The 72,089-nt window shown below is 43.8% G+C and overlaps 7 non-coding genes across 7 annotated transcripts; 5 read left to right on the top strand and 2 right to left on the bottom strand.

The window, feature by feature from the left end:
- Positions 1-35,345: 35,345 nt before the first annotated feature.
- Trnas-cga (transfer RNA serine (anticodon CGA)) lies at positions 35,346-35,420 on the bottom strand. Its single transcript has one exon. It is a non-coding gene; the product is annotated as a tRNA-Ser (tRNA).
- A 226-nt stretch (positions 35,421-35,646) lies between these two features.
- On the bottom strand, positions 35,647-35,721 carry Trnas-cga (transfer RNA serine (anticodon CGA)). Its single transcript has one exon. It is a non-coding gene; the product is annotated as a tRNA-Ser (tRNA).
- Positions 35,722-36,610: 889 nt separating this feature from the next.
- Positions 36,611-36,685, top strand: Trnas-cga (transfer RNA serine (anticodon CGA)). The gene has a single exon. It is a non-coding gene; the product is annotated as a tRNA-Ser (tRNA).
- Positions 36,686-36,911: 226 nt separating this feature from the next.
- Positions 36,912-36,986, top strand: Trnas-cga (transfer RNA serine (anticodon CGA)). Its single transcript has one exon. It is a non-coding gene; the product is annotated as a tRNA-Ser (tRNA).
- Positions 36,987-37,212: 226 nt separating this feature from the next.
- Positions 37,213-37,287, top strand: Trnas-cga (transfer RNA serine (anticodon CGA)). Its single transcript has one exon. It is a non-coding gene; the product is annotated as a tRNA-Ser (tRNA).
- A 226-nt stretch (positions 37,288-37,513) lies between these two features.
- Trnas-cga (transfer RNA serine (anticodon CGA)) lies at positions 37,514-37,588 on the top strand. Its single transcript has one exon. It is a non-coding gene; the product is annotated as a tRNA-Ser (tRNA).
- Positions 37,589-38,115: 527 nt separating this feature from the next.
- Positions 38,116-38,190, top strand: Trnas-cga (transfer RNA serine (anticodon CGA)). Its single transcript has one exon. It is a non-coding gene; the product is annotated as a tRNA-Ser (tRNA).
- Positions 38,191-72,089: the final 33,899 nt, after the last annotated feature.

Genomic DNA, 72,089 nt, shown 5'->3' with positions numbered 1-72,089 from the left:
GGACCGCTGTTATTGGTGGAAAACACCTTCTCATCAGTGAAAATGACGTTGCCCATGACGGCCTCAGATGGAGCTCCGCAAATGCTAGCCGGTACAAAACGTTGTCTTCGCTGAGCTCTTGATTCATGGCGGACCGTCGTGCATGCAGTCCAGCGTCCCTCAGCCTTCGGCGAATCGTGTCACTGGAGCCGGGGAAGGTGGTCTCCCGCCGCAACTGCTTCGCGTTCAGAAAGGGATTTTCTCTGCTCCTAGTCACTAGGTGCCTGTCTTCCTGCTGTGAGCTCACTCTCTTCCTGCCTGAGCCAGGAGCCCTGTTGGTGGTGCCTCTTTCAAGGCAAATCCTCCACCATCTCGTTGCAGTGATATGTGGTACGCCATACCGTCTGCCAGCTTCTCTGATGGAACATCCTCCTTCCTCAATGAGAGCGACGACTCTACCTCGTCCGGCCGGAGTGGCCGAGCGGTTCTAGGCGCTTCAGTCTGGAAACGCGAGACCGCTACGGTCACAGGTTCGAATCCTGCCTCAGTCATCGACGTGTGTGATGTCCTTAGGTTAGTTAGGTTCAAGTAGTTCTAAGTTCTATGGGACTGATGACCTCAGATGATAAGTCCCACAGTGCTCAGAGCAATTTGAACCATTTTTTGACTCTACCTCGAATAGACCTCTCCTAGTGGGCCATTACGGCAGACAGCCTGATGTGTATTTCTGCTTGCCGCCCTTATACTGGTTCCAGAAGAGTAGGTAAACATATTTACGTCAAACGGAGCGGGAGAGGCAGAGACATGCGGCGCAGCCGTGCTGGCTCGTCCCAGGCTGTTGGCCCACCAACGCCACCGCCAGCTCGCTCACTTGCGTCTCGCCTCGGCGAGCCGCGGCTACTACAGACCCGGGCCGCATGGCCACGATCACCCCTTGAAGGATCAAAGGTTACACCTGACCTAACCAAGTCTGTAGTACAAACTAACGCAGCGACAGCGCATATGCTATAACATGTACAGGCGCACCTACAGTTGACGATTTATTCAAATATTTCACGGACAATACTTTCAAAAATACATTCATTTTAAACATAGCTACCACAAAATGTTTCACCACAATAGCATCTCGCAGAAAACTATACTTTCTTGTAAGCGCTGTGCATTAGATGTAGCCTTAAGAAAACCTGTATTCAACCGCGACAACTAAGCGGAATGTAAAAGTAAACAGGTTTGGCGGCAGCTTCTCCAAATAATAGTATATACTTAGTATATAATACACGTTTTGTGCATTTATAACATGTTCTCAGTGTCTCTGAAACAATACGTACTGCACGGCGGAAATTACTTTCTGCCGAGGCACTTCGTTTACAGCTCAATGATGCACGACTACTAGAGAACATTGCTCTTTACGGCAGTCAATCCACTTGTAAATTAACATCATGATATCGCAGATATTAGGCAACACGTTACTAGGGATGAGTAAGGCCGTAAGGTTTGCAACTAAACATGCTACTCCTAGCTACTACTGAATATGAAGTTGATTATTAACGTGTCTTCATAACCCTGTGTGCGGCGTTCGACTCTCAGTCAGCATAGACGTTTTCGTCACCTTATTTCTAGTTGAACGTGTGCACATCTCGCTGATGGTGGACCAACATTGGACATATCTCATCTGTTCCTGGTTAGACAACGACGGCGATAGGCACCGTGTTCGAATCCCGGTCAGGCAGTACAACTTCAGTCGTCGTTTAAGGTTCCAACCCCACTACTGGTGACAAACTGTGATATCTAAATTCTGATTTTACGTACTTATTCAACAATCCTATTAGGTGCTGGGATCGCATCCTTGTCCCTAGCATTACACGATAGCATTTCAATTTTAAACATGTGATCCTTTATTCCTTAACAATGCAACACTATAAAACGTCTTTCGAGGTTAATTACCAAGAAGGTAATTGTCATGTTAGGGTTCCTGATTTCATACAAACATTATCGTCCCTTGCTTTTTATTGTGTGATGACCTGCCCACGCTTCATTGCCCTTCAACCTACAGGACAGAAAATGATTTCTTCGTGGACGATTGATTTCGTACGTCTTCTTCAGTATAGATTTTCGGCACCCAACGACAAACGTTTCTGATAACCTGATGTTTCTTAAAACATATCATGAGGAAACTGATACCTCTGGACAATATTCATGAAGGCCATTAGTGTTTACAGGTGAATCGCTTTGTATCTTTTATTCAATATCCTCTACGAATTCGTCTGTGACTATGATTGTTTTCTAGATCTAATTTCATAAACAAACTTCCTGAAATTCGCATTGTGACGATTTTCATTTATGAAAGAAAGTAGGCGATTAAATCCAAGAGCTGTTTGCAAATATTTATTGAACAACGTCGAAACAGAAAATTCGCTCTTGACGGAATTTGACCCCTTAGGGATCATTTTCAGACGTGTCACGTTCTCTAGGCCAGGAATTTTCGGTCTTCTTCAGCTTAATATGTAGTGGTGTAAACTTGTTTTGTGACCTTCTGTATTAGTAATATAAGTCGAATTACGTGTTGAAGTTCAGAATACAGAATACGATGTAATTACGAAAATTGGTTTTGTTTTTATTTTTATTTAACGGCTGACCACAGGGAGAACGCCTCTGAAGATTGAGCCGTTGTGTTGCGCGACTGACTGCGAGTCGCGATCTATCGAAGATAATCGCTCTGCAGAGAAGCGCTTGCGTATTGTCCCTGTGATCTCCAATCACAAAGCGTAAAAATATTTACTATCAACAGTTACATGCAAAATCTCTAGTTTTGTTGAATGCAGTTATTTTTTACTGAAACACTGTCACATTGACTTCAATCGGAATAGATACTATTGAAAAAAATGACATTTATGTAGAGCTAAATATTATCTAAGAACAATGAACTGATTTACCAAATTGAGGAATATTATTTTTCATTGAGTGGTATACTTTATTGTTACATTTACTGAGGTCAGGAGAAGTCTGTGCAGATATTTCAAAGAGAGTGTGATTTTGGCTTAATAAAGTGAGTACATTTTTACGTTTCTTTTTTACTGCATATACGATCTCTAACACTTCACTCAATACACACACACACACACACACACACACACACACACACACACACACAGGGGATCTCTGGGCCATTTTGTGTATCGCAACTTCCCACTTGCTATCCTGAAAAACTGAGTCAGCATTCCTCCATAATGAGGGAGATGAAGAAGAAGAGGTGTTAGTATTGTGCCATGCATAGCTTAGGGGTAAGTATTTGCAGAAAGGAAAAAAGAAGGAAAAAAACAAAGTGAAGCTGTTATGTGGAATTTTGGATATTCCATAATCATTATTATTATTATTTATTTGTATAAGATTTTTTTTATCAAACCCTTATTCTGTTTCAGCTTATCGTTCAATGCATAAAATGTATTGCATACCAGGTAATTTTTAGCTGCCTTTTTAAATAAGTGCATTTTTGCAGTTTCTTTAATCTCTTTTGATAATTTATAATACAGTTTTATTCCTTTGTAGAAAATACTGTTTTGAGTTTTATGTTTATTTTTCCTTGGTGAATGTAAGTTGAGTATATTTCTTGTTGCATGGTCATGGACAAAGCTGGTTGTGCTGTAATTTCCAATGCTTTTTTATGTGCACAAGGGACTGGCAAATGTATTCACATGGAGCAATTAAAATCCCCAGTGTTCTGAAGAGATCTTTCCAATGAGCTCGACTAGCTAAAAAAAAAAACAGTTCAAATGTATGTGAAATCTAATGGGACTTAACTGCTAAGGTCATCAGTCCATAAGCTTACACACTACTTAACCTAAATTATCTTAAGGACAAACACACACACCCATGGCCGAGGGAGGACTCGAACCTCCGCCGGGACCAGCCGCACAGTCCATGACTGCAGCGCCTGAGACCGCTCGGCTAATCCCGCGCGGTGCTCGACTAGTATTTTTGATAATTATTCTTATGGCTCTTTTCTGGAGTTTGAAAATTGTGTTCATGTTTTGTGCATTTGTTCCCCAAAAGAGAATGACATAGGTATGAACTGAGTGCACGTATGAATAATATGTAACTAAAAGACACTCCATGTTACACACTGATGATAGGATTCTACATGCTGATGACATTCTTTTTGCAAGTACCTTAGCGTTTTCACACCACATCACCTGAAAATCAATATTCATTCCTAGAAATTTTGCAGTTAGTACACAGTCTATTGAGGTGCCATGTACATTTAATTTAACATTGTCATTTTTTCTCTTCAAACTGAAATTCATGGCATTAGTTTTCTTTATGTGAAATGTCACTTTATTACTTATTGACCAGTCATAAATTTCCTTGTGAGTTTCATTTGCATTCTTGGGAAGGAGTTCTCTTGTTTTCTCAGTAACTGTAATATTACTGTCATCAGCGGAGAGGATTTTGTCACCATGAGTAACACTACTGGGAAAGTCATTGATGTATATCAGGAGCAGTACTGCTCCTAATACGCTACCTTGCGGAACCCCTATATTAATGTATTTTGGTTCCGATAAGCATTTTACAAAATGTTTGTATCTATTTGAAGTATGTGTTATCTCTACTCTTTGTACCCCATCTGTTAGGTATGATCGAAACCAGTCTTTAGCTACCCCTCTTATTCCTAATGCTTCTAATTAATTTAATAGAATCTTGAGGTCGACTGTAGCAAACGCCTTAGAAAGATCCAAAAATATGCCTGTGACACATTCGTCCTAATCAAGAGCATCAAGTACAGAATTTGTGAATTCTACTATGGCTGACTCTGTATTTTTGCTACTTCGGAAACCAAACTGTGATTCGCTTGAAAGATTGTATTTATTCAGGTAATTCATTAATCTGTCTTTCATAATTGCTTCTATTATTTTCGAGAATGCTGACAGCAGGGAAATGGGCCGGTAATTGTCTATGTCTTCTGCATTACATTTCTTAAGCAAATCTACAACTCTTGAGTGTTTTAACTGCTCTGGAAATGTCCCTGTTGTGAAGGATCCATTTATCATATTTGTTATGGACCTTTTCTAATCCCTATGCATTGTTTCAGTACACATATTGGTACTTCATTTAAGCCTGCTAAATTCTTATTTTAAGTTTTTGAATTGTTCTGATGACTTCATTCACTGTGGCTTGGAGTAACATCATTGTATTTAATGAAACATTATTTACAGATGTAACACTTCTGTCACCGTCGGGAGACTTCTGACACCAAATGTAACACTTCTGTCACTATATGTAACTGGGTTTTCTCTTTTGATGCTAGTCAATTGTCAGGATGAGCATTACTGCAAAGGGCATTTGATTCTAAAGCATTGTGTCAGGGTGAAAATACTAAATAAATTAATTTTTCTCTCTTAACAACATGTGGGCAGGGTGGGTTCATCCTTGGCTCGGGTATGAGGTAGAATGAAACAGCATTTTTACATAAGATAACTTTTATTGAAGATTTGTACAACTGTTCCCTTACTCGACTGTTCTGGCTGAGAGAGCGGCAGCTGTGTCGTTTGCGAAGCCTCTGGTGCGGCAGCGGCGGCGTCTGAGTACGCTTGGCGGTGTGTATCTCGTGTCGCCGTCTCGCCCTGTTGACTGGAGACGCGCGTCGTGCTGTGGCCCGTTTAGTTATTAAGAACGAAGTCGTGATCGGACGGTGATACCTTGGATGTGGCATCCCAGTGTTTCTCTTCTCTAAGCGGCCGCGTGTGTCAGCGTTGTGCGTCGGCCAGCGGAGCGGCGCGGCGGGGGAAGGCCAGTGTCCCGGACTCGAACAACGGACTCCCACCTGTCAGTTTTCGGCTGTCAAATCTTCATCCCAGCTCACAGGTGACTGTTGATGTGAGGCCGTCTCCTTTCCGTCCTCAAGAGTCGCCCGGGTACATATAAAATACCTTTTAACTTCTGTCTTCTGGCGCCGAGGCTGCTGCTTGCTATTCATTACAGCGGCGGACTTCGTGCGTCTGTGTATGATGTAGTCTCTTCTTGCATGACGGTCTTCAGCAACGAAACTGACTGAAAACTGCTGCTACATAAATGGTTCAAATGGCTCTGAGCACTATGGGACTTAACATTTGTAGTCATCAGTCCCCTAGAACTTAGAACTACTTAAACCTAACTAACCTAAGTGCATCACACACATCCATGCCCGAGGCAGGATTCGAACCTGCGACCGTAGCAGTCACTGCTGCTACTCTTCTCTTCTTGTTGGGCCCACTGCGTCTCGCGTATTTATTCACTTCAGTTCACTGGAGGTGAACGACTTCACGGTCATTGCCTCTTCTGTCACGTTGAAAAACTTGTCGAAGAGTCTTCTTAACGTCGGTCATTGGTTCTTGGAATGTAGGCGAGGGACTCTGCTCACATGTGACAACTGAGAAACACGTGAGCCGGTCGGGCGATGCTCTGACGGCTGAATCGACAGCGTCCGCTTATGTGGAACTTGCTGACTTCACGGTCATTGTCTCTTCTGCTCTGCCCGCTGTTTGCCAGTATGTAACTCTCTAAACAAAACCAAGTTTTTCATTTATTTTCTAATTTCTACTTCACTTTGATTTCACTAATTTATTTACTTATCTTAAGTACCAGTCAACACAGGTGATATATTTGTTTGGGAGAATTTCTGCTGTAACTTCTCTGCAATACCTGAAAAATGCTTGTTTACATAGTTTGCTAAGTGCTGTGGATCATTTATTACTTTATTCCCCTCCCATTGCAGTATGTTATTCTCCGTTTGTTTGCCCTCCCCGTTTCCTTTTTTTTTATAACATCCCAGACTGCTTTACTTTTATTGTCTGCATTATATATTATTTTGTCATTAAATGACTTTTTGCATCAATCTACACCTTCCTGTACATCTTTTTGTATCTATGATAAAAATTTAAGAATTCTGGATCATTGCGAATCTTTTTCATGGAGCTGAGGTGTTTAAATGTTTGGGAGGACTTCTTAATACCTGCTGTTATCCATCTGCTTTTGTGAGATGTTGATACAGACATTTATACTTTTGGAAATGCCTTTCCAAAGTTCAATTTAAACAATGTAAAGAATTTAGAGAATTTCATATTCACATTGGTTTCCTTATACACTTCATCCTACTTATACACTTCATGTCGAATACCTGAATTATTTAGCGGTAGTGCAACACAAGAAACTATTTAATGTCGCCCTTCTTGTTATTCCCCTGACGAATTTTCTCTCTAGTGCTGGTCACAAGAGAATCTAGGTGACTTTACTATTTAATTAATTTTTGATTTACTGTTTAAAGAGAAAGTGAGCTAGGCGAGAAACATAGATTTAATGACAGTGAATTATTCGAGTATTTCACAGACCGAAACAAGTTTGTGTCGTTTACGGCAAAACACGGTCAATCTAAAATCCGAGTTTACGTTCGACATGTTGTTGTTGTTGTTGTTGTTGTTGTGGTCTTAAGTCCACAGACTGGTTTGATGCAACTTTCCATGCTACTCTATCCTAGGCGAGCTTCTTCATCTCCAAGTGCCTACTGCAGCCTATATCCTTCTAAATCTGCTTAGTGGATTCGTCTCTTGGTCTCCCTCTATGATTTTTACCTTCTACGCTACCCTCCAATACTAAATTCGTGATCCCTTGATGCCTCAGAACGTGTCATACCAACCGATCCCTTCTTCTAATCAAGTTGCGCCCCAAATTCGTCTTCTTCCCAATTATATTCAATACCTAATCTGTAGTTATGTGATCTACTCATCTAATGTTCAGCATTCTTCTGTGTCACACACATTTCTAATGATTATATTCTCTTCTTGTCTAAACTATTTATCGTCCATGTTTCACTTCCATAAATAGCTACACTCCATAGAAGTACTTTCAGAAGAGACTTCCTGATACTTAAATCTATGCTCGATGTTAACAAATTTCTCTTCTTCAGAGACGCTTTCCTTACCATTGCCAGTCTACATTTTATATCATTTCTACTTTGACCATCATCAGATGTTTTGCTCTCCCAATACAACGAAACCCATCTACTTCTTTAAGTGTCTCATTTCCTAAGCTGATTCCCTCAGCGTCACCCGATTTAATTGGACCTACATTCCATTATCCTCTATTTGATTTCGTTGATATTTATCTTACATCCTTCTTTCAAGACACTGTCCAGTTCGTTCAATTGCTCTTCCAGGTCCTTTGCTGTCTCTGACAGAATTACAGTGTCATCAGCAACCCTCAAAGCATTTATTTCTTCTCCATAGATATTAATTCCTACTCCAAATTTTTCTTTCGTCATATAAATATACTATAACATAATAGCACAAGCGCCCTCGGGTGGACGTGCAAGGATACTCCTTGACCCTCCCCCCTGAACCCATCCGTAATCACCTTAAGCCTTCCAAGTTTAAGCGTAGTCAAAGATTACCTTGTATACAAAGCTTTGTGTGTACAAAGTAAACTCCGCAACAAAATTAAACTATCAGTATTTTGAAGCGCGGCATTCTCTCAGCATGATGCAGAAGTTAGAAATTTATTTCGCGGTTTCCTACAACCTTCCTATCTATTAGTGCAAGAGCGTGGCACCTTGTGGTTGTCACCCTCCGTCTCGCAGACGCTTCCAACAGCGAGGTCTCGACACAAGAGAGAAAAAGGTACAACTCAGGAGCTCATTCGAGGTATAAGGTGAGTTAATCACGTCACATTTCGACACCCTTTCGATACCCCTCAGGTTTCTCATGCTGCCAGGAGGCGGTAATACAGAAACATAGCGAGAACGGAGAGGTGCCGAAATCTGCTATCCTGCAGTCGCCTTGTCATCGAATAATGCAATTGTCAGTAAAGAGCCGGCCGCTGTGGTCGAGCGGTTCTAGGCGCTTCAGTCCGGAACCACGCGGTTGCTACGGTCGCAATTTCGAATCCTGCCTCGGGCATGGATGTGTGTGATGGCCTTAGGTTGGTTAGGTTTAAGTAGTTCTAAGTCTAGCGGACCTTTTTTGTCAGTAGAGATTTTTTAAAGTGACCATCAAAGTTGTGCAGATGGCACCGAAGGTGCAGGCAAGCTGATGGGGTCTTAAAGGGTGAGAGACCCTTTACCACTTTGTTCACTTTACGTCAATGACGTCAATGTCACCGCCACCTCCACCCTTCCCGCAGAGGCTGCAGCGGCACACGAGATGGCTCTGAGCACTATGGGACTTAACATCTGTGGTCATCAGTCCCCTAGACCTTAGAACTACTTAAACCTAATTAACCTAAGGACATCACACACACCCATGCCCGAGGCAGGATCCGAACCTGCCACCGTAGCAGCCGCGCGGTTCCGGACTGAGCGCCTGGAACCGCTAGTCCACCGCGGCCGGCGCACACGAGATAGAAGAGATGAAAAAGCGTTATCACCTCATTTCGGAACTCTTTCAGGTTTTGTCGAATGGTTTTGGGCGGTCCGTCGTGGTTCCACCTAGTATGCCGAAGTAAAAATTCTGGTAGACTATGGTCAAAATGGTTGACATAGCGTTCACTGTGTTTGCAGCTCGTTGTCTCGAGAGAAAGATTGAATCGACCTGTGGGAGTTAACGGCGGTTTGACTCGTGCTTTCATCAGGAGCCGCTCCACATATGTCACTAAGTAAGCTGGAAAGCTAAGGCGGGTAATTTCACTTCCTGACACAGAAGATGGGAAGAATTCTACACTTTGAACCACAAACGTTCATAGTTATATTGCTGAAAAAGTACTTGACCTTTGCAATTGTTTTCCATATCACACAGCTCTCTTGCAATGGCTTATGAAACTCGCTTGAGGTCTACTGAAAGCATACTGGATACGCCACTGAGAAGACGATGGAGATATTTTCCGAACATTGGCCCAACGGACAAAATGGTTTTACATTATTTTCACGTAAAATTTTGTGATAAGAAAATATAATGAGCTTAGAAAGTTGAACTTTGTACTATAATATACCACAATTTTGTGTCATTCTTGTTATATTTCATCGAGATTGCGACGTGTAGTTTCCACATGTAGACAAAATTTGGTGTCCAGTAGTACATAGCAGCTTTATGAGTTCCCAGAGGGGTAAAACTGTGCATAGTCACAATCTGCTGGCACCTACATATGGACTACAATCAAGACGAAGTAACTTAATTGTCCGAAATAACAGCGATCAACTACACGAACATCAATGGTACCAAAGCAGAACCAGCATTCTTTAGAAAACAAAACAGACCTCCACGCTGTCTTCCAACGAGTTCTAGTTGGAAACCAATGAAGTCACAAATTATCGTGGTTGGGGTTCAGTGGCATGTTCACTACAGGACTCCTCGCAGTCTTTGAAGTAACCGATTTATGTCGGTTCGTTGTCAGCTTGGTGCCAACTGCTGCTGAAATTGCTGCTGCTGATGCAGAGCCATACGCCGAACACAACGGTCTTACCTCTCGGGAGTGCCACGTGACCGTCCAGAAAAAATGGCCCTGATCACTATGGGACTTAACATCTGAGGCCATCAGTCCCCTAGAACTTAGAACTAATTAACCCTAACTAACCTAAGGACATCACACACATCCATAATCGAGGCAGGATTCGAACCTGCGACCGTAGCGGTCGCGCGGTTCCAGACTGAAGCGCCTAGAACCGCTCGGTCACAGCGGCCGGCTACCGTCCAGAGCCCGTTCTTCTAGCGACTGCACATTTTTATGACCACCACTGCCAGCAATCATGTATAGTGGCAACACATCTGATATATTTTTCTGTAATTTTCTCAGAATGAACATACGGCTTCTCGTAGCCCTGTTACACCACCTCTCTCAAGTTAAATGAGATATTGATAATGGCGTCTTTGTGGCCTTAGAGGTGTTCTTGACTAACATCGACTCACCACGTGCAACCTCAAAGGTAACTAACTCTCACAACCGTTACGGCGTCTATTTTAAGCAAACCTGATTGACATCCTCATAGTCGCAACACCAGTGCCATCCTTATGCGACTGGTGCGAAATCTAAATAGACATCGTCTCTTAGATGTAGAAATACGCCTACCAACTTTCGTTTTTGGGCACAACTGCTTCTTGGTGCTGCGATTTTTTCCGTCAGTTTATGTCGTATATTGCTGATACAATTCTTGTAATGTTGAAATGGTACAATTATAAACAACAGTGTGCCGATGGTTTCCACTGTTTCAGTCGACGGCTGCAGTGGCAAAAACATCTTAAGACGTTCCAAACAGGGACACAGTAAAGTGTTTAAGAGTCACTTACACGAAAATCGTGTCCTGAGCAGGCTGTAAGCTTTTGAGAAAGTGGCACATGGTTTCTGCACCATCGAACGGTACCGTGTTTACTTGTATTGTGGTGACGTGCTCCTGGTTAACATTTGCTACTGTTGCTGTGATATTCATGTGCTTTGCGAGCTGTAGTGAGCAAGAAAGACTAATAACCATGTGAACTGCAAATGAAAGAGAAAGACACGTCCCCGCGTGGTGAAGTGTTCTCACACTCCTCACTCTACTTACTACAGCAAACAGCTCAACAATTTACTGCTACTATGCTGAAATTTCAGTGGTGTCCAGCTGAGTACCTGTGCATTTGTTCACAAGGAAGTTACAGCCACATTCGACGAGCAGTGCTGCTCTGCGGCTGCTCTCATGTGATGCTTGTCTGGTCATATTTGAATTGGTTGATATGGTAGTGGGACGCGGGTTTGGAGGCTGTTTTACAATGCGTTGTTCTTACGTACCACTGACTTATGCCTTTGTTTGTGTATTTTAGTCTGAAGACTAAATACGCCGGTACGCTGAAAGCTGAATACTAATTATTTCTGCTTACTTAGAGATACGCACGAGTTACGGTGTTTCGTGGGAGTTGACGTTAAGGATATTGCGGTACCTGTCTTGTTCGGTATTACTAAACTTTTTGTTTCTATGTGTGGCACCAAGTAAAATTTTCGTCTATGATTTGTACTGTCGAGGCTAATGTAAAGCTTACCAAGTAAACGTAAGACTTGCAATAGGGTACGTTTTACTGTAGATATTTTATACACTTCTGGAAATGGAAAAAAGAACACATTGACACCGGTGTGTCAGACCCACCATACTTGCTCCGGACACTGCGAGAGGGCTGTACAAGCAATGATCACACGCACGGCACAGCGGACACACCAGGAACCGCGGTGTTGGCCGTCGAATGGCGCTAGCTGCGCAGCATTTGTGCACCGCCGCCGTCAGTGTCAGCCAGTTTGCCGTGGCATACGGAGCTCCATCGCAGTCTTTAACACTGGTAGCATGCCGCGACAGCGTGGACGTGAACCGTATGTGCAGTTGACGGACTTTGAGCGAGGGCGTATAGTGGGCATGCGGGAGGCCGGGTGGACGTACCGCCGAATTGCTCAACACGTGGGGCGTGAGGTCTCCACAGTACATCGATGTTGTCGCCAGTGGTCGGCGGAAGGTGCACGTGCCCGTCGACCTGGGACCGGACCGCAGCGACGCACGGATGCACGCCAAGACCGTAGGATCCTACGCAGTGCCGTAGGGGACCGCACCGCCACTTCCCAGCAAATTAGGGACACTGTTGCTCCTGGGGTATCGGCGAGGACCATTCGCAGCCGTCTCCATGAAGCTGGGCTACGGTCCCGCACACCGTTAGGCCGTCTTCCGCTCACGCCCCAACATCGTGCAGCCCGCCTCCAGTAGTGTCGCGACAGGCGTGAATGGAGGGACGAATGGAGACGTGTCGTCTTCAGCGATGAGAGTCGCTTCTGCCTTGGTGCCAATGATGGTCGTATGCGTGTTTGGCGCCGTGCAGGTGAGCGCCACAATCAGGACTGCATACGACCGAGGCACACAGGGCCAACACCCGGCATCATGGTGTGGGGAGCGATCTCCTACACTGGCCGTACACCTCTGGTGATCGTCGAGGGGACACTGAATAGTGCACGGTACATCAGGACCGTCATCGAACCCATCGTTCTACCATTCCTAGACCGGCAAGGGAACTTGCTGTTCCAACAGGACAATGCACGTCCGCATGTATCCCGTACCACCCAACGTGCTCTAGAAGGTGTAAGTCAACTACCCTGGCCAGCAAGATCTCCGGATCTGTTCCCCATTGAGCATGTTTGGGACTGGATGAAGCGTCGTCTCACGCGGTCTGCACGTCCAGTACGAACGCTGGTCCAACTGAGGCGTCAGGTGGAAATGTCATGGCAAACAGTTTCACAGGACTACATCCAGCATCTCTACGATCGTCTCCATGGGAGAATAGCAGCCTGCATTGCTGCGAAAGGTGGATATACACTGTACTAGTGCCGACATTGTGCATGCTCTGTTGCCTGTGTCTATGTGCCTGTGGTTCTGTCAGTGTGATCATGTGATGTATCTGACCCCAGGAATGTGTCAATAAAGTTTCCCCTTCCTGGGACAATGAATTCACGGTGTTCATATTTCAATTTCCAGGAGCGTATAAGATTAGAAATGTTGCATGTCCTGTTGGATGTTATGATTTGTTTCAGCTATTGCGCCTCACTTTAAAAGATTATTGTCCTCGTGTTTCCAAATGAGATTTAGAAGTTCCTGTCGCGCAGTAAGCGCTAGTGTTAGTTCTTGCTTGTCTATAATTCACCTTTAGCCTGTGTCTAAAGTACGTATGTTTGAGGAAACAGACTGCATTATGTTCAGAGATATATTGTGAAACTGATTTGTTTTGTAGTGAAAGCGGACGGCAGTAGTCCCACTGGTTGTTACGAGAAGTTCGGCATACGTGGAATGTATGGCGTACAGGATACTGCATCCTCGACCGGTTAGATTACGATGCAGACAGCATCTAGTTTTTAGTTAACTTGTTGTTCTAATGAAGAGTTTTGTACTTTTTTATTAACAGGACTGAACAAACTTTACGTAACGGTATAGCATTGTACGTAATGTTTTATGCGTGTTGTTCTAAAACTTGTGTCAGTATTCTATAGTGATTACAGCTGGGGAAATAGTTTTAAAGTTATTCAAACATTCTGAGAGCTTTTGTAGGTTTTTGTAAGAAATGAATTGTTAAAGATATTAAATGTAAATGTCGTGTGACGAGGAGCTCCCGTCAGGTAGACCGTTCGCCGGGTACAAGTCTTTCAATTTGACTCCACTTCGGAGACTTGTGCGTCGATGGGGATGAAATGATGATGATTAGCACAACATAACGCCACTCCCTGAGAGGAGAAAATCTCCGATCCAGCCGGTAATCGAACCCGGGCCTGACCACTCAGCTTCTGGGGGCCGACAAGATATTAGATAGTATGTGTGAAATGCACTCTTAAATTGATGTTAAGAACTTCTTGGTTTGATAGTTTGTGAGTGACGATTTTCTATTTTGAAGACTATATTGATGCATGTTAATTTATAGGGGTACTTGTTTTAGGGTCCGCAGCTTGTGGTCTCGCGGTAGCGTTCTCGCTTCCGCAGCAGAGGGTCCCGGATTCGATTCCCGGCGGGGTCAGGGATTTTCAGCTGCCTGACATGACTGGGTGTTGTTGTGTCGTGTTCATCATCATCATTCATCCCCATTACTGTCGTAGGAAGGAAACGGCAAACCACCTCCATTAGGACCTTCCTAATACGGCGATGATGGTCTCCCGCGTCGTTCCCCTGCGCTCTCTCAAGAAGCATGGGACTTCATAAATGTCACTTGTTTTAGGAATGAATGAATTTTTTTGTCGTCGGTCTTCTGGCTAGTTCAATGCGGCCCGCTACTAATTCCTCTTCTGTGCCAAACTCTTCGTCTCAGAGGAGCACTTGCAACCTACGTCCGCAACTGTTTGTTGGGTGTGTGCCTTCTACAGCTCCCTCTAGTCCTATTATCCTATCCCTTCCCCTTGTCAGTGTTTTCTATACATTTCTTTTATACACATGTTAAATAAAATGGATGCTATATATGAGCCTTTGGTTATACTCCTGTCCTAAGGTTTCAGTCAGCCACTGCAGTCTATGTAGGATCGTTAGATTAACTAACGGTGCAGCAGAAATACCGATTATAATTACGTTAGTTTTACGTATGTTTTATTATGTTCTCTTTACGTTGTTGATTTATTAACCTGTTAGCACAACGACTAACTGGTGTACAATTTTAAAGTAACAAAAGCGACAAAGTTTAATAAAAGTTTGGTACTGAATCATCTGTTGAATTGTACAGTTTTTGGTAGCATTTTGATCCGTGTTTGATATGAATTGTTTATGTAATTTGACCTATTTGTTCAGGTAATACAACCCATTAGTTGCTCTCAACGTCGAGTGATCATCAGAGATAAGGTTATCCTCAGGAGTGTCCCAGGGAGGTGAAGTATCTGTACACGCAAATGACCTGGCGGACGGGGTGATTAGCAATTTACGGTTGTTTGCTAATGATGCTGTGGCGTGTCACATTAGAGTGACTGTAGGAGAGTACAAAATGATTTAGACAGAATTTCTAGTTGATATGATAAACGGCAGCTTGCTCCAGATGTAGAAAATTTAAGTCAATGTGGGTGAGTAGGAAAGCTAATCCTGTAACGTTCGAATATAGATTTAGTAATGTGGTGCTTGACAGTCACATCAATTATATATCAACGCATAACTTTGCAAAGAGATGGGAAAAGGAATGAGAAAGTCAGTTTGGTAGTCTGGAAGGCCAATGCTCGACTTCGTTTTATTGGGAGAATTTTGGGAAACTGTGGCTCACCAACACAGGAGGCGCCCACCCGCTAGCCGTGCAGTCTAACGTACTGCTTTCCGGACGGGAAGGCGTTCCGATTCTTGGCACGAATCCGCCCGGCGGATTAGTGTTGAGGTCCGGTGTGCCGACCAGTCTGTGGATGGTTTTTAAGGTGGTTTTCCATTTGCCTCGGCGAATACGGGCCGGTTCCCCTTATTCCGAATCAGTTACACTATATCGGCGATTGCTGCGCAAACACTGTCCCCACGTACGCGTACACCACAATTAGTCTACCACGAAAATATTTGTTGTTACACTTGTCTGGTTTGAGACGTTCTGCAGGGGGGTGCACTGGGGGTCGAACCGCACAATAATCTTGGGTTCGGTGTGGGACGGTGGTGGGGTGAGTGGACTGTTGTAGAATCATGTGGGGTTGTGAAACACTGAGGGCTATGGCTGGAACGAAGCCTCTCCGTCATTTCTAGGTCCCCAGTTCAATACAATACAGTACAGGAGGCGGTTTATAGAATGCCAGTACGACCCATCCTTGAGTACTGCTCGAGTGTTCTGGAGCTGCACCAGGTCGGATCAAAGGAAGACGCAATAGAGACGCATGCCGCTATATTTGTTACCGGTAGGTTCGATCAGCATGCAAGTATTACGGAAATGCTTCGTCAACTCAAAAGGGAATCCCTGGAGCGAAGACGATGCATTTTTCGCGAGGCTCTACTGAGGAATTTTACAGAAGTGGAATCTAGGTCCGACTGAAGAACGATTCCACTGTTGCCAATGTACAAAAACGCGTAAGGACCACGAAGATAATATGAGAGAAACTAGCGCTCTTACAGAAACTTATGGACAGTCTTTCCCCTCGCTCTATTTGCAAGTGGTACAGGAAAGGAAATGACTAGTTGTGATACTTGGTAACCACCACTACGCAGCTCACGGTGGCTTGCAAAGTATGTACGTAGATGCAATAGGGCAAGTCCCAAATGTTGGGGCGACATCATGGGGAGTTGGCTGTAGCGGCAGCTAGTTGTAAGCAACCAAACCGTAGTAATGGGGGAATATATGCAATTGGGGCTTAGCATTGAGACCCGGTGAGGATGGATATAGAGTGTGGAGTCATGGAGGTTAGACGTGGAATGGGAAGGAACTCCCATTTACAAACTACACTCCTGGAAATGGAAAAAAGAACACGTTGACACCGGTGTGTCAGACCCACCATACTTGCTCCGGACACTGCGAGAGGGCTGTACAAGCAATGATCACACGCACGGCACAGCGGACACACCAGGAACCGCGGTGTTGGCCGTCGAATGGCGCTAGCTTCGCAGCATTTGTGCACCGCCGCCGTCAGTGTCAGCCAGTTTGCCGTGGCATACGGAGCTCCATCGCAGTCTTTAACACTGGTAGCATGCCGCGACAGCGTGGACGTGAACCGTATGTGCAGTTGACGGACTTTGAGCGAGGGCGTATAGTGGGCATGCGGGAGGCCGGGTGGACGTACCGCCGAATTGCTCAACACGTGGGGCGTGAGGTCTCCACAGTACATCAATGTTGTCGCCAGTGGTCGGCGGAAGGTGCACGTGCCCGTCGACCTGGGACCGGACCGCAGCGACGCACGGATGCACGACAAGACCGTAGGATCCTACGCAGTGCCGTAGAGGACCGCACCGCCACTTCCCAGCAAATTAGGGACACTGTTGCTCCTGGGGTATCGGCGAGGATCATTCGCAACCGTCTCCATGAAGCTGGGCTACGGTCCCGCACACCGTTAGGCCGTCTTCCGCTCACGCCCCAACATCGTGCAGCCCGCCTCCAGTGGTGTCGCGACAGGCGTGAATGGAGGGACGAATAGAGAAGTGTCGTCTTCAGCGATGAGAGTCGCTTCTGCCTTGGTGCCAATGATGGTCGTATGCGTGTTTGGCGCCGTGCAGGTGAGCGCCACAATCAGGACTGCATACGACCGAGGCACACAGTGCCAACACCCGGCATCATGGTGTGAGGAGCGATCTCCTACACTGGCCGTACACCTCTGGTGATCGTCGAGGGGACACTGAATAGTGCACGGTACATCAGAACCGTCATCGAACCCATCGCTCTACCACTCCTAGACCGGCAAGGGAACTTGCTGTTCCAACAGGACAATGCACGTCCGCATGTATCCCGTGCCACCCAACGTGCTCTAGAAGGTGTAAGTCAACTACCCTGGCCAGCAAGCTCTCCGGATCTGTCCCCCATTGAGCATGTTTGGGACTGGATGAAGCGTCGTCTCACTTGGTCTGCACGTCCAGCACGAACGCTGGTCCAACTAAGGCACCAGGTGGAAATGGTATGGCAAGCCGTTCCACAGGACTACATCCAGCATCTCTACGATCGTCTCCATGGGAGAATAGCAGCCTGCACTGCTGCGAAAGGTGGATATACACTGTACTAGTGCCGACATTGTGCATGCTCTGTTGCCTGTGTCTATGTGCCTGTGGTTCTGTCAGTGTGATCATGTGATGTATCTGACCCCAGGAATGTGTCAATAAAGTTTCCCCTTCCTGGGACAATGAATTCACGGTGTTCTTATTTCAATTTCCAGGAGTGTAGTATCTCTTAAATGCTGTAACTCAGTTTTTAGGGGGCGTGTGGCCAGGTAGAGTGGGGAAGGATAGGGTATTCCACATCTCATCCTAAACTAGTGAACCGATTTCAAACGAACTTGGTACACATAACATTTATCGCCTGGTGGAATCACTGTGGGGGAGGGGAAGGGTGTAAGGATCACCCACCTATCAAAGAGGTGTGGTGGGGTGTGAAAAAACAGTTTAGTTCACTGTGCGAGAATACCCATACTTTAGTTATCTAGCGTCTGAGAATGAGAACATTTCGTGACTGCAACAAACTTTACACAAATTGCAAACCATTCCGAAACTGCAGGGTGAAATTCGCTAGCCATACAAGTGAAATATGTGTACAAACATACATGAAATAAATATGTGCGAGCAAAACCAAGGGTAATAAGCTTATCTAAAACCCCTGGAACGATTTCAGTCAAATTTGTACACACAGGAAAGAAATACTTCACGGATAAGAACCACCTGCATCCTATTGGAATTGGGAAGAGTGTGATAACGTGATATCGTGGAGAGAGAGAGACAGAGAGAGAGAGAGAGAGAGAGAGAGAGAGAGAGAGAGAGAGAGTATGTTGAGGAAATATGCACACAGCGAGGGGGAAGGAGGAGAGAAGTGCAAATAGGAGGAAGGGAGATGGTCAGAGATAAGGAGAAACTGACAGAAGAGGAATGAGGAGGAGGAGGTGGACTGAAAAAGGAAAGAGGAAGAGCTGGAGGGAGACAGGGGTGGAGCAGATGAACAGACACGGGGAGCTGGAAACGGACAGGGAATGGGTAGTAGAGGAGGTGGATTGAGAGAAGGGGTGTTGGAGATGGACAGAGAGAGAGAGAGAGAGAGAGAGAGAGAGAGAGAGAGAGAGAGATGGGTGGAAGTAATGGGTGGAGGTACTGGACAGGGACAGAGGTAATGGATAGAGAGGGGAGGGACGAGTGGCGGATAAAGAGAGAGGTGATGGTAGAGAGAGAGAGAGAGAGAGAGAGAGAGAGAGAGAGAGAGAGAGAGGGGGGGGGGGGGGGGAGAGGTGGACGTGGACAGAGAGGGGAATAGGACGAGGAGGAGAACGAAGGGAGCAGGAGAAGAGCTAATAGAAAATTAGAATAAATAAATACCCGTGCAACGCCAGATTTTTTAGCTAGTAGTTAAACAATTGATTTTTAAACCTGAGTGATTAATTTCGCCTAGCTTATCTGAATGTTTTCATCTCCAGGTACCTTGAATGGTTGTTGATGCAGTTAAGCATTCTGTCAACTTGTTATTACAGAAAATAGAAACTATTTTGCACTGATGTACAATCGATCTCTGACTGAAAATTACTAAGCCATAGATACTTGTGTAAATCTGGTCGTGCATTCAAGTTCCCTGCCCAGGTGGTAGCTCGCGATTTACGGTGACAGCTAGCACACCTAACCAGCCGAAGACTCTTCATAAAAATAAACCTGACGGTGCATACTTCATAGTATTGAGAAGACTTTTAATGCGATTTCCCTTGATATTCTTTTTATATTTCCATGTTCCAAACACTGTGTCCCTTTTCTTGTACAATATTCATCTTTAACTAACCAGAGATGCCCCTTTGTAGAGGAGAACTGATAATGACGCGGACTACACGTATTACATTCACTAATTTGTCAGCAATGACTTTGTCCTACATTGCACGTTCTACTGTCCGATCGTGCGAAATTAACTTTACCCATCCCTATTCAGCGACACAAAGGAATACATACGCTCGGACAACCACTATATCCTCATTACCGAAATCGCTATTTTACAAGTATTAACAGGTGCCTTTGTTGGCCGACAATCTTTTTTTGTTCCTTTTTCACACTATGGTCACAGAACTGCAAACGCGTCCGAATTTCTACAATGCCGCATTTAACTCTGCAGTATTTGTCAACAGCAACCGTATTGCGGTCAGTTCGCTTTGCCGGCTCAGCTAAGCGGAAATTATGATATAGACGGCTTGCTGCCTGTTTATTGTTTCCAACTCATCTCATTATTTCGAATGGAATGTACGGAGCGTTTGAAATGATGCGGAACTGGTTGACGGCCGCATGGACAATACGGACGGGAAAGGGAAATCGGCGGAAATGGTTACTACGGCTATTCTCAAACACATTTTCAGAGGTGCGTATCTCGCTTACTCCATCGGTCGAAACACACACCGCTTGAAACTACGAATACTGTCCATCGTTCATTATTGGGAATATTTCTGCTCCGTTTCCGCTGATACGAAAACATTTGATGATTTACCAAAGTAGGTAGAACAGGGTCTACCTGTCATATCGCAAAATACGCTTACTGAGAAATCGTTTTTGTTACTTAGTTTGTATATTTCTAAGGTTATGGCATAAAGACTGTTAAAACATTATACAGGCTACTTCAAAAATGTCACATAACGTTACGTGAGGTAGGGCTGCTAAAAACTAGTAGCAAACTTCCTGCACGTCTAGAAAACAATACCTGTTGATATATGGCCCGTTTTATTTGTGACGAGTAATGCGAGGTACTATTAGCTGGTGTAGGAAGGATTCACAAGTGATAGCGTAGTAAAATACCAGAAGAAGCACACTTGAGGAAACGCAAATCGTTAAGAAATCAAGGAGGTGATGCATCGCTTCAGTATCAATGTAGGGGCAGAAATTGTCGGTGACAAACTCATCGTGCTATTCACTTAGGAAACAGGTCAGAAGATGCTGCGTATCGTCGAGAGGGTTCGTTAGTATTGCCTCACCATTCACCGGATTGGAATCCGTTGGATTTCTGGCTAAGAGCACATTTAATAGCGTTGGTATATGCCCAGCCCATGGACAATATGAAGTGTGAGCAATGCATGTAACTCAATCCGAGCAGGGCAATGTATATTTATAAGAGTGCATGATTAACTGCGAAGAAGTGCTGAAAGGCGCATCAGGATGCATGGTGACCACATGCGGCATCACGTATAGTATCCTCTTCTACGTAACAGACAGATGGGGATAAGAGAACAGACTGGCCCGTATCCCTCAAAAGGTATTGTTTTTGGACATATCATTATAGGACAATTTCTTTAGGTTTTGACCAATATCTGTAGGAATATATGACACATTTTTAAACACTATGTATATTTACAGAAAATTTTTTACGGTTCTTTCTCGTCTTTTAATGGATAACATGTAATCTTCATTTTGGTACTATATGCAGGCACCCTTCAGACTTCTTTCTCCATGTAAAGCAGTTTCCAACTACACACATCCGTCTTACTCGTAATCTTACAATATTTTCAAATTTCATCTACCCACCTTACACCGAGTTATCTCAGACTGTTCTTATGTCTTGAAATCCAGAAGAAACTTTGCTTCCTATCCACAAGCCGCCCTATAGAACATGGCGGAGAGTGCTTTGCTCCAGTATTGGTGGTTCCCTGTCCTGTTTCATTCGCGTATTGACCGAGCGGAAATTCACTGTTTATACGCCTGACCACGTGTCATTATCTCTCTTACCTTACTCTCCTGATCCAACGCTTAATGTACGGTGACGGCAGCAGAATGCTTGCATAGTTTTCTTCTACTACATGGTCTAAATTTTCCCGGCAGGGTTTTGTAAGAAATGCGTCGTCTTTCATCCAAGAACTCCTTTTTAAGTTCTACGAAATTTCCTGCTGCACTTCCTACACGCTGCTACGATTCTAGCATTACGTCTCTAAGTTCATTCGACATCTGTTTTCATTCCTACTTGAATCAACTCCAAACTGTGGAACAAAATTCTAGAAAATGTGGAAAAGCGTCTTCTGTGCTAATTCTTTTACAGGTTCACTGCACTTTCCAAGAAGTCTTCTACCACCCTTCCGTCATCGTCCGTAATACTGATTTCACTTGTACGTTCAAAATTAGATTGCTTCTTAGAATGACATAATTGATGCGCTCGAGATGGTCACCATCAGTCTTGTAATTGGATACTACTGGGTTCTTTCTCTTTGTTGTGAGCATTACCGTACATTTATTCACATTTAAAGAAAGCTACCACTCATTACACCAACCACAAATTTTCTTACAATCTTTTCCAGTTGCTTCGACCGTCCAGCGACGATAGGCCTGCTTAACCGCAGATAATACCATCGTCAGCAAACAAATTTGTATTGCTGCTGATTGCATCTGATAAATCGTTTATGTGTATTAGTAAAGTCAGAGGGCTTGTTGCAGTTCCTTATGGCACATCCGATGTCACTTACGCTTCTATACAACGTTCGTCGTTTAGTTTAACGTACAGGGTGCCCTCAGTCAACTACTCATCAAGGAAACCATGTCTGCCAAGATTCTCCACACGACCATGCCTTGGTAAGTTGAAGACAATGTGTTGCAGTGTCTCACGCCTTTCGGAAATCTAAGAAGATGGAATCCAGCTGTTCAGCTGCATTGACTCTTTGCAAGGTTTCCTATATGAACATAGCAAGTTGTTTCATACGACTGATTTTTCGTGGGACTGAGCTGCTTCTTCGAGGAACGTTCTTTTTCCTGTAGTAAGGTCATAATATTTCAGTTCGGAATATACTCTTTGATACTATAACAGACAGACGTCAAATTGCTCTAAGCACTATAGGACTTAACATCTGAGATCATCATTCCCCTAGACTTAGAACTACTTAAGCCTAACTAATTTAAGGATATCACACACGTCCATGCCCGAGGCAAGACCGTAGCATTAGCGCTGTTAGACAGACGTGAATTAGTCTGCATTTCTGTCCATCCGATCCTTTACTCGCTTTGTAAACGGGCGTGATCTACGCTCTGTGGTGCAGGATTTAGGTGGGAGTAGGGTTTGGCAAGGAGTTGTGAAAACGTAGACTCTCACCCAATGTAATCTTGTAGTGTCCTGCGGTCGGCAGGAAAGAACTAACGATCAAGTCTGAACACACGTTATTTAACTAAAACGCCTTCTTGTCTTACATTAATTTCCAAAATGAAGAACAACAAGATTCAACAATTCTAGTATTAGCAAAAGCCACATAGGAGTACAAGACAATGAAAAGAAATAATAACCAAAATACTACACTACACAATTACGAAGTGGTATTAGGCCCAACAAAATACAACTTTCTACTGAAGGCTACGGAGAATCTCTACACTCTTGGAAATTGAAATAAGAACATCGTGAATTCATTGTCCCAGGAAGGGGAAACTTTATTGACACATTCCTGGGGTCAGATACATCACATGATCACACTGACAGAACCACAGGCACATAGACACAGGCAACAGAGCATTCACAATGTCGGCACTAGTACAGTGTATATCCACCTTTCGCAGCAATGCAGGCTGCTATTCTCCCATGGAGACGATCGTAGAGATCCTGGATGTAGTCCTGTGGAACGGCTTGCCATACCATTTCCACCTGGCGCCTCAGTTGGACCAGCGTTCGTGCTGGACGTGCAGACCGCGTGAGACGACGCTTCATCCAGTCCCAAACATGCTCAATGGGGGCAGATCCGGAGATCTTGCTGGCCAGGGTAGTTGACTTACACCTTCTAGAGCACGTTGGGTGGCACAGGATACATGCGGACGTGCATTGTCCTGTTGGAACAGCAAGTTCCCTTGCCGGTCTAGGAATGGTAGAACGATGGGTTCGATGACGGTTTGTATGTACCGTGCATTATTCAGTGTCCCCTCGACGATCACCAGAGGTGTACGGCCAGTGCAGGAGATCGCTCCCCACACCATGATGCCGGGTGTTGGCCCTGTGTGCCTCGGTCGTATGCAGTCCTGATTGTGGCGCTCACCTGCACGGCGCCCAACACGCATACGACCACCATTGGCACCAAGGCAGAAGCTACTCTCATCGCTGAAGACGACATGACTCCATTCTTCCCTCCATTCACGCCTGTCGCAACACCACTGGAGGCGGGCTGCACGATGTTGGGGCGTGAGCGGAAGATGGCCTAACGGTGTGCGGGACCGTAGCCCAGCTTCATGGAGACGGTTGAGAATGGTCCTCGCCGATACCCCAGGAGCAACAGTGTCCCTAATTTGCTGGGAAGTGGCGGTGCGGTCCCCTATGGCACTGCGTAGGATCCTACGGTCTTGTCGTGCATCCGTGCGTCGCTACGGTCCGGTCCCAGGTCGACGGACACGTGCACCTTCCGCCGACCACTGGCGACAACATCGATGTACTGTGGAGACCTCACACCCCACGTGTTGAGCAATTCGGCGGTACGTCCACCCGGCCTCCCGCATGCCCACTATACGCCCTCGCTCAAAGTCCGTCAACTGCACATACGGTTCACATCCACGCTGTCGCGGCACGCTACCAGTGCTAAAGACTGCGATGGAGCTCCGTATGCCACGGCAAACGGGCTGACACTGACGGCGGCGGTGCACAAATGCTGCGCAGCTAGCGCCATTCGACGGCCAACACCGCGGTTCCTGGTGTGTCCGCTGTGCCGTGCGTGTGATCATTGCTTGTACAGCCCTCTCGCAGTGTCCGGAGCAAGTATGGTGGGTCTGACACACCGGTGTCAATGTGTTCTTTTTTCCATTTCCAGGAGTGTATTTTAGGAGCATATGATTTCTCTTTTATTTCTTTTCCACTTAACCAGAATGAGCCACAGACACATGTGGCCGGGAGCAGCTAGTAACAAGATAAATTTCTGGAAAACACGCTCTTACCTCACACTAATAGTAAAAGCATTAAAGGTTCAGAAATGGGTATTCAGTCACAAAATCTTAATACTTTGATATCGTCCAATTTTTTGAACACTTCGCCCCACTCAGTTAACATTACAAAAGGGGCATCCAGTGTAACGTGCAACAACACACGAGTTGACAAGACAGTACTAGGACGCCACGTATGAGTGACACCTTGACTAAACATGGACAGACCACATGGGAAACACGCTGAGTCTACAGCGACACAGTTTCCAAATGTACATAAATTACGAAGACATGCAGAAAGGCAACTTGAACGACTAAAAGCTTACCACTATAACACAAGTCCTTCGACAATTCGCTACTTCACTATGTGTAGGACCCACACAGCCTCACCTCGTTTCATCAAAATACAATAAACTTATACAGGGCATTTCTCTTCAAGTTATAGGCCAAGTAACTTCCCTGCCGCTTCATCAGCTGCAAATCTTGGCAATACCCTAATGCTTCCACAGTATCAAATGTTAGCTGCTGCTCCAACCGAACGTTCACAGCAGGCTATAGCCGATGTTGATGGCCAGCAACCCCACTACTGCCTTGACATTATTCACTCCGACACGAGGTGGCACCATTGAGCATCCTCCAGGATGTCTTAGCCTTTGCCGCCGGATTCCAACTCCCAAGTTGCTCCACAGCGCCTCCCACGTTTACACCTGTTCCGGCGTAACGACAAGCGCCAGCACTAAGATAAAGAACGGTAGAGCAGAGAGGGCTGTGAGATGACCTCAGCCAATAGCACGCTGACTACGAGGTCACCACGACAGTAGCGGCCTCTACCTTGTGCATAAGTAATTTAAGTATTGTCAATTCATTTACTGCAATAAAATCCTTTAATACAATACTGGTCATTAAAATTGCTGCACCACGAAGCTGACGTGCTACAGACGCGAAATTTTACCGACAGGAAGAAGATGCTGTGATATGCAAATGATTAGCTTTTCAGAGCATTCACACAAGGTTGGCACCGGTGGCGACACCTACAAAGTGCTGACATGAGGAAAGTTTCCAATCGATTTCTCATACACAAACAGCAGTTGACCGCCGTTGACTGGTGAAACGTTGTTGTGATGCCTCGTGTAAGGAGAAGAAATGCGTACCATCATTATTTCTGACCTCGATAAAGGTCGGATTGCAGCCTATCGCGATTGCGGTTTATCGTATCGCGACATTGCTGCTCGCGTTGGTCGAGATGCAATGACTGTTAGGAAAACGTCATATTTTCGGATGAATCCAGGTTCTGTTTGCAGCATCATGATGGTCGCATCCGTGTTAGGCGACATCGCGGTCAACGCACATTGGAAGCGTGCATTCGTCATCGCCATCCTGGCTTATCATGCTGCGTGATGCTATGGGGTACTATTGGTTACAAGTCTCCGTCATCTGTTATTCGCATTGGTGGCACTTTGAACAGTGGACGTTAGATTTCAGATGTGTTACGACCCGTGGCTCTACCCTTCATTCGGTCCCTGCGAAACCCTACATTTCAGCAGGGTAATGCACGATCGCATGTTGCAGCTCCTGTACGGGCCTATCTGGATACAGAAAATATTCGACTGCTGCCCTGGCCAGCACATCCTCCGGATCTCTCACCAACTGAAAAAGTCTGGTCATTGGTGGCCGAGCAACTGGCTTGTCACAATAAGCCAGTCACTACTCTTGATGAACTGTGGTATCGTGTTGAAGCTGCATCGGCAGCTGTACCTGTACGCGCCATCCAAGCTCTGTTTGACTCAATGCCCAGACGTATCAGGGCCGTTATTAAGGCCAGAGGTTGATCTGGGTACTGGTTTCTCAGGATCTATGCACCCAAACTGCGTGAAATTGTTATCACAGGTCAGTTCTAGTATGACATATTTGTCCAATGAATACCCGTTTATCACATGCATTTCTTCTTGGTGTAGCAATTTTAATGGCCAGTAGTGTATAATTTGGTTGTATGTTTTCTAGTTATACGAGAAAACTACTTCCTAGGCACCCTATATCACGCGAGTCTTCAGGATCCCACAACACCGAACTACATAAACCACGGCAACTCCATGCGTCAGCCTTTCCAGTCCCAAGTAAGTTTGGCTGGAGCGCCAAGAACGGCCGCTGGAGCTGCACCGAGACTTGCAGCTTCTGCCGACAGCGCCGGCCCCCAGTTCAGGTTGACACTTTAATCTCATACTTCCAACTCTCGCTGTCTTTTTCCCTACAGTCCGTCTCGACTGGGGCTCGGTGGCACTGCGCGATGACCTCGTCCACCTCGGATGTCGTACACCACGGGCAACTACTAATGTTTAGCCATATCCATCCAGCAGGCACATGTCAAGACGCCAGCTGCTGCAGCCAGTGACTCCAGAGATAGACAGGCACTGACGGTACGATACGCCTGGACTGGCGCTCCTCTCGAAGACTCGTTTGCTGCTGCCACCTACGATGACGGTGCTGGCTACATCTTTTTTTCAGTTTTTGTAGTCGTACCATAGACTGTCTTCCGTTATGTCATGCCTTCACAGCTAAACTCGGTGTTTCTTCCACCAACTTCCCCACACCCACAAGCCCCTGATCCGTGCTGTCACTAACTGCTGGAATACGGCAAAATATCATATTTACCATGCATCTCCTTTCCAATCACACCAGACTATTCGTAGCTCAAAAAGGGTCGATAAATTTGAGCTAGGGAAGGAGCTTATTCTGCAGAGAGGTCAATGTAAACTAACTGGAATATCTTCATGGACTGCTACCTTGTACTCTTCAAGTCATGTGTGATCCATATTCGTGGCCATTGGACCTGTCCAACTACTCTTCACTTGAATTAAAATGCGCTCTGTTCCTTGATACAACTGTTCATTTTCCTACACCTTCGAGTTTTCCTAACACGCATTTCTTTATTTCGTGCTGAGCGGCCCCCAGTTTGGATAAGCTATGTGGAATGGAAGACAATGTTTCACTGCCATAACTAGAAAGAAATGATAATACATGATAATGCGCTCCGGAAGTGGTTTAGAAACAAGTACTTAATTTACCGAAAACATCTGGGGTCCTGTTACTCCTCTGTTTCTTTATCTGTCAATATTATCCTACAGTATTTTTGGTAGTATGCGGTCTACTAGCCTGATCCGTTTCCCCAATTGTTTCCCACGCTTTTGGTGAAGCCTAATGAAAGCTATTACTTTCTTGTAATATCCGTCCACAGTTTCCATAAATTTTTAAATTATGTCATATTGCTTTCAGCTGCTAGCGTTTATTTTAAGACTGGAATTTCGGTATTAAATCTTTTTCAAGTACCTACAAAACATATAACAACGCAACGACAATGTATAGTCGAATGACCAGCATGTCTAACTAGTTTTGTAAACATTTATATACTTAAAAGATTTTGACGCAAAGATTTACGTCAGGCATAATATGCACATCAAACAAGAACTGGTCAGTGATACGTCAGTATTCTATTTCATTTTGCGCAATAGATTGTATATGTGAAGACAGGTTGGCACTAAAAATTTGCACTTGTAATACTGTTAGAGTAAATGTCCAAGACTATTGAGAAAATTGTTATTACTGAGGTCTGTTTGTCCACTGAATATGTCTTGTGGTTGTTCTCCTACAGCGTTCATTTGAGACGTGGGACTTAGGAAAAGCAGGAAAGGTGTGGACGGGGCGTAATCAGTTACCGCTGGTTGCACAGAAAACACACACACACACACACACACACACACACAAATTATTAAAAAAAACTCTCAACAATCATTTTAAAAGGTCTTACTACGCCGACAGCTGAAAGCATTAATAGAAGAATTGCAAGTTATTGTCGACTGAAGGCCACAACCAATGTTGCACAGAAAACACACACACACACACACACACACACACACAAATTATTAAAAAAAACTCTCAACAATCATTTTAAAAGGTCTTACTACGCCGACAGCTGAAAGCATTAATAGAAGAATTGCAAGTTATTGTCGACTGAAGGCCACAACCAATGTTACAAACAATTAACGGCTGAAGGCCTGATTAAGAAAGGATTTCAGAATACTCAACGGCTGAAGGTCTGAATTACAAGTAAGGAAGGCAGTTGCATGTTAATATACTAAAGCCTTTTAAAACAATCTTAACGAACTGTAACAAGCTATAGTGACGGATGCAGGCCTGATTAAGAGAAAATTACAAATAATTTGTCGGCTGAAGGTCAAAAGCAGTGTTACAAACAATTAACGCCTGAAGGCTGGAATTACAAGTGAGGCAGGCAATGGCATATTAAAATATTAGAGTAAATTTCAAACAATTATCACAACTTGTCGAAATAAGATGGAGTGATCCACAGACAGCGATCCTTGGATCGACCTGAGGAAGGTGACTATAGCTGTGTAAGCGGTGAGACAGGCAGCCAAGTGTTGTACTCACGTAACAGGATGGCAACTCACTCTAGGGGTAGCTTAAGCGCCGACCGCCCGACTAACCAGGCGAGGGCGAAGAGACAGACAGCACCACGTCTTCAGAAATACACCCAACAACGAAGGAAACACTAGAACCAAGGAAGACCTCCCAAAAACATATGCACAGTACAATTCAAGAGGCTGTCGAACTACACGGTGTGTTGGACAGCATCAACGCGATGAGGAAAGGTACAGTGCCGGAAAAGTACACTAACCTCCAGGGCAGGTAACTGGGGCGTTAGCGGCCACAAGACAGAAAATAGCGCTGGTTGCACTTCACTAATAAGACTAATACTAAATCTAAATTAACATCAAGGAGCAGAATGCGGCTAACAGCTTCCGCCAATATGACAGACTCCACTTGTTGCATCTGGTCTCACCGACCCTGGGAGCAGCAACACAGAAACAACAGCGAGATCTCAAACAGTGGAGGTTTCAGTACTGGGCACGGTTCACTCAAAGTCAAACGTCCTGGGTTCGGTTGTCAGCTACAGCCCCTCGGTCCGACAGTACCTGCACGCCGCCAGTGGTCCCGGCCTGCCCCCTCGCTGCGGACCTCCTCGCTGCTCCGTCCGAAGCCGAATTACCGACACTGGAACTCTGGCAGCATTTAAATAACTGGACATTAAAAACCGCACAAGATACACATAGACCCGCGGAGACAATTCCACAATGTCTGAAACAATACTAAAATCAGTCACTGTGAAACAACACGGACGAATTATAAGTCAGTACATACAGAGAAGCCAGAACCGGTCAGAAGACCAAATGCACGTCGTCCGGTGCGACGACCGGTCGAACGACCAACCACGCTCAAGTCAGGCGCGGAAAAGATTCCAATATAAATCGTGGACTGACAATATACTCTCATGAGGGCACTTCGACGGGCGGGGACACACACACACACACACACACACACACACACACACACACACACAGGTGAAAGTTTCACTACTCGAATATGACGGTCCATTCAACTAAAACTCGCAGCATCCGGTCCTTGACATGCTCGTTCAACTCTCGCGACCACACGCTTCCGTTGGACAGTGCACGTGTGTCGCCAGCGGTCGGGCGAGTACTGGCTGTCCGGCCCTCACTTCTGCTCCATCCCAACTCGACTCGCTGGACACACGACGACCCGGAAATACTAGAGCCACTCCAAGGATGGTACCACAGTACGCGCTATTGATAAGCGCTGCTGCTGCCACCCACGGACAGACAAGGCGAGCAAACGTAGTGGCGCCAGTGAACACACTAAGAAAACCAGACGCCACTATCGCTATTACAAGATGCCAAGATATGAATGGCATCAATGCCATTTTCTACCCAATATTGTACGTTTAAAAACTTCTCTCTGCTGTTGATAATATGATTGCAGTTTTGTAGATGTGCACTAAATAAAGATTTATAGTTCTCGCTTATGCCTGCTTGCTCTCTGAATCGGGTAGACAAACGCCTAGCTCTTTGGTCCACACAGAAATTTTCACATCGCATTTGATTTTGTAAATTCCTCATTGTGTAAATGGTTTTATTTCGTGGGTCGCGTGTCTATTACCTCTAATTTGTTGTTTGTGCACAACCCGGTGTATATTAGTTTTACGAAAATTATCACCTGTTCCGTCTGATATGACACCACAATAAAGTAAAGCAATGTATTTCCCGTTTTCTGTCCCTGCTTCCCTTGGTAGTGTTGTTTCTTTATCTATGTACGACAGTTGCGATCCTAGCGTAAATTTGTAGTACACATTGTGTCTACCATATGAGCGTTGTAGCCGTTGTTTGATGCTGCGTGTTTAAGTATACAAAACCCTTGGGTAATTCCGCTCTGCTCTGATGGGAAGTTAATAATTTCGTTGGTCTTGCAGTGAAAAAGGAGCTCTTATGCGTTTCTGGGTGGCATGAAGTCCAGGTTGGTATCGCTGACTAGTTATTCCTTTAAGTGCATTTTACGTAAACCTATAGTATTTCAAAATCATGTAAGTATATAAATGTCAACAAACTACAAAACTAGTTGGACAGAAATTCACTTTATTTTGTTGTCATTACGTTGCATTATGTGTTGTAGATGCTGGAAAAAGGCTTAATGCCGAAATTTCAATCGTAAAACAAAACACTAATAGCTGAAAGGAAGATGACATAATTTTAACAAGCTAATGAAAACTGTAGCGTTGGTAGAAAGAGCCTGTAAATCAGCTTCTATGTCGCAAGAAAACAAAATATAATTGTACTATACAAAAAAGTGAAGGCGAATACTCACGAAATATGTGATGCGACGAACACGGTTTTTAAATGTAGAATGACGCCATCATTAAATAGCATATGTAAATAGAATGGCACAAAATAAAGTTCACTGAATATCTCCAGTAACATAAGCAGTTGGTCACAAGAGCTATTGCAGTCACTGCTGCTGGAATCTTTCTTGTAAAAGAACGTGTCTCACCCCTCACCATAAAATATACACAGGGCGCTGTTTAAGAAACCTCTCTGTTGATGATCATCTGATAACAGGTACTCGTGTTTGACTGTCTAAAAATTCAGGCTTGAAGCTGTAAGGTATCAGGCAAATCCAACACCATCCATCAAAACCCTGACATGATAACCAAATCCAGTAGTATGTCACATAGCTCCGAATAAATCGTGACATTAAATTAACCCAAGTATTACGAGTAACGAGTGAGCAAATGGAATACCACAGACTAACACAAGAATGCCTAAATCCATGTCGTACCTTCCCACCGTGAGACCGACGCAGTTCCGAGGGGAGAAACGAGAACAGAAGCCGAGAGCAGAACCGTGTTAAGCTAGAAAGCCCTACGATAAGGGACGGACTGGGCACCCACGTCGCCAGCTAACCACTGGGGCATACCACCCGAAAGTTTTAGCGTGAGGCAGTTTCGCGTCTTTGTTACATCAAGGACCACCCCCCCCCCCAGACCATGTTAAAAGCTAGAGCCCTCCAGAAAAACAGTAAAACAGTATAGATCTTACGGTAACACAAAAAGGGCCACTACCACTCGCAAGTTTTAGCGTGAGACTTTTTCGCGTGTCTGTTACATTAGGACCACCCCCCAGCCCATGTTCAAAGATAGAGCCCTCCAGAAGAACAATATAGATCTCACGATAACGCTAAAAGGACCACACCAGCTGCAGGTTTTAGCGTGAGACTTTTTCGCGTCTCTATTACGTTGCAAACTTTAAAAACATTGCCCCACCACGAAAAGTATAACGTTTCTCATTGGATAGACAGAATTTTTGTAGGCGGAGCTTAAGGTTAACATTGAGACCCTGATTGGTCAGATGAAAACACAGCCAGATAGTTTTTTTTAAACCAACTTCGGTAAATTGTAGTAAGGAGAGGGGAGTTAGTTCCGAGATGGCGAGGTGAGCGGAGCTGTGCTGCCCGCCGCTGCCCTGAGGCTGCCTAAACACCGACAAGGTAATGAGCGCACGCGATGCCGCATTTTTGAGCGCATAAGGCTTCACTCAGAACTGCAGAAGTCTCATCTGTTACACCCCGTTTTTGCGTAATACTAGTGTCGATCGTAAATTAAAGCTCATGGTGTTCACATTTGCCACTTGAAGTAAAAATCTGAAACGCGATGATTTCTCTGTTTTATAATAATTGAGAAGCCATATCAGCCACTGTAAATTACGACAAGTTAGATAAGTAATTAAAGATAATTGAGGGTCACTGTAGACCGTTTTGATAGTTTTCTCTTTTGTGAAACTTAATTTAAACCTAGATTATAGATGTGATATGGCATAGGTCATCCTTCGATCGATTGTAGAGTTTGGAAACCCATTCAGGGAATATTCGTTCACATTTTTGTTGAACGCAGTTGGTTTTTACCATCCTGTATAAAAACACCTCCTTTTATCAATAGCACAATTTATAAACAATGTTTTGTGAGTAGAATAAAATTTCCAATGGTAAACTTAACTGCTTTTTCGACGTTATTTTGCCAGGTAACTAAAAATAGGAAAGCCCTGAACCCCTTCCACTAAATTTAGTTAGTATTAAGATTCTTTTACAGGGAGTGCAGTGGAGCTTACGCTGAGATCATTTATATTTTGTTATATCATCGCTAGTCTCACTGAACTCTTCGGAATTCTACATGTCAAATTAGTACAAAGTATAGTTTGAGAGTAAATCGGAGAAAGACGAAGGTAATGAGAAGTAGTAGAAATGAGAACAGCGAGAAACTTAACATCAAGATTGATGGTCACGAAGTCAATGAAGTTAAGGAATTCTGCTACCTAGGCAGTAAAATAACCAATGACGGACGGAGCAAGGAGGACATCAAAAGCAGACTCGCTATGGCAAAAAAAGGCATTTCTGGCCAAAAGAAGTCTACTAATATCAAATACCGGCCTTAATTTGAGGAAGAAATTTCTGAGGATGTACGTATGGAGTACACCATTCTATGGTAGTGAAACATGGACTGTGGGAAAACCGGAACAGAAGAGAATCGAAGCATTTGAGATGTGGTGCTATAGACGAATGTTGAAAATTAGGTAGACTGATAAGGTAAGGAATGAGGAGGCTCTACGCACAATCGGAGAGGAAAGGAATATGTGGAAAGCACTGATAAGTAGAAGGGACAAGATGATAGGACATCTGCTAAGACATGAGGGAATGACTTCCATGGTACTAGAGGGAGCTGTAGAGGGCAAAAACTGTAGAGGAAGACAGAGATTGTAATACGTCAAGCAAATAATTGAGGACGTAGGTTGCAAGTGCTACTCTGAGATGAAGAGGTTAGCACAGGAAAGGAATTCGTGGCGGGCCGCATCAAACCAGTCAGTAGACTGATGACAAAAAACACATGTCATGTGTGGTCTGGCGTCTCCTTACCAGCAACAGGTCCCATGTTAAAACTAGTTAATTCCCTAAAAAACACGCTGAGAGCGTCGTTGCGCAAAAGTGGTAGGGAGACACGATATAGAACAAACAGGCACCACCATGAATGTTTAGAAAGCAATAATTCGTTCTTACGATAATATATTGTGGAGTTCCTCGACCGAAAAGCGGAATTTTTGCTATTCAGGTTAGTAGCCCTTGATTTCAGTAAGGCCGCACTTCCTGGAGACCCCGCCTATTTAAATGTGAGTTTATTTGAGCTCCCCAATGTTCAGTTAAGCTTTTAGTTTTGTAGTGCTCTCTGGATCAGATCAACGCACGGAGATATCAACGTGAATATTATTGCTCTGGGAAAGGAGTCGATCTATTGACTTTTTTCCAGTTCACTTCAAGTCGAAACCAGCTAGACTGACGCACTGGAAGATTGTTATGTTATACCTTACTGCGTTCTTTCATTGTTTCAGAACTGGACACATGGCCATCATTGAAATTGCAGCATCTTCTTCTAGATTCAAATTTGAAACCTTTTTTTTCAGATTACCATGGTGTAGCAATTTCTCAAGTACTTGCAGATAATTTTGAAATTTTGATTATCGTATTGTACACTTGACCTGGGAAACCTATTGAGCAAGCTGGGTTTCGCGCAGTGCTTAATACAACTGATCATATCCTCACTCTACGCGAAACAATTAATAAAACAAATGAGTACCATCTACTTCTTTGCCTTACCTTTTTTGATTATGAAAAGGCATTCGAATCGATAAGAAGTTTCCTGTTCCATCGTGGCAGGCACCTACAGCAACCGGTTTATGAGTATTTCAGACCAAAACTGTCTCAGTTGCGAAATTATTTAACGTCAAGGACGCTTTTCACCCTTCTGGGGCATCATCAGATTGACTATCAGATTTACTGATAATGTCCCAAAAGGGTGAAACGCGTCAGTGATTTTAAATTATTTCGCAACCCAGACTGTTTTTGTTGTGAAGCATTCGATTCGATCAATTAACTGAGTCTGCAGCTGTATCAGAACAAGGAGGAGGAGGAGGAGGAGGAGATTCCAGAATGAGATTTTCACTCTGCAGCGGAGTGTGCGCTGATATGAAACTTCCTGGCAGATTAAAACTGTGTGCCCGACCGAGACTCGAACTCGGGACCTTTGCCTTTCGCGGGCAAGTGCTCTACCAACTGAGCTACCGAAGCACGACTCACGTCCGGTACTCACAGCTTTACTTCTGCCAGTACCTCGTCTCCTACCTTCCAAACTTTACAGAAGCTCTTCTGCAAAATTTGCAGAACTAGTACTCCTGAAAGAAAGGATATTGCGGAGACATGGCTTAGCCACAGCCTGGGGGATGTTTCCAGAATGAGATTTTCACTCTGCAGCGGAGTGTGCGCTGATATGAAACTTCCTGGCAGATTAAAACTGTGTGCCCGACCGAGACTCGAACTCGGGACCTTTGCCTTTCGCGGGCAAGTGCTCTACCAACTGAGCTACCGAAGCACGACTCACGTCCGGTACTCACAGCTTTACTTCTGCCAGTACCTCGTCTCCTACCTTCCAAACTTTACAGAAGCTCTTCTGCGAAACTTGCAGAACTAGTACTCCTGAAAGAAAGGATATTGCGGAGACATGGCTTAGCCACAGCCTGGGGGATGTTTCCAGAATGAGATTTTCACTCTGCAGCAGAGTGTGCGCTGATATGAAACTTCCTGGCAGATTAAAACTGTGTGCCCGACCGAGACTCGAACTCGGGACCTTTGCCTTTCGCAGGCAAGTGCTCTACCAACTGAGCTACCGAAGCACGACTCACGTCCGGTACTCACAGCTTTACTTCTGCCAGTACCTCGTCTCCTACCTTCCAAACTTTACAGAAGCTCTTCTGCGAAACTTGCAGAACTAGTACTCCTGAAAGAAAGGATATTGCGGAGACATGGCTTAGCCACAGCCTGGGGGATGTTTCCAGAATGAGATTTTCACTCTGCAGCGGAGTACTAGTTCTGCAAGTTTCGCAGAAGAGCTTCTGTAAAGTTTGGAAGGTAGGGGACGAGGTACTGGCAGAAGTAAAGCTGTGAGTACCGGACGTGAGTCGTGCTTCGGTAGCTCAGTTGGTAGAGCACTTGCCCGCGAAAGGCAAAGGTCCCGAGTTCGAGTCTTGGTCGTTCACACAGTTTTAATCTGCCAGGAAGTTTCATATCAGCGCACACTCCGCTGCAGAGTGAAAATCTCATTCTGGAAACATCCCCCAGGCTGTGGCTAAGCCATGTCTCCGCAATATCCTTTCTTTCAGGAGTACTAGTTCTGCAAGTTTCGCAGAAGAGCTTCTGTAAAGTTTGGAAGGTAGGAGACGAGGTACTGGCAGAAGTAAAGCTGTGAGTACTGGACGTGAGTCGTGCTTCGGTAGCTCAGTTGGTAGAGCACTTGCCCGCGAAAGGCAAAGGTCCCGAGTTCGAGTCTCGGTCGGGCACACAGTTTTAATCTGCCAGGAAGTTTCATATCAGCGCACACTCCGCTGCAGAGTGAAAAACTCATTCTGGAAACATCCCCCAGGCTGTGGCTAAGCCATGTCTCAGCAATATCCTTTCTTTCAGGAGTACTAGTTCTGCAAGTTTCGCAGAAGAGCTTCTGTAAAGTTTGGAAGGTAGGAGACGAGGTACTGGCAGAAGTAAAGCTGTGAGTACCGGACGTGAGTCGTGCTTCGGTAGCTCAGTTGGTAGAGCACTTGCCCGCGAAAGGCAAAGGTCCCGAGTTCGAGTCTCGGTCGGGCACACAGTTTTAATCTGCCAGGAAGTTTCATATCAGCGCACACTCCGCTGCAGAGTGAAAATCTCATTCTGGAAACATCCCCCAGGCTGTGGCTAAGCCATGTCTCCGCAATATCCTTTCTTTCAGGAGTACTAGTTCTGCAAGTTTCGCAGAAGAGCTTCTGTAAAGTTTGGAAGGTAGGAGACGAGGTACTGGCAGAAGTAAAGCTGTGAGTACCGGACGTGAGTCGTGCTTCGGTAGCTCAGTTGGTAGAGCACTTGCCCGCGAAAGGCAAAGGTCCCGAGTTCGAGTCTCGGTCGGGCACACAGTTTTAATCTGCCAGGAAGTTTCATATCAGCGCACACTCCGCTGCAGAGTGAAAATCTCATTCTGGAAACATCCCCCAGGCTGTGGCTAAGCCATGTCTCCGCAATATCCTTTCTTTCAGGAGTACTAGTTCTGCAAGTTTCGCAGAAGAGCTTCTGTAAAGTTTGGAAGGTAGGAGACGAGGTACTGGCAGAAGTAAAGCTGTGAGTACCGGACGTGAGTCGTGCTTCGGTAGCTCAGTTGGTAGAGCACTTGCCCGCGAAAGGCAAAGGTCCCGAGTTCGAGTCTCGGTCGGGCACACAGTTTTAATCTGCCAGGAAGTTTCATATCAGCGCACACTCCGCTGCAGAGTGAAAATCTCATTCTGGAAACATCCCCCAGGCTGTGGCTAAGCCATGTCTCCGCAATATCCTTTCTTTCAGGAGTACTAGTTCTGCAAGTTTCGCAGAAGAGCTTCTGTAAAGTTTGGAAGGTAGGAGACGAGGTACTGGCAGAAGTAAAGCTGTGAGTACCGGACGTGAGTCGTGCTTCTGTAGCTCAGTTGGTAGAGCACTTGCCCGCGAAAGGCAAAGGTCCCGAGTTCGAGTCTCGGTCGGGCACACAGTTTTAATCTGCCAGGAAGTTTCATATCAGCGCACACTCCGCTGCAGAGTGAAAATCTCATTCTGGAAACATCCCCCAGGCTGTGGCTAAGCCATGTCTCCGCAATATCCTTTCTTTCAGGAGTACTAGTTCTGCAAGTTTCGCAGAAGAGCTTCTGTAAAGTTTGGAAGGTAGGAGACGAGGTACTGGCAGAAGTAAAGCTGTGAGTACCGGACGTGAGTCGTGCTTCGGTAGCTCAGTTGGTAGAGCACTTGCCCGCGAAAGGCAAAGGTCCCGAGTTCGAGTCTCGGTCGGGCACACAGTTTTAATCTGCCAGGAAGTTTCGAGGAGGAGATTACTGTTTATCGTCCCGTCGCCAACGAGGTCGTTATAGATGGAGCACAAGCTCGGATTAGGGGAAGGATGGGTAAGGAAAACGGCCGCGGCCTTCCGAAGGAACCATCGCGACATTTTGCTGTAGCGATTTAGGGAAATCACGGAAGAACTAAATCTGGATGTCTGGACGCGGGTATGAACCGTCGTCCTCCAGAATGCGAGCAGGACAAGAAAGAGAACAGGGCTATACTAAAGTCTTATAAGACATACACAAAACCACATCGTTTATGAGTGTTAGTGAAGAAACCGATCAATATCACATTGAAAATGGTGTGAAAAAAGTTTGCCTTATATGTCCAAAACTGTTTTCAGGAGTCGTAAAGAAGCAACGTCTAAACTGGACTGGGAGACAAAGGGAGTTCAAATGCTTAAAATCAAATTAAATAATCTGAAATCTGCTGATTATACTACATTATTTGTAAATAGGATACGGATTAGCGAATTTGCGCAAGTCTGCTATGAAGTTGGTGTAAAAATGAACTATGAGATGTAACAGTTCTGGTACTAAATGTAGCACTTATGCTAATACATGTAACTGGGTTTTCTCTTTTGATGCAAGTCCAATGTCAGGATGAGCATTCTAAAGCATTATGTCTGGGTGAAAATACTAGATAAATTAATTTTTCACTCTTAACAGCATGTGGGCAGGGTGGGTCTTCCTTGGCTCGGGTATGAGGTAGAATGAAACAGCATTTTTACATAAGATAACTTTTATTGCAAGTTTCGTACAACTGTTTTCTTACTCGATGTTCTGGCTCGGAGAACGGCAGCTGTGTTATTTGCGAAGCCTTCTGCTGCGGCAGCGGCGGCGTCTGACTACGCGTGGCAGTGTGTATCTCGTGTCACCGTCTCGCCCAGCTGACTGGAGACGCGCAGCGCGAGGTGGCCCGTTTAATTATTGCGAGCGAAGTCGTGCATCGGACGGTGATACCTTGGATGTGGCATCCCAGTGTTTCTCTTCTCTAAGCGGCCGCGTGTGTTGTGCGTCGGCCAGCGGAGCGGCGCGGCGGGGGAAGGCCATGTCCCGGACTCGAACGACGGACTCCCGCTTGCCAGTCTTCGGCTGTCAGATCTTCGTCCCAGCTCACAGGTGACTGCTGATGTGAGGCCGTCTCCTTCCCGTCTTCACGAGTCACCCGGGTTCATAAAAATCAAACTTCAGATACCTTTTAACTTCTGGCGCCGAGGCTGCTGCTTGCTATTCCATTACAGCGGCGGACTTGGTGCGTCTGTGCATGGTGTAGTCTCTTCTAGCATGACGGCCTTCAGCACCGAAGCTGACTGAAAACTACTGCTTCTCTTCTCTGCTTCCTTCGTCTTCTTGTCTTCGTCTTCGTCTGACAGACCCACTGCATCTCGCGTATTTATTCACTTCAGTTTACTGGAGGTGAACGCCTTCACGGTCATTGCCTCTTCTGTCACGTTGAGAAGCTTCTCGAAGAATCATCTTAACGTCGGTCATTGGCTCTTGGAATGTAGGCGAGGGCCTTTGCTCACATGCGACAACTGAGAAACACGTGAGCCGGTCGGGCGATGCCCTGACAGCTGAATCGACAGCGCCCGCTTATGTGGAACTTGCTGACTTCACGGTCATTGTCTCTTCTGCTCTGCTGTTCTGCCCGCTGTTTGCCAGTATGTAACTCTCTAAACTAAACCAAGTTTTTCATTTATATTCTAATTTCTACTTCATTTTGATTTCACTAATTTATTTACTTAAGTACCAATCAACAGAGAAAACCAAGATTATGATAAATGAATGGACACCGAAGGTTTCAAAAATGGTTCAAATGGCTCTGAGGACTATGGGACTTAACTTCTGAGGTCATCGGCCCCCTAGAACTTAGAACTAATCAAACCTAACTAACTTAAGGACATCACAAACAGCCATGCCCGAGACAGGATTCGAACCTGCGACCGCAGCGGTCACCCGGCTCCAGACTGTAGCGCCTAGCACCGCTCGGCCACTCTGGCCGGCCGACACCGGAGGGGAACATGTCTGTTGGAAGTACGCATCTGCAAGGGATCACAGAATCTGTCTATCTGGGTCAACATATAAATATGAAAGACGTAAAACCAGGAATATTTGGACGTTTTAAATTTGGCTGGCAATGTTCTGGAAGATACCCTTCAGTTCTGAAGTCAAAGAAGACGCAGAGCTGAAGAAAATAGTTTTTGACCAATGTATACTGCCAGTAATAACGTACGGCTGTGAGACTTGGACATTAGATGAATTCATTGTTATGAAACTAATAGGAGCTCACAGAGGAGTGGGAAGATCAATGTCGGGCTACACAAAGGAAGTCAGAATAAAAGCGATTGATATCAGACGGACAACAAATGTCAGAATGGAGAGAGTGACTACTTGACATGGCAGTGGATTGATCATATCGCTCGAAGAAACAATGGTAGGTGGTCAAAACAGGTACTGCAGTGGAGCCCAGTTTACCAATAAAGACCAAGGGGAAGACCACCGGATAGATGGGACAGCTGGGGATTGGACTGGCAACAGAAAGCTCAAGATAGACTGAACTGGTGAAACCTTCAGGAATCCTATGGTGCACACCGACTCAAAAGAAATCACATCACCAAGTGATCGAACTAGATGATAATCAAGATGTTGTTTTTGTTGTTGTTGATGATGTGTTCATGGTGATCCCACATAAATTATGTCGATTGTCATACACACATCCAATATAGTGTGGTTTAGCTTCCAAAAATAAAAATGTCGTTCCTCAGATATTATGGAACGGAGAAGGCACTAACAGATTCACGATTGTTTAAGAAAGACGTCGTTTCAGCACACACTTCTGAAATTTCGTGGTAGGTTAAAACTGTTTTCCAGGTCGAAAATTGAACACGGAAATTTGACTTTGGAGGAAAATGCTGGTCTAACAGAGCCACACAGCACGACTAATGACTCGTCATCATAGCCTCATCCAGTAAACCTTTCATACTTTCCAAAGTCTCAGAGTGTCTCCTGTATACTTTCTTGAATCAGCACTCATGAAGAAAATATATTGTCGAAAAATAGTTAATTCACAGCGTAGCGGTTTGTTTCCAGAATGAATCTTTCATCCTGCAACAGAGTTGCGATTTATTTAAACTGCAAATCAGATTAAAACTGTTTGTCGGACTGGTAGGCGAACCCGAAGTCTTGCTTTTCGCAGGCAATGCTTCTAAAGACACAGTTATCAAGTCACGATTCACCATAGTATTCTTTCTTCCTGGAGTGCTAGTCCAGCAAAGCTTTAAGGAGGGCTTCTTCAAAGTTAGGATAGTTGGAGAATGGTACTAGCGCAAATGAAGCAGAGATGGAAGTCGTGTGTTTTGCATGGCTAGTTCAGTCGCTAAGAGCATTGCCTGCGAAAAGCAAGGCGGGTCCGATTTTCGATCTGGAGCACAGTTCTGATCTGTTGAAAAACAACGCAAACTCTGCTACAGAGTGAAAGATTCTTTGTAAGAACACTTCTTTCAGAGTAGTCATCCAAGAGGTTAAAACAGTTCTTCGACTCGTCCTTCATAATCCCCTTGCAATACACGAAATATGACGTAGCTTCGTAAAAATAAAAGTAAAAACTGCACACTATGTCTCGTCATTTTAAGAATCGTTCGTCTTAGTTCCTTACTGAAGGAAGGAAGCAGAGCACAGACTGCAAGATAGGCACACGGTAAATTTTTTTTCTTCTAGTGGTTAGCTTATTATAGGGGAGTTTCGGATAAGAGTACGCAGTTAAGGAAGAAAATGAGGATATGTTCTTAATCTTATACTGTTACCTAACTATTTGTACGCCACTTTGTTATTTAAGCTGCCAGTGCATGGTAACCATAGTAAAAATAAATGCATTTTTACTCTTCAGAGAGACCCAATGAAGCGGTACTATAAAGTCTTAAACTGCATACTCTCACGGAACAGGTCGATAATAGAACGCAGTCACTGGGGAAACAATCCAAAAGTGAAATTCTTCAGCAGTGACTGTTTTTTTCCTTCATTTCCTTTTCGTTTCGTTTCTGCAGAACGGTTTCTTCTGCTCTAAAGAACCTATTTTCTTGGTCTCCTCTCTACCCTTCGGTTTTACTGCTCCTCCTTAGCCATCCGTTCCTCTACGAGAACATTCATTACCGGCGATGCAGAGAAGATGTCCGATTTTTGATACTCCCGCTTCCTTCTGCCAGCTGGCGACAGTTTTGGCAGAGGGAGTCAGAGATGGGAGTGCATGCTAGCACGGTTGGGACACCTTTGAAACTCCTGGCTGGCTTTCCTTCGAAGAACCACTGACTCGGCTTATTATATTCGATGAGATGAACTACAGTTTCGTCTTCCGCTGTTACAAGAGGAAGTAAATCCTCCGCCGAATAAGAGTTAAGATATTATCTAAATGCTTATCCCATCTTCTCTACTGTTGCTGTCTGGCAGTAGTCACGTCCGAAAATTCTCTGAATGACAAATGTTTCGTTACAACCTAACGTATGATAGACAAATTGCTGCTATCATTTGAGCAAGGGAGCAATACAATGCAGACTCAACAGATAATCCAATATATTAAACAACTGTGATTGTTTAGTCAAAGCCACTTGAATTACGAAATTAGTATATTACTTTAGATCCTAACAAAAACACTCTTTCTTCAATAACAAGCAATAATCAAGGAGAAAGAGCAAACGTTTGGTCTTTATGTCACTGTGCAGTTTCACCATTGATATCCAATGACAGTTTTTCTCAGTGCAGCCAATATATGGGAAAGAAGTATTACACGATGTTCTCTCCTGACCGAACCTTCCTTACATCTCCGATTGCCACCATTTATACGTAATGTAGGACCGAATTCAAGATGGCCGGATAAGGATGCCCGTGTGCTAAAAATTGCGTCGTCTCGCTCTGTGAAGATTTTATATCTATTTGGCATTTCTCGGAATTCTTACAATTGTCAGAGAAGTATTCCTCTCTACATCTACATCTACATGACTACTCTCCTGGAAGTTTGCTCTTTTGTTATTGTTCTTTTCAGCTTTGGGCTGTTGCTTAGGCATTGTCTCACGCTGTTACGTTTCCTGAAGTCCGTTCTCAATCGTCGGCTGCAACTGATCCAATTCTAAAAGGAATGGCGTCAGGGTCTAAGACAAACAGCGCTCTTATTATTCAAATCTGAAGCCTGTCTTCTGGCTATGACGTTTGGCAACTTGATTCAAGAGATAAATATCAGTACCTATGGCCTTTCTGTAATCTAAATGGTGCTCAAGAGCATTGTCTTTCTTTTCACTAGTATAACATAAATGGAATATCAATACTGAAAAATTGCATCGCCAAACCAATATGTAAGTTTGTTTGTAGCTGTGTCAGCTGTTGTTCGTGTCAGAGGTAGTTACGGGCAATCGTGCACCCAACTAACCAAACCACACCGCATAAAGCTTTCTGTTCTCAAAAAAACCTTGATCTGATGACTGCTGTAAACTGTCTAGTTACATAAGACACTCTCAGGTTAATTTAAGAAATACCTGTTGCTCGACCGAAGTTGGTCAAACCTTTACTCATGCGACAAGATCTGGTTGAAATTCATGGTTTTTTACATAAACTAACCGTTCTCCACATGACAGACGAAGCAAGGAGAATATAAAGAACAAACTAGCGACGAAGTGCTGAGGACATAAAAAAGCTAACTAACGCTCCTAGCATCAAAAATCGGCCCTATTTGAACGAAGGAATTTCCTAGTACGTACGTGTGGACCACAGCATTGTATAGAAGTGAATCATGAACTGTGGGAAATCGGAAAACGAGAAAATCAAAGCGTTTGAGATGTGCTATAGAAGGCTGTTGAAAATTACGCGGATTTATAGGAAATGAGGAAGATCTCCGCAGAACTGTCGAGGAGAAGATCACTGACAAAAAGAAGCGACGGAATGATGAGACATGTGTTAAAACTGCGAAGAAAGGAACTAGAGTTATAGTCATTAACTAACTGATGTATAGTTCAACTGCAATGCTTAGAACTTAGGATTTGCCTGTGTTACACATGAAACTGATTGCTGTCGTTTGCGGAAGTTTGTGATTTCATATACAAATAAACAAATACATCATTCCGGATAAGAAGAAAATAGTGCTTTGCACCGCCGCTATACTGGTATACAAGGGACATAGGCAAATGTAACTTTCATTTTATGTAGTGTACGTGTCGACTTCCGGTTAGTTTCAAAAATTAAATGTTTTCACAAAAATTCTCTGTTACTTCTTTACCAATTATGGAGAAGGAGTGCGAATAGAACAGTTGAGTTGTACACACCAAAGTACCCTGACAGCCGTATCCTGCAACACCTCTTGGTGGCCGGGCTGCAAGAGCTGTTGCGTAACAATTTCATTCACGGATCCAGTTATATGGCTCCTTCCGTGTATACCGATTTTACGACAATGACGTGTGGGGCCTGAAGATGGCATCAATCTAATGCCGAAACTGGTAGCATATAAGAAGTTCATAAAATAAATTTCTACAATACACACGGCTTTTGGTAAATTATTTAATCAAGAAATACATGCCAGCCGTTGTCCCATGGTCCGTAATGGATGAAGGAAGATTACGGTAATAGGTTCTTTCTTCAAAAAATTTACTATATCCGTGAAGCTACCTTTACAAGTCATTGACAGTTGAATGTAAAATCTATACTTTGTTTTCCGGTTGATAATGCACATTCACTGTGGCAAGAGTCCGCCCCCGGTAGCTGAGTGGTTGATGTCCAGGACGCGGAACGCTGGCCATTGGCATTTTCCGATCACAGCGCTTACATCTGTACGGTGCTTCTTCCCCGTAGAGAGGTGTGGAACAGCAAGGCCCGTGGAAATTAAACATTCAACATCTACATGATCCTGAATATCGTCAACGGATCTTTGAGACATGGACGATGTGCGAGCGAATGGTTGGAAGGTATGCGACGAAGCTTGATTAGTGGCTGACTTGTGCTAAACCGGCGCTTCGCCGTACGTTCATCTCATATAGCAGGGAGATGGCCGAATGGCGCCGCCGTACGACCGACTTTTATTTTGCAGCGCTGCGCGACCTGGACGATGGTCCGCCGGGACCGGAGGTCTGGATCGAACGCAAAAGGATAAAAGCTAAACTAGTGGCTTTAGCTCGGAAACATCTTCAGGGAACCATGGTGCGCGCCAGATGTCACGATACGATACGACACGAGATTCCTTCCATGCACCACGTCGTGAATGAACGAAAGCACCGACGACGCCTTTTGGTAAGGGAGTTAATTACCCGCGAAGACCGAAGAGTGACGCGCCAAGCGGACATTGTCTCTGCATTCGTCGACCATTACCAACACATATATCGGTAGGAAGCAACCATTGTTGATAACCTCGAACGTATAGCCACATACGTCTCCCGTACACTAACGCTGGAAGCCGCTGGAACCTTACTGGAAGCTATTAGCTGTGAGGAAGTACATGATACGATCGCAAAGGGTGCATTGAATCGCTCCCCAGGCATTGATGGACTTCCTGCTGAATTTTATCGAGAATTTCGCAACGAAATGGCACAGTGATGACCGGAAATGTACAACGAGTTGTTAAATTCGGATGCGCCTATTCCACTGGCTTTTATGGAAGGCCTCTTGGTGCCAGTACATAAACCGAAGCCAGGAATAACGGTCACACATTATCGCCCCATCACCCTGCTTAATGGAGACTATAAGATCTTTGCACGGTTGCTAGCGTCCCGATGTCGTATGTTAATTCGTAGCGTTCTCTCTCCAGAACAGACGACACCGGGTGGATCGGTGAATGTGCAAACAGCTACTGGCGAATGCCGTGATGTGATAGCGCTGGCGGAGGAGTGCCAGCTTAAAGCGGCGATGGTGGCGGTTGATTTTGACAGTGCTTTTGATAAGGTGCGCCACAACTATCTGTACGCTGTACTGGAACAAATGGGATTTCCAGACTGTTTTACTGGTCTCATTAGAAGGATTTATGGGAGCGCACAATCCTTGGTACAGGTTAATGGGCATACAGCAGGGCCCATTCAAATTCGACGTTCCATTCGCCAGGGCTTCCCTCTTTCGATGCTGCTGTTCGCGATAGCGTTGGAACCATTAATTGGGAGGCTAACAAATTCTCTTTCTGGGATGGAACTGCTGGGCTACACCTTCAAATGTCGTGCTTATGCAGACGACTTCCTGCTGCTCGTTCGTTCTGAGGAAGAGGTGAAGACGGTCCTTGAACTGTTGTTGGACCACAGTGTGACGGCGGGTAGTGCAGTGAACATGAACAAATCGGCAGCAATGCCGGTTGGAAGGGGCCTTACGCCGGAAGAAATCAGTCCGTTTCCTTATGTGCAACGATTCCGCTATCTCGGCATAGACTTTACCTCATCTGTGAAACATACTGCGGCAGTTAACTACCGACGTATTTTACAGACAACACGTACCATGGTCCGCCGACATCTCCTACGGCGCCTTGATCCTTTGCAGCGAGTCAAATATCTGAACACTTATGTGGTTTCTCGAATGATGCATATTTCGCAGATCCTGCCCCTACCACTCACGCTCTGGCATCGACTTCAATCAGCACTAGGCTATTTTGTGATGATTGGGTCGCCCCTCAAGGTGCGATACGCAACGCTCACGCTCCCTAAGGACAAGGGGGGACTCGGACTTACGAATGTTCGCTACCGAGAGACGGCGCTCCTTCTAGCCACGATGTACAAGCAATGGCGTAGCGGGCGTGATTCCCTTACATCGCGCCTACTGGATCTCCTAGTTTCAGCGTCCCTCACACCTCCGGTGGCGGTGGGCAACATTACGCCACGTTTTGCATATGTATCAACATTTATCGTGGAACTTAGTTATATCAGAGACGAGCTTCCGTGCACGAGACCACCATGCGCGAAGGATTTTTATGTTTGGCTGCTACGACGGATAAGTCGTAATGTCATTGAACTGAAACACCCCACGTTGCATTGGCCGAAGATTTGGAGACATGTGCACCAAAATTCTTTCCTACCTTCGTTCGGGCACTGTGGTTCTCTGTCACTTGTGGCAAGTTCAACACCAACCAACGACTCCATGCAATTGGACTAGTGGACACTCCACTCTGCCCGAAATGTCGCCAAGTGGATGACGACCATCACCGCTTAACTTGTATCGCGGTGGAGGACGTATGGCTCCTAGGACGACAGATGGTGGCTTGCTACCTCCGTGTGACCCCGCAGCCTATTACACCTGCTTCCTTCTTACTTCCGGAGAGTGACTACTTTCCGGCGACTAAATCACAGTCGATCATCTGGGTCAAAGATTGGAACTATCGCGTACCTCTATGGGGATGCTGCCAAGTCGCGACTCGACTTTTGGTATTTCTTGCAGCAAGCCCACAATGAGGTTCATAGATGGTCACACTATCGGAAAACCTTTGCCAACTATCTTCAGGCAGTCTTCCTCGACCCCCAACGCACTTGGGATGTGCCGGGCGCAGTCGGTGTGCACGTTTGACAGCTGATAATGAACCTCACGCTTCTCTCACCGCTCCATATGTAATGCACATACTATACCATGAAATGATCTACATGATCTACATGTTCCTTTTAACAGGGCGATTGTGGAAAATAAATAAATATAATAAATAAAAACAAAATAAAAAGTGGTCCCCGCGACAGAATGTCAATCCTAAGGGCCCGGGTTCGATTCCCAGCTGGGTTGGAGATTTTTTCCGCTCAGGGACTGGGTGTTGTGTTGTCCTAATCATCATCATTTCATCCCCATCGACGAGCAAGTCGCCGAAGTGGCGTGAAATCGAAAGACTTGCACCCGGCGAACGGTCTACCCGACGGGAGGCCCTAGTCACACGACATTTACATTTGTTTAGTATATTCTAATGAGGTACACGGTTGGCAGTTGTCAGTGCAAGTACCAAAAAAAAATAATAATAAAAAAAGTGGTCAGCGCTACAGACTGTCAATCCTGAGGGCCCGGGTTCGATTCCCGCCTTGGTCGGAGATTTTCTCCGATCAGGGAATGGGTATTGTGTTGTCCCAATTATCATCATTTCATCCCCATCGACGCGCTAGTCGCCGAAGTGACGTCAAATCGAAACACTCGCAGCAGGCGAGCGGTCTACCCGACGGGAGGCCATCGTCACACGCCATTATTATTACTATTCATTTTATGTCGATTTCCCTAATAGTTGTTACTTGTATGTTTGTTTATTACATGCGACACTGTAGCGGGCATATAAAAACAGGCTCTTATTGGAATGCAACATTGTGTCAAAATTTCAAAGACGTTTTGGAGGTTTTAAATTTCAAACAAATGAACATTCATATTTTCATTTATATGGGAGTAAATGTTCATAATCTTGAATGTCCAAAATATCGTCAAAGATTGCTTTGAAATTCTGAATACGTTGCATTAGAATATGCATTTGCTTTTAAACATCTAAGGGAGAGCCATGTGATATAAAAATATGTATTATATTTTTATTTATTATGCCTGGTTTACATATCTTATTGCGCTCCAGTGGGTATGTAAAACACGGATGTATTCAAATGCAACTGAGCCGTGCACAGCTCTTGTTCATGGCGTTAATTGTTTGTCATCTTCTCTTATGGAACTGCCGCCTCGTTTTCTTATTCCATTTATTGGCGTTACTAACTTCCTGCCTTACTTGCCCATGAGAGGCAGCAGCAGCGCGTATCGATATTTACGGGCCGTCGTGTGTCTGGAAGTGAGTTGGAAACGGACCAGTGGTGTAGTCGAGGACGGAGCAGCGGTCGGCGACGAAGGGGCGACGGGGACGGAGCACCAACGAGGTGCTGAGAGCCAGTACTTGCCGACCGCTGGCGTCACACATGCACTGTCCGACTGAAGGAGACTGAAGCGTGAACGGCCGTTGGTTGGTCGTTCGGTCGGTCGTCCCATCAGCGCGGCTTGCATGCGTAGTTGGAGTTGTGAGGCGCTTCTTCCGAGGGTTACGAAGTTCGTCGCCCACCAATCTACTACCAAGCCTCAACTGCTATCACATCTCTTCGTTTGATCCTGGTTGTCACCTTCTGGGAGATTTCCACGAGCAACAACGTGTGCCCATTGAAGCCAGCTAGAATTGAAGCCATCTTCCTGTGTGGTGTTTAACTTACTTTAATTCATTCCTTTTTCAATGAAGTGTACCAGCGGTATCTTGTGCCTTGTGGCCGTTGACGTTTTGGTGACCTGCCCTGGTCGTTGATGTAGTTTTCGGAAGTGTATTTTCCTCGTCGTGTTAATGCTGTCAACAGGGCGTGTAGTTCAACAGCTGAGTTGTTGGTAGTTTTGGGCGTTTATTCTGACTTGGCTGGATTGGGCACCAGTATCCAGACTTTTGTGCTATTGACATCTTGTTGTAGTTCTGCTGGTCAGGTGGGACAGAGCTGATCTTGTTGGTTGATTTGTTGGCTGGCTTTCGGTTGGGTTCCCTTCAGATTCAGAGGTTGTCAGTCTGGGTGCCTGTCTCACCTAAACGAGCATTAGTGTTACCTTCCCGCCGGACGCGGTACCAAGCGGTTCTAGGCGCTTCAGTACGGAACCGCGTGACTGCTACGGTCGCAGGTTCGAATCCTGCCTGGGGCATGGATGTGTGTGATGTCCTTAGGTTAGTTACGTTTAAGTAGTTCTAATTCTAGGGGACTGATGACCTCAGATGTTGAGTCCCATAGTGTTCAGAGCCATTTGAACCATTTTTTGTTACCTTGCCAGGCCGATCCTTGGAACCTTCTGAGCTTCGCTCATTGTGTTTTACATAGTGATTTCCCTTTTAGTCTTTAGTACTCTGTGTGGTCTTTAGTCAATTTTTAGCTTATTAAAATTGCAAGGTTTTTCTTGTACATAGGCCTTAAGCCGTAAATTTGTTTCAACTTAGTATGTGGCCTTCAGCTGAGTTTTCAGCCGTTTCAAATCAAAAGCTGAAATAAATATTTTCTACTTTCTATGCGGCCTTCAGCCGAGTTTTCCATCTTAAATTTAAGATTAAAAATTTCTCGGTCTGGGCTTTCAACCATGAGATTGTTTGGGTTTTGTATGTGCCCTTCAGCAGAGAGTTATGTGAAGCATTTTAGGATAAAGCCTTTAGCTTATTTTAGTTGAAATTTAGAAGCTTTTCTCCTTTAGGCCTTAAGCCGTAAAATTGTTTTCCGCAAGGTGTGTGGCCTTCAGCCGAGTTTTAACCTCTCTTAAACTAAAAATTCAAAATCCTTGTCTTGCATTTAAGTCATAGGATTGTTATTCTTCAGTATGAGGCCTTTACACGAAATATTTTAAGGTAAGGCCTTCAGGCTTTTCAAATTGAAAGCTCTTCTTCCTAGGCCTTAAGCCGTTACATTGTTTTGTTGACATGCGGCCTTCAGCCGTGTTTTCAGCCTATACAGATTAAACTTTGAAAATCTTTGTCTTGGCCTTAGGCCGTAACACTGTTCTTGATTAATGTGAGGCCTTCAGCCGAGTTCTCTGAGAAAAATTTAAGCTAAGGCTTCCAGCCTATTTATGTTGAAGGTAATTTTTTTTCTAAAGAATTGAAACCTCCAGAAGAACTCATATACTTCAATTCCTTGCTTAGGCATCGTGCCTTGGATTTTTGATGTGGCTTTCAGCCGATCTAAATTAAATCAAAGGAGGTCTTTCGTTAAAACCTTGAGTTTTAATTCTTGGTTGTGTGATTGTGTGTTTTAGGAAATAAAGTTTATATGTTGAGTGCAACTGATAGTAACTTATTTTGGCCCCTTTCCACAAATATAACCGCATCCGCTCTGTCCTACTAGCCCAGGGATATCAGTAACATTATGTCAAAATTTCTTAAGGAATCACTGAAGAATTTTCGGAGATTTACGATTTTGAAATAACTAATATTTACACTTTTATTTATATAGATTAACTATTACAAGTCCCTCGAATGTCGATAATATCATCTTTCGGCATTTCTCGTCAGTTACTGGCATAGACTGCTTAACGATGTTCCACTTCCTGTTTTTCGCTGGTCTTTTAGTTCCACGGTGCGCCACAACAGATACGTGTCGCAGACACATCAATTACGGACGGCCACTTTTACGGCTCATCTTCGACTAGTCGTAAACTCCAGTTTTAGCTCTCTGGACTTGTGAAATAACGTTTTTGCAGCCTCAGCTTGCAGTGTGCTGAAGTCGGTAGTAAAGTGGGCCCATTTCGCTTCTGTATTTTAATGCGTGTCTTTACACGACAAGCGTAACAAACAAATTCACGTCAAACAGCTTTTTGTAGTGACTGGCTCAACGGTATTTTGAGGGGCATTGGGGACAAAGATCCGTTGGATCGAGAGGTGTCTACAAATACAAGGATATTCAAGTGGTTCAAATGTCTCTAAGAACTATGGGACTAAATATCGGAGGTCATCAGTCCCCTAGACTTAGAACTACTTAAACCTAACCTACCTAAGGACATCACACACATCCATGCCCGAGGCAGGATTCGAACCTGCGACCGTAGCAGCATCGTGGTTCCGGACTGAAGCGGCTAGAGCTGCTCGGTCACAGCGGGCGGTCGAGGATATTAGTCTAAATCCTTTCAGAAAGCGTGAAAAATTTCCAGCCCGTCTCTCTGAAGGACAGTCTGGTTCAAAACATGAATCTGAACTAATGATCGTCGGTTGCTATCGCAATATTTCACTCTGTATAGTATCTTCTGCTTTTGTATGAAACAGTAAATTCTTCGTTCACTTTTATCAGATATCTCAAATGCTGCTTCCTTTCGACAACTGCAGCAAATTACAATCTAGGAACGATAATGAACAGCGTTGGGAAGGAATAAGTAATTTATGAACAGACGGGGATAAAAGCACCTCCTGGTCCGTCAATATCATTTGATAAAACTGGCCGCACTTACTGAAATATGGCAAAGGATGTCACAGCACGAGGTGCCGATACATTTTTGTAATGTTTGAAGGCTTTCTTGCTTGTATCTCACATCTATGAAAAGGTTAGCATCGCATGAAGGTTTACTTCATACGTAACTTACTTGTTCAAATAAATGGGTGATGCAGTTGTAGAGCAAATGTTCCCTGCAGTTCTTTGCATCAGTTTGTACTTCACCATTTTGAAATGATAATCAGGCTTTGGCCGGTATTCACATTGAAACCTTCCCGTCTAATATTGGATGAACGTTTGCTTGCTGACTGAACGCTGCGTCTCTTAAAATCTTTTAACTGCTGCTCTGTCAAGACTACCTGCTGATTATTACGACGAAACATAAAATGTGTTGAAACTTCCTGGCAGATTAAAACTGTGTGCCCGACTGAGACTCGAACTCGGGACCTTTGCCTTTCGCGGGCAAGTGCTCTACCATCTGAGCTACCGAAGCACGACTCACGCCCGGTACTCACAGCTTTACTTCTGCTAGTATCCGTCTCCTACCTTCCAAACTTTAGAGAAGCTCTCCTGCTGAGTCGTGCTTCGGTAGCTCAGATGGTAGAGCACTTGCCCGCGAAAGGCAAAGGTCCCGAGTTCGAGTCTCAGTCGGGCACACAGTTTTAATCTGCCAGGAAGTTTCATATCAGCGCACACTCCGCTGCAGAGTGAAAATCTCATTCTGGATAAAATGTGTTGTCGCCGTGGCCCTCAGTCGTTACCTGAAATTATTAAGACTGATTCTTACCTCTAATTATTTATACTGGATCGCCATCTGACTGCTACAGCAAACTGTGGAATGAATATACTTACTTCTCTTTAACATAATTATAAGCTGCTGGTGGAGTTTCATAATACTTTGTGACTGGAATTCTTTAAGTTGAAGTTAATTTAGATTTGATAAAAGCTGAAGCTCAGTTTAGACTTTTCTTTTAAGAAAACAATAAATTCCGTAAAGCATTTACGTGAATGATTTTGGGATAGAAAATTCTTAATGCATTTAATCTGGTAGAAGTTAACTATATTCTGAGAACGATCTTGACAAACAATTACAAGGGGTATAGTTCTTTACAAAAATTCTTAAAAACTAGCATTGCGCTACATATAGCGAGTGGCTGGCGAGCACACCGCTTCTTTCAAAGTGTTAATTCATACCTCGCTTACAGCGACCTCCTCTCATGTCTCGCTAGTTACGACTGCCTCGTCTCACATCTTACTCGCAACTGCTCGCTTCCAACGCTCAATGCTACAAAAGTGCGGTCTCGCCGCCAACAATGGTTTTTGGTGCAGACAATCCCTGCTACCATTACAGATGTATTACTGCGCGCTGTTTCCCGCTCTTTCTCAAAATGTATCTATGCGCGGTTTCCCGCTCTTTCTCAATAATACACAATGCAATTTAATTAACAAAACAATTTAAATAAGAAACAGTTCAGATAATTACATGCTAAAACAGTTTAAATACGCCTATTACATAATTACAACATTTAGGAGGAAAAGGTTTCAATTCACTGAACGGCCACCCAATTTAGATTTTTCTCGTCTTGCACAAATCACTTAAAGTGAATGCGGAGGTCAGTGTAGGAGGTAACGAAATGAACGAAATTAAGCAAATCATCGAAAGTCGGAAATACACGACCGCGGAGCTACAGATATAAAAAAAAAAGCTAATCAGCGGCCGGCACGTGATACTCAGCACCCGTGAAGATCTGGACCCGAGAATTCATGAGACTGTGACAATCCTTCGCTACACGGTAGGAACTTCTGAGAGAGGGTGCCAATTATTTCTGTGAGGATTTCAACTTTGTATTGATGTTAAGAGTCGAATTGACGTTTGGGAAACTGTAGTCTTTAATTTTAAATTTCTGTTTGCATTTCGTCAGTGTGTGGTTTACTGTTGCCTATCTGTTTGTTAGAAGTTAGTTCATCCTCGTCATACAACAGCAAAAATGAAAACATTTGATCTTTATATTTCATTATTTGAACTAGGGCACCTTACTGTACCACATAGTGACTAACTTACTGCAGTGCTTATTCAGCAGTGGAACCTGTTATCTTAAACTCCTTGCCTGGTAATACCGAACTTTTTTTGCACCGTGTGTATTTAATTCTGCCTCTGATAAGACCTTAGAAAGAGAAACTGCGTTATGGAATTCCTGGCTAACTAAGTGGCCCATGGAGAAACCTGTCGCGGAACATATCCAAGCGATAAATGAGAGTATGAGTTAGAAGCCATTCAGAATATCTAAGAACATGGATAAATGCTCTCTTCTATCCGACCAATCCCAATCTGTTCGACAAACAAGCAATTTCTTGGCACGTTCAGAAACGACTTGCATGTGGGAGCAGTTTCACTAAAGGGTGAAGAGCATTTTCTCAACGAATCTGACACAAAAAATATCCATAATTTCTTAATCATGCTGTTGGTCTTTATAGCTCGCGATGGGTGTTAACCTGGTAAGTGTAGAAATTTGCAAGTACTTGCTCATATAGAGTTAATTAAAAAGATGGATCCAATTCTATTTCATGAAATATATTGGGTAAGCATGCCATCTGTCTTGCCGCAGTGGTAACACCGGTTCCCGTCAGATCACCGAAGTTAAGCGCTGTCGGGCTGGGCTAGCACTTGGATGGGTGACCATCCGGTCTGGCGAGCGCTGTGGGCAGGCGGGGTGCTCTCAGCCCTTGTGAGGCACACTGAGGAGCTACTTGATTGAGAAGTAGCAGCTCCGGTCTCGGAAACTGACATACGGCGGGGAGAGCGGTGTGCTGATCACATGCCCTTCATATCCGCATCCAGTGACGCCTGTGGGCTCAGGATGACACGGCGGGCGGTCGGTACCGTTGGGCCTTCATTATCTGTTCAGGAAGAGTTTAGTTTAGTCTATCGGGTAAGCATAATCTGCACACTGTTCAAAGAAGATAATATTAAGATTCGATCACCATACTAGATCGCTGATAGTTGCATAAACGACCATTAAAGAACTAACGCCAGTAGATATTCAGTTTCTGTTAGTTGTAAGATGACAAGTATGTGACATAAGGTTCTCTGCAGGAGTGAGCAGTTTCGGTGCAAAGGGCATTCGGAGTTGATCAACAACCAAGAAAAGCATATGCTGTTGGCTTAAATAATTTTAGAAAACCTGATTTGTCTGAAAACGACGAAGCTTGAACCGACCTCATAAGTGAGACGAGGATTTGAGTCGAATTGAAGAGTTCAAGTGAATCGACCAATACTGCTGGTAGAGAACGAAGAATCCCTCAGTGAACTGTGCGGCAAGTTTCGAGATGCCGTTTGCTGTACAAACCCTACCGCCTACATATTGTGCATGCTTTTGCTGAAAATGTCAGACATGCAAACTGAATAAGGGTAGGTATCACCAGGGCATTCGACCACATACGGTGGGCAACACTTTTAGACTGCCTGAGGGACATGAACTGCCCACGAACGAAATTGTTTTAAGAATTTGTTCCAAAACAGAGAAGCGACTCTATTGTGGCCAGGGCAGATCCCTCCAGAAGAATTTTGAGAAAGCTCCCTTCAATGATCCATAAGTAGCACTGTGTTCTGTGATCTGGTACTCGGCTTAGTACTAGGAAAGCTGCAGGACAACGAAGCGGCCGTAGAGTAGTGGCATACGCTGATGACGTTATGATCCTTGCGAAGGCAAGTTCCAAAAGTAACCTCGTAGAAAGATGTAACACAATGGTCCCAAGGAGTTAAACTGTCTATTGCGTCTGAGAAACCCACGTACATGATATTGAAACGGAATCCGGTTGTGTATTAGTTGGGGTATTGGAACTATTGCTTTGGATATGTCCTTTCGATTCCCAGACGATGAAAAATGCTGCGATGTATTGGCTGTAGAAAAAGGCCATTCAGAAGAATAGATTTTAAGAAGAATATGGGCCACACATTAGGTACAGCATCACAACCAGTGTCTCTTCTTGGTGCAGACAAGATGATGTCCAAACAGTGAGACATACCTATGGTTTTCGCCTAGGCTCAAAACAGAGACTGGGGAGAATGAGCCACCTGAATCAAAAGGCTTCAGTATTTCTTGACGTGTCATGAAGATGGCACTCCAGAACATGCTGGTGATGCTGCATGGCCGGCCGGTGTGACAGAGCGGTTCTAGGCGCTTCAGTCTGGAACTGCGCGACAGCAACGGTCGCAGGTTCGAATCCTGCCTCGGGCATGGGCGTGTGTGAGGTCCTTAGGTTAGTTAGGTTTAAGTAGTTCTAAGTTCTAGGAGACTGATGACCGCAGATGTTAAGTCCCATTGTGCTCAGAGTCATTTGGACCATTTTTTTGATGCTGCATGCCTATTTTATTGATAACGATCTATAGCAATTGAATCGGCATGGAAGATTCGACGTCAGGAACGTATTTCAATACAAGACAACGTTATAGATCGTTGATAAGTTTCCTGGTGCTATTTCACGAAAGACATGCGTAACGTGTCACCCTATCCATCTGAACAATCAACTCCTGTTCGTTGCATTATGGGTGGCTTCGACGGAAGATCGAGAAGCAACACAGCGAAGACAGTTGAGCTCAAATCTGACACAATGGCAGCCGGAAGTGCATGCATGTGATCACAACACCAGAGTGGAAATATAGCTGTGGGGCAGTGTGTAACCAAACCCGCTGATTCTACGTGTGAATGATTCGCCTTTGTATTTTAAATCTCCGAATCGCACGTAGTCGAACCGTTTTTAATGTTACATAGCAAGGAAAGGAATGATTTTTAACTACGAACGTAACAATATTTAGGTAGATGGCTCACTAATAGTAGTTTATCGTTCTGTAGCGTTGGCTGTGATTCGGAAAATGAATCGGTTTAGCGGTCGGATTTAGGGCCCCCTCGCGTGTACCACTACCTGGCGGGACTGCCTTGCGGAAAAGAAGAACCTTCGTCCCTCCCGGGCTGACTACGTGTCGCATTTAAGAAAAATCCAGCTTTTAGTTCACTTAGTAGAGCATTTGCACTGAACATGCACAACATTGCACTTATTGTTAAAATTAACAACCATTTATAACACAAAGTTTGATACGTGCTACCTAACAGAATACTGTTATTAGCAAGGCATTTATGTTGTAAACTTATCTCTAAAGCTATGACTACTGGTGTTTGATTAGTTAGTATACCACACAAGTTATTACACACACAAAATTATGTATGGCGTATCTGGAATTTGGTCTTGTCCGCATCCCTGTAGCAAACAGCTTCCAGCTATGTAGCCTTACCTTACGACCGATCCACTGAAAGGAAACTGTATCTACGAAGATTGTTTTGTTCGTCAGCTCCAAAGGAGCAGTTCCAATGCTTTATTTCAGTTCATCTTTAAAAGTGCCAGAAGTAAATGTACTTTAACGACTTTTGTGGAAACAATTTTACTCGTAAACAAGATGGAGGCAGATTGAGATATTCTTACGTGGATTAATGGCCGCCATCTTTACTTTGAATAATTACATAAAGTTAATATTTTGTTAAGCAAATTTGAAGTTAAGAAATCTCATTAAAGTGAACTTTAGAATGACATATCAAAGCGACCACACTTTCAATCTCTTCAATTTGAAGGTAAACAATTATTACTATAGCTTGCTTTCATATGACACTGCAAGAATCAGTCTTGCCTGGTTCGTTGCAGTCATGTCGGTGTTGAAGTTGGTGCTTGCTATATGAAAATTTGGATAGGATCTTCACGTCTCTAGTGATGGAATTAATTAATAACTGCCACCCACTTGCAGTAGCCATATTAACTTGCTGTATCATCAGATCCATATTCCATCATACAAAACCAGGCAGATATTCTTGCTTTTCGACTCGAAATAAATTGGAGACCCGTTTAGGACCTATAGACCATTGCCACAGCAAACATTAAGCACTTACTCTCCGAATTACTATAGTCAGTCAATGCTCGACAGCAACTGCCCTCGTTTTTCGTTCTTTGCTCCCTTGCGGTGCTCTCACTGTGGTCATCCAAAAGACTGGCGGTTGGAAACCTATAGTGGATTCCCTTCCTTTGTGATTTCATTTGGTTTAATTGAATTACATGTTCTAATACTGTAAGTAGGCTGTTTAGGTTTTTTTATTTGTAACGCCGCCGCCACGTAGCGCTCTGTATGAAAATCATTGGCTGTGCCGTGTGCAGTCTGTGGCTGGCTTGCATTGTTGTCTGCCATTGTAGTGTTGGGCAGCTGGATATTAACAGCGCATAGTGTTGCGCAGTTGGAGGTGAGCCGCCAGCAGTGATGGAAGTGGGGAGAGAGATGGCGGAGTTATGAAATTTGTAAGAATTGGAGTCATGAACTGATATATATATATTATGACTATAAAGGTAAATACATTGTTTGTTCTCTATTAACATCTTTCATTTGCTAACTGTGCCTATCAGTAGTTAGTGACTTCCGTAATTTGAATCTTTTAGTTAGCTGGCAGCAGTGGCGAATTTTCTTTTGAAGTACATGGTAATATTTGTTTTAGAATAAGTTTTTGTGATGCACCACTTTAATTATATAGACATTAAGATGTGAATATACATTTCCTTTTTCTGCATTGTTGTCTTTAGTGTAATATTTTTTCTGCTTTTGGGTTTGTCATATTTAGGGATAAGTTATTACATTTATTGCTGCTTCCTTTGCTTACTTGCATTTTTTTTCATTACTGTTTGTGTTAATGGTTTTGTGCTGCTGCATTGCGTCGTCCCTTAGTTTAGCATCTGAGCTCAGTAGGTTTAAGTTAGCTTAAGAGGGGGTAGACTATATAAGAAACTAACTATGATGAATTGGAAGAAAAGCATTGAGAAGCTATAAGAAAATGGTTTGGCCAAAAAAGTAGTGTACAGTGGAGAAAAACTATTTTTGAAAGAGGATGTGAACAGAATACAGAAAGCATGTTTGGACAGGATTTTTTGGAGGGAACAAATGTTGAGATACGACGAAAGATCTACAGAATGAAGTTTTGGGTTGAACTGCAGTACCAAATGTTACCCTGAAAACAAACCCTGTCCCTTCCTTTTGTGTTATCCCACTATGTGTTTGTGTACCCTTGTGTATTTATTTTCTTCCTGTCTCTGTGTACTGTTTCATAGAATTTTTTCTGTTCTAATACTAAGCTACATTCACTATGATGAAGAATACTGTTATCCTGAAATATAATTTGAATTAATAACATGCTATTTACTTTGTAAAGATGTTTACACATTATTTATTCTGTTTTGTTCTAATGCTCATGTGTGAAGTTGATGTTTCAAAAGTTATTCTGATCTTTTATGTACGTACTTACGTCGTAATTTTTGTAACACTGATGTATTTGCTATTTCGATTCTTTTGTAAAGCCTGTACTACTGCAAATGTTATCTGTATTGTTATGTTCTTCAATGATATATTTTGTACCTTTGTTATTGTATTCTCATGTTATAAAATTGTAATTGACACCAGTTCATCAAATTAAGTAACTTGTAAATTACATTTCACTTCACACGTTTCTGTTGGTCATAATATATGGACAATATGTGAGTAGTAGGGACCGATAGTGTTTGCACGTATGTTAATAATTCAGCAAGCGACTTTATAACATCATTGCTGGTTCTAAGGACATTTCAAACAAATTCTTTGCGCGTGCACAAGTGGTGGTTGATGGACTTGCTATATTCTCCGCAACACTCTTTGATGGTGATTGTGCACCTGCACAGTCGCAACAGATGGCTGCTGGCCGTCTCTACAAGGACTACAGTGGGTCTGCATCTTTGATGGCCCACTAATACAATTATTTCTACAAGGAATGCAGTGGGTCAACACCTTTGATGGCCCACTAGTACCATAGTCTCTGCAAGAACTACAGTGGGTCTGCTCTGTGATGACCTACCTACCAATATTCTTCAACTTTGACTGACTCTGCTGTGGGTTTGCTCTGTAGTGGCCCATTATTTGTCTGCATGTCAAGAGTCAGCACTGTCTTTCTGTTGGAAGGACAACACTACTTCTTCAAGACTGCATGGAAATCCACTACTTCCGTGTGCATTTTCTTTTATTGCTCTGTCTTTGAGAAAAACACTGCAATTTTACTGTGATGGATGATCAGGACTGTCTTTATGGACTGTTAGAAAATTTTAGCTTTTGACCAATATTGTATCGATAAGTGTGTGCATTTCATTTCTTTGTTATTGTAATTATGAAAAAAAATTTCAAATCTGTATTGGCCACTGCCCAAAACAATTTGTAAATTTTTTTGTGGGGAGCATGGGGGTTATGTAAGTAGGCTGTTTAGGTTTTTTTATTTGTAACGCCGCCGCCACGTAGCGCTCTGTATGAAAATCACTGGCTGTGCCGTGTGCAGTCTGTGGCTGGCTTGCATTGTTGTCTGCCTTGTAGTGTTGGGCAGCTGGATATTAACAGCGCGTAGTGTTGCGCAGTTGGAGGTGAGCTGCCAGCAATGGTGGACGTAGGGAGAGAGATGGCGGAGTTATGAAATTTGTAAGAATTGGTGTCATGAACTGATATATATATATATATATATATATATATATATATATATATATATATATATATATATATATATAATGACTATAAAGATTGTTTGTTCTCTATTAAAATCTTTCATTTGCTAACTGTGCCTATCAGTAGTTAGTGACTTCCGTAGTTTGAATCTTTTAGTTAGCTGGCAGTAGTGGCGCTCGCTGTATTGCAGTAGCTTGAGTAACGAAGATTTTTGTGAGGTAAGTGATTTGTGAAACGTATAGGTTAATGCTAGTCAGGGCCATTCTTTCGTAGGGATTATTGGAAGTCAGACTGCGTTGCCCTAAAAATATTGTGTGTCAGTTTAAGCACAGTTCTGTATAATTTTTCGAAGGGGACGTTTCAATACCTTTAGCATATTACAGTCAGTACATTTATAACTTACACTCGTTTCCATATTTTATTTTTCATAAAATTATTAATTTTTCACAAACTACTGTCTCCTTTCAACGAACATTTATCAAAGACGTTACACACTTGTGCTGACAATTATAGAGGTTCCTTAACACTAATCTTTTGTAGAAGGTCGATCATTTCACTCTATTGACTTTCGATCGATGCTGCTTAAGTAAATAAAAATTTTTAGACTTTGCAGTTTGAATTGAATTTTATCACCACAAGTGACATACAAGAAAAGGGGTCTGGGAGAGGGGCGCGGAGTCATGTGACCGCACTACGCACTGGCAAGAACGATGTTTGGGTGGGATGGGGAAGTCGTCCCTTGCAACAAGGAAGCGTGTAGACGAAATGACAGATTACACTATAACGTAATTCGAAGCGCCCAAGCTACCGGCAGTGAGTGTCTAGGGGCAGGTGACTGATGGTGTGTGTTGTGGAATGTGGGAGATAAAAACTCCTGTAGTTACCTTTTGTAAACTTTTTCAGTTAGTTGCAGTGTATGCTAGTGATACAAAAATAAATTGTTTGGTAAAGGTAGTGGTAGTAAATGCAGTCTTATCAACTTTGGACATAATTGCAGTGATGGACTGTGTTAAATATAGTACTACCTTTTGCATCATTAGTTGCAACTTCATTGAAAGGATACCTGCCAGACAAATGTGTTGTTCTTGAAGAGTTGCAGCAGACATTTTGGTACTTACAGGGGCAACAATCTCGATAATTGACTGATCAGGTCTTGTAACATCAACCAAAATGGTCTTTAATGACTTAACGCAAGGGTAAGTACAGTCGTAATTTTTTCTGAAGGCATGCAGCTCTACCTCTACTGTATGGTTGTATGATGATGGAATCCTCATGGGTAAAACGTTCCAGAGGTAAAGTAGTTCCCCATTCAGATATACAGGCGTGGTCTATTTGGAGGCTGTCGTCATCAGGAGAAACGAAAGTGGTGTTCTACGTATCGGAGCGTCGAATGTTTTATCGTTCAGGTACGTTAGAAAATTTGATAAGGAAAATGGAACGTAGGCTATGGAAATGAAAACCTACGTTTACTGCATTTGTAGGCTTGGAGAAATCTCTTGACATTGTTGACTAATGTCTTCGAAATTCTCAAGGTAGCAGGGCTAAAATATTGGTTTTACAGCTTGTTCAGAAACCAGATAGCAGTTATAAGTGTCCAGGAGCATGAAAGGTAAGCAGTGGTTGAGAATGAAGTGAGACAGGGTTACAGCATATCCCAGATGTCATTTAATCTGTACATTGAGCAAGCAGTAAAGGAAACCAAAGAAAAATTTCGGGTAGGAATTAAAGTGCAAGGGGAATAAATTAAAATTTTGAGCATTGGCGATGACATTGTAATTCTGTCAGAAATAGCAAAGGATTTGGAAGAGGAGTTGAACGAAATGGACAGCATGTTGAAAGAAGGACACAAGATGAACATCAACGAAAGTAAAACAAGGCTAAGGGAATGTAGTCTAATGAAGTCTGGTAACGCTGAGTGAACTAGATTAGAAACGAGACACTGAAGGTAGTAGACGAGCCTTGTCACTTGGGGAGCAAAATAATTGGTGATGGGCGAAGCGGAGAAGATATAAAATGTAGACTGCCGATTGCAAGAAAAGTGTTTCTGAAGAAAGGACATTTGTTAACATCAAAAACAAATTTAATTGTTACGAAGTCATTTCTGGAGGTATACGTCTGGAGTACAGCCATGTATGAAAGCGCAGCTTGGACGATAAACAGTTGAGACAAGAAGAGAACAGAGACATTGGGAATGTGGTACTATAGAAGAGTGCTGGAGATCAGATGATTAGCTCGTGTAACTGATGATGAGGTACAGTGGAGAATTTGGAAGACAAGAGAGTTGTAACACAACTAACTCACAGATATCCGATTAGCTGCTTGGTCTTCTTTTCAGACAATTGTGGAAGGTTTTTTGGGTAACAGAAAAGACAAAAACTATGTTACCATTTTGACTGATCTGTTGGACAAATATAAGAACATTGGGTGTTGAATGTCGCTTAAAGTTCACATTTCTTCGCGGGAAATTTGGTAGCCGTAAGCAATGCGAATGGTGAACGCTTTCACCAAGACATTCTTACAAAGAAACACCGTTACCAAAATCATTGGAAATCTTCGATGATGGGTGACTACTGCTGGGGTCTTGTTAGGGAGAGTGATGAAACGGCAAACAAAAGAAGAGATCTGTCGCCGCATTTTTCAAAACCCAAAGACGATTAACGGTGAAAATATCTTCTGAACTAATTTGGACCTTTTATTGGCATCATGCCTATACATACATACAAAACAGTATTTATTTCTAACTTTCTGGATGTGTATTTTTGTTTGACATAATTCTGTCAATTTTCGCTACTACCATTTTTTAATCTGATGTGTATCTAGGAAATGTGACGTCATGGAGGAAAACTGATTTTACCAGAGTGTTCTGAACCCCAAAATTAGGTAAATCCATCCACTTACAAACCAGATGCAGAAAAAAGTTTAAAATTATTAACTAGTGTTATTGCATCTGGTATACGGTATATATGTTCTTTCCATATTAACTGATACTGTTTTACTATTTCAACTGTGTTCTGCAAATGTAGTTGAACTCGGATGTCATTTATCTTTTTAGCCATCGAATTATATCCAGCCACACACCTAAGGAAATTCATTTCACACGTTTTATCCTCTTTTCATCTCTCGTCTCAAGACGAGAGATGATTCTGTCATTTGTCCTCTAGTAAAGTCATTCGAAAATCAAACCAAAGTGCAAAATGACCGACTCGACATCTGTATGGCACAAAATTGGTAATTGACTAAGCAGTAAAAAGTATTATGTCAATCACATGAGTATTAAACTGAATGCTTTAAGTTTCGGTTACACAGAAATTCACACAAATCCAAAGATTCTCAGCTCCATTAAACGCCTAGGAATTACAATTAATAACAGCTTAAACCGGAATGATCACATAGATAATGTTGTGGGATAGGCAAACAAAAGACTGCCAAATAAAAGACTGTTTGGCAGAATATGTAGAAGACGTATCTGGTCTACTACAGAATGCCTGCACTATGCTTGTCCATTCTCTGCTGGAGTGCCGTATTAATGGGATTGACTGAGGACACCGAAAAAGTTCCAAAGCAGGACAGATCGTATTGCACTGTCGTGAAGTAGGAGAGAGAGTGAAACGGATACGGTTAGTTGGAGTAGTGATCATTAAAACAGAAGCGGTTTTCGTTGCGGTGAGATCTTTCACGAAATTTCGGCCTCCAACTTTCATCCTTGAATACGAAAATATTTTTGTGACGAGAACCTTCATAGGAAGGAATGATCATCGGCATAAAATAAGAGAAAACAGAGCATTTGCGGAAATATTTAATTGTTCATTTTTCCCATGCGCTGTTCGAGAGAGGAACGATAGAGAAACAGTCTAAAAGTTGCTCAGTAAACCCTCCTCCACGCAGTTAAGCGTCAACTGCAGAGTAGGTATGTAGATTTAGGTGAAGTGAGAAGTTAAGAACCAAAGTGTTGTAGATGGCATCAAATATGAACAAGTTTTCTCTAGTTTCTTCACTTTGAAGAATATTAAACAGTGGCACGTTCTACATCTACATGGATACTCTGCAAATCACCTTTAAGTGCCTGGCAGAGGGTTCATCGAACCACCTTCACAATTCTCTATTATTCCAATCTCGTATAGCGGGCGGAAGAAATGAACACCTATATCTTTCCGTACGAGCTCTGATTTCCCTTATTTTATCGTGGTGATCATTTCTCCCTATGTAGGTCGGTGTCAAAAAAATATTTTCGCATTCGGAGGAGATAGTTGGTGATTGGAATTTCGTGAGAAGTATCCGTAGCAACTAGAAACGCCTTTCTTTTAACGATTTCCAGCCAAAATCCTGCATCATTTCTGTGACACACTCTCCCATATTTCGTGATAATACGAAACGTACCGCCTTTCTTTGAACTTTTTCTATGTAGTCTGTTAGTCCTATCTGGTAAAAATCCCACACCGCGCAGCAGTACTCTAAAAGAGGACGGACATGCGTAGTGTAGGCAGTCTCAGTTACATTTTCTAACTGTTCTGCCAATAAAAAGCAGCCTTTGGTTAGCCTTCCCCACAGCAATTTAGTGGCTTTTATAGTGACAACCAACAGGATTTTATTAAGCGTTGTGAATTGTTACAGTTTAACAGTTTTTATTATGAGGGTCAAGAATGTATAGATAAATAACTTTACTGAGTACTTTCATAGTTTATTTCCTATCTCGTTAAATATGATGGATTTAATCATGTGGGGATGCAATTTCAGATCAATATATCAATGACTGACGCGCGTATAAACCTGTACTTCGCATATACTAATAAAGTACGCTTACGTCTTAAGTGTTCAAGTGCAACTCGCAATCGAATGAGCACAATGCCTTCCTGTGAAATTTGTTTCTGGGGTAAGGCACGGTTTCAAACTCTCGGAATCTGGCTCGTCGAAAATTTGAATTTTTTACTCTTGATCCCTCTTGTGAATAGCACTGTTGACTGACATGGTGTCAGTACTTTCGTTTCTGAAAATGCGGAAAAAAAATCATCTTATGCCCTCCTTTCAGGAGCAGGTGGTTTACTCGGCTGCTGGTGGCAAGGTACGTAAAGACTGCGAAATCTGCTACCTGGCGGTCGCCTCTTCAGATCTTTTAATCTTTTACGTTAGGGACTGGCTGCGGAGGTGCGCGGGCGGGTCGAGCGCGGCGCGGATAAGGCCGGCGGTGGAGCCGCAGCTGCCATCTCCCCGGCTGCTCTGGTAAGCGGCCCGGGGCTGCGTGGCGCCGCATCTCCATATTAAGTGCCACTCGGGGAACCCGGGCGCGATAAAAGGTGGCCCCAGTGTCTCAAGAGCGGCGACAACTTAGTCTGCGGCGCCAAGTTGCCGCCTCTGCGCTGCTGGTGGCACACACAGGCTTCCCGGCGGCGGCGAGCGACGCCGTGTCGGTTCCTCGCTTCACTCACGGCACCTACAGGCGGCCGCACGTACTACGCCGTTGGCCAGACAACACCGGGAAGGGTAGCAAATAACGGAGTTTTACTTACCGTATGTATACAGAATAGTAGGAAAAACAACGTGTGTTATAATTAAAGTGCAGCTATTCAGTCTGGACCATAAGTGTCGTATTGTAGGTATTCTAACGCGTTAATGCGGAACCGATTTACGCTGGGAAACCAATTAGTTCCTTAAGTGGCCACCAGCTGCAAGTTGGCGCTGTACACTGTCTAACGATATGAGGAGAGTTCCGATGTCATTACATGGTTTAAAGAAGATGATAATGAAATCGGAAAACACGTGTAAACTTTGTGTCTTATACCGCTGTTAACTTTTTGACGGGTTAACTTTTAAGATGTCGGATGGAGTGGCCGTGCGGTTCTAGGCGCTACACTCTGGAACCGAGCGGCCGCTACGATCGCAGGTTCGGATCCTTCCTCGGGCATGGATGTGTGTGATGTCCTTAGGTTTGTTAGGTTTAATTAGCTCTAAGTTATAGGCGACTCATGACCTCAGAAGTTAAGTAGCATAGTGCTCTAAGCCATTTGAACCATTTTTTGAACTTCCAAGATGCCACTCCAGGCGTGTGTAAAAATGAATGTGCGCAACGGAAAATAATAAACGGTAAAATGAAGATTTGGCTCTGTCTGACTACATGCTGAAGCAGATCTTCTTAATGGACTTTAACATATAAATTACAATCTAAACATAAATTAATGATGAAGGCAACTAATCCTACTAAATGATAAACGTTGTTCCTGCTTATATATTTATTGTAGATTAAAAAAGCCCTTTATATTACAAAGTTTACATTTCCTAAGTTAAATTAATGATCAATTCCAGAATGAGATTTTCACTCTGCAGCGGAGTGTGCGCTGAGATGAAACTTCCTGGCAGATTAAAACTGTGTGCCGAACCGAAACTCGAACTCGGGACCTTTGCCTTTGAAAGGTACAGGTCCCGAGTTCGAGTCACAGTTTTAATCTGCCAGGAAGTTTCATACTGATCAATTGCCTACTCTGCCCCATATTATGACTTCGCGGTCTAATATCAATAATACGAAATGACTGACATCATCTATGTACCAAACACTACCAAGACACTATTTTCAAAGATGATGTACGGTGGTGTGGAACCTAAGTGGAAATAAACTAACGTGGTCACAGCTGTTTAGCTTTTATAGCCCTAGTAAGCCGAAGAAATTTACGATGTCACCATATGTACTGCGTTCGGTGCGTGGAAGTGATGGTTCTAGTACTCGTCTGCGACGACGGAACAACTCCAGCCACTAATAAACACTCTCAAACACTAGGACGGCAGAAGGCGGTCCTCTGACAAATATATACTGTAATACGGTCATCTCCTCTCTGTGTTCTATAGACGAGAAATGCGAACTCCCAGCCACAACGAAGGAGTTCAGATAACGTCTCAACGTAAGTTTAGGCAGAGGAAGTGCTCTCAATTACTGAACGCTGCATACTCAACGACGACTTCCAATCCGGAGGTGAAGTCCAGAGTCTTATACGTTCGGAACAGTACAGTACCTAACTGTTATAACTACTAACTCTACTGAGAGCAAAGACAGCAAGTCCGTCTGTACCAACAAAAGCTGATACCGAGCGACCGTCACACACGGATGCTCAGAACGGAAGACCTCGTCTCTCCAGCGCTGGCTTCCCAGCAAGGCTTGGCTACCCACCATCGTAATTCCGAGAACGAATCATATTCCCGAAATCACGGAATATTCTCCCTCTCTACAGATTCTTTCGAACGCCGACCAACCATATTTCAGTCTTTTGTTGTCCAGCGCGGGAAGTTTGCGAGGAAAAACCTACACTCGTATAATGGTATGCTTCTGAGTAATAATCCTTGGAAATAACCCATCCTGCGCGGTTTCCGAGGTGCCGCTTCTTCGTTCCTCTCACCTGCGTCGAAGATTTTCGGCTTTCCGAAGTATTATCCGGTTATCCTTCTGGCCCCTACTACAATAGCGGCTGGCCGTCACCCTGTTGTGCTCCAGCGCTCAGGTGCCACGACGTCTGTCTAGCTGCTTCCTGTGTTTAAGCAGGACCAACACCTGTGTGGGCCTTCCACCCAGAACTTGAGTTCTGTCTGCCGTTTCATCTCCACTGGCGTTCCAACCTCTACTCATTACGCCGTTTTTTGTAATAAAGCCACTCCGTCACCTTTCATGCAATAAGCGTTAACAATTGTTTCCAAGACGTACGAGACAACATCAGTCTCCTTTTTATATTCATATATACGATGTGCAACGTGTCACATGATACCTAATTGTGTTTGTAAATCACGGCAAAGTATGTGGATGAGTTCTTGTAAGGTGCAAAATTATAGCCACCTTCAAACTGAGCGTGCAGCACGTGTCTGCGAAGTGCTGGTGTTCGTTAAGTGTCATGAGAATCGTCCATCCAAAGGTCAACAGTACCGAAAGTTTTATGATGGTTTTTTCACTGGTACCCGTCCAGACAGTGACAGTAATCGCTGTGTGTTGGTTAGAAGGCAGTCGGTTGAGGGCCTGCAACCAACCCGTCTGCGTGCTACACACACTGGACCTTCACCTGTAGTTTCTGGGGTAAGATTTTGTATGAGAGCAACAGCACTCTCAAGGTTATCATATGCACCCTGAGTGCATTTTGGTATTTCAGTCTGCTGATTCTACGTGTAGTATTGCCTTTCATGAACAGCATTCCAAGAAGGGGTGTTCTTCAACAGCGTGGCACTCGCCCACATACCACAGTTGTTAACCAACATGCTCTACAGAGTGTCGACATGTTGCCTTGGCCTGCTCGATCACCAGATCTGTCTGCAATCGAACACATATGGAACATAATCGGACAACTGCATCGTCTTCCACAACCAACATTAAGTGTCCCCGTACCTTTCACATTATCGGTGACTTATTTCGCGCTTTAATCTACCTGTAATCTTAAAATAATGTATTTCCTAAATTTCATTCCTCTAATTTTTTATGTTGCTATTATTTTCCGTCAGTGTATGTCTTGAGGCAGTGTAAATCACAGTGTGCAGATGTCCGGATTACATTCACCTAGTACTCAAGAATTAAAGTAGTAAGTGACTTACAGCAGACCTTACACGTAAGTTCAAACCTTTAAGGAACTTTTTCTTGGTGTCGCCTCAAAAGAAAGTTTATAATTAATGTGTAAAAATGGGTTGAAAAAGTCTGTTGACTGAATCTTTATTACTGACATATATAGTTTAAGAATTTGCTTCTTGAAAATGTCATTTAAACGCTAGCCAGTACGCCTACGGCACTCATTTATGCGATGAACAAAGTTTTGCATGACGGCTCGGCATAAAGACACTGGAATGGTTGCTACTTCGCACGGGTACTTTCTTTCAGTTTCTACAAGCAGGTCAGATTATTGACATACGCTTTAGATTTTGCACGTTGCCATGAGTGAAAATCCATGGTGCTCGAATCTGGGCTGCTTCATTCTCATGGAGATCAATTTGCAAGGGAAAATCTTACGAACTCACAGTATAGACTCAGGGGCGTATGTTTTGTGGCTCCGTAAGGGCTAAAACCATGTTCTTTTAACCAAGGAAAATTTTCAGTTGAAATACCAGAAAATCATTTAATATCTTCACATAACGTTGGCAATTCACTAACTGCACGACCGCTCTAGTCCTCAAAAAAGTGCGGACCAATTATTGCTCGAGCCGACATTCCAGCCCATATAGTAATTTTTGGCGAATTAAGGGGTTTCTCATGCTTCCGTTTAGGATTTGTTGCACTCCGGTAACTGAAATTTTGGCCATTGACGTGACACCTTGCAGTTGAAAATGATCCTCGTCAGAAAACAAGATGAAGTTAAATTAAGGGCACTTATTTGCGTCATTAACCAACTACAGTCTATGTCCGGGATCCTGAGGCTTTAATTCTTGCAACAATTGGATTGAAAGTTCTTTTTGCAGGATTTGGTGCTCAGTGATCTGTGCACGTTTAAAGATCTTACACGCTCATGAATGGAGAGGTTAGAACAGACCGATTCACACTCTCCACGGATGCGCCCGTTCTTGATGTCCCTGGTCGTCCGGAATTCGGTTTGACCAGTGTTGAACCGATCTCCTCAAACGTTTTGATCGTTTTCCGGGCTAGGGGAAGACTTCGAGCATAATTTACAGTATGCAACCCACGATCACTGCAAAATTTCCTCCGTGCTACAGTCGTCTAATCACCATTGTTTGCAAAATTTTCACGCTCAGGAAGAGAGGTCCTCTCCCGAGAAGCACACAAAATCGACTGAATTCCAAAGGGCAAGCAAGCTAGAAAGCAATGAACGTACCCTCACTCTCCTATGATTTCTTGCGCATGCGCTAGATAGCTTCAAATATAAATTTTCTTACGAGACACTGTGTACATCATTGGATGACTCGTAGTTCCTGTGATATGACGCCATTAATATTGTGGTGCATGAAAAATTAGCGTTTGCTTAAACCGGACTACAAAGTACCCAGTGTTTGACAATGAGAGCATTTAGCGATTTCCAACAAACATCAGGCATAATTTCAAATCTTTTTTAGCCTTCTCTGCCTCACATCCTTAAGGTCAAATATTTAACACACTAACCCAATGTTTTGTTTTTTCTAGTTGTATTTGTAGCTGGAATAATATCAAAAAACCATTTCTTTTGCTGAGGAATCTTTATGTAATATTTATCGTTTTTTTTTAAAAAAAATATTTACTATCGTAGGTCTTACCAAGAGCCTTATAAAAGGCAACTAATATCTGAGTGAGGGTACGAGGAATGCCAGATGATACGTCACTTACGTGGAAAAATGTTCTTTAATGAGCCCTACGTGTGATTTTAAGTGACACAGAACGGGCGGCATCCAGCACGGCGTACACGTAATCTGTACATTCACCAATTTCAGAAGGTCTCACGTTTTGCGAATCTACAAAAATGCACTATCTCCGAATGGTATAAAGGTGCAGTTGAAAACTAGCTTACCTTTGTTTGTCATAACTGAAACGGGAAGTTCATGCCAAAAGGAACTCGGGGAAACGATTCAAATGGAAGGACTGCACCCCAGGCGTTTTCTTCTTGGCATCATTCTTTGTTTTACCAAAAATACAAATTGTGGAAATAAAAGTGAACGATTCAATAACTGAAATAATATAAAAGGGCCCTAACAACTATCTGGGCCAAATTTGGTAAAAAAAGATAATATTAAAAGGTTCTAAACATTCTGAGCAAATACGCTCTCCTTTCAGCTAAAGACAGAAGCATGAATTCGTTACATAACATGGAATTAAGGTGTGAATTTGAAAAGCTTTTTCTGTCCTTAACAGAAAATCTCATCTCTGAAATCGTGAGCGAGGCTCACGCACGCTACGGTCGCAGGTTCGAATCCTGCTTCGGCCATGGATGTATGTCATGTCCATAGGTTAGTTAGGTTTAAGTAGTTCTACGTTCTTGGGGACTGATGACCTTAGAAGTTAAGTCCAATAGTGCTCAGAGCCATTTGAACCTTCTTCTGTAAGATACAACAGACTAAAATGTGTTACGTAACACTACGAGATATGCCGAGTAAAAGATCAAATTTTTTTTGTCACTACTGTTCATCCCGAAGGCTTTCAAAAGCTGAGGCTCATTTAAAGAGAAAAAATATAATTAACATGGATATGCAGATCAGACACTCAGCTAAGACTTCAAATTTAATGAAATTAGAAGCATTATGTTTTAACTATAGAACCGTGACTCCTTGCCACGGTTACACACGCCGGCTGACACTTCCAACGTGTGGGCTGTCAGTCCGCATATCAAGGTCCCGGTGTCGCCGAGCGCAGTCTGTACTAGTATCGCTGGATCCGCGAGTCGAGATTAGCGCCGCTCCGCGGATTGCAACAAGTCTCTAGCGTGCGCTCGGCCACTCTTGCTCGTGACGTCAAGCAGGAAAGTAGTATAGCTTTCAGCTGATAGGAAGCAACCTCT

Source organism: Schistocerca gregaria, chromosome 4 (genome assembly GCF_023897955.1).
Source record: "Schistocerca gregaria isolate iqSchGreg1 chromosome 4, iqSchGreg1.2, whole genome shotgun sequence".
Taxonomy (NCBI): Eukaryota; Metazoa; Arthropoda; class Insecta; order Orthoptera; family Acrididae; genus Schistocerca; species Schistocerca gregaria.
The sequence above is the reverse complement of the archived record's forward strand: the minus strand, read 5'-3'. Positions and strand labels throughout refer to the sequence as shown.